Below are 72089 nucleotides of genomic sequence, written 5' to 3'. Positions count from 1 at the left end.
CACCATGATGATGTTCTCTAGCGCAGACGCTCTGTCGTGATTAACAGGCCTACCGCCTTGCCAGACTACGGACCTTGACGCCACAGGAAAAGACCAAGGCACGATATTACCAACGACGCGCACCAGCTTCGTACTATACCGCCGACTTTGTCAGGCGCTGGACGCCGTTACAGAAACTTGGCTTTTGCCAGACATTTTTATCAACCAACTGCTGGCCCTTTTGTTGTCGTGCGAAAGTTAAGCGGCCTGAATTATTAAGTCACTAGAGCGATGTAAAAAGAACGTCGATCCCGCAAAACTCAAGTTGCTTACGTCGCCCACCCGAAGCCTTGCCAACCGCGGCAGCTTCAACTCGATTGGTGAGTTTCGTCTAGCCACATCTCTCTCAGACCCATCTTCATGTGTTGTCACATATTTTGGCATCCTACCAGAACACACGTGATTGTGTCAACGGACGCTTGGGGCAGACAATCACCGTAAATATTCGCAGTCACACTGACGAGTGTAGTCCACTCTAAAGGCGACAATACTGTATTTTGCATGTGTAGCACGGTGCTATGAAACCGGAAGTGCTAATATGCTTAGCAAAGGCGCCATATAAAATTGATCCAGTCCTTCGGCGCCGCCTATTGTGCTAATAAAAATGAAACACTATGCACAACGCCATTTGTCGATTACGGCCATCTGAACCAACTAACTAAGAAATACAACAGTTGTAGTTAGTCGCGCTTTGTACCAGCGCCGCACCAGCCTCCCGTTTCGTCAGGCACCCCGACCCGGCACCACATCGCTTGCTTAGCCAGCGCCCGTTGTGGTAAAAACCGTTTTTATGGCGACTGATGCCGATCCTTTCCTTGTTTTTTCCGCCCACCAGTACACAGGAGGACACGGGAGTACCCCCATCTGCTCCCACCAGCACCGCACTTAACGTGCCATTCGCCGCGCTCCCGACGCCGTCGGCTGTGGTGGCTCCAACGTAGGTAACCGGAAAGGGTGCCATGTATTGGGAGTACGGTCCTCTGGTCACCCACCAGACACCAGAAAATAAGATGGACGTCGGACAGTTCCTGGCAGTGTCGCATCAAATGAAACGGTCTCAAGGTTCAATGTAAAAGAAACGCCCAAAAAGCCCCTTGCAAGTAAAACAGCCATGAAAAACAAAGGATGAACACACACAAACACATACTCCCATAGCTCTTAAATCTATCGAAATGGCGAAGAAAACACCTTCCAGTTGAACTGTAGAGGCCCCCCAGAAAGCTTTGTTTGTTTACGAGATATGCACTGCAATCAACAGAGTTTGATTAAAAATGCATTTTCATTCTAAGCGAGCAAATTCCTAAATAATTACTGAGTATTTATAAGAATTGGGAGGGTGAAGGTGGTATGGACATTATCGCCCGGCAATCCCTCGCTATCATCCCATAAATACGAACACTCTCCTTGAAGCTGCCGCAATTCGCACAATTATATTTAACAGGTTAATAATGGTACGTTCTCTGTACATTCCGTCTAATTTTGGGCCATCGAGCTCACATTTTGGGGCTCTGAAAGACAACTTGCCACAACAATTTTTTTTATTACGACACCTAAACACCCTTAGCCTACTCAGGATCTCTTCCCGCACGATGGCCTGAGATCGCCTCATTTAGAAGTTCTTAACGTCATCGCGAACGTGACTTTTGTAACAATAAACAGCCTGCCAAACAAAAATTAGGACCGTACAGTTATTCATACCTTGACTTGGCCATTGGCTCTGTAATACTCTTCCCATCTGTAGATTGGCATGCGGGCATTCACGCAAAATGACAACTTCCCAACTACATTATCAGACATATGTAAACATTCGAACAGTGTGGCTTCCATAAAAGTTCAATGAAGCTAGCGCAAACTTGAGTATAGATTTTTACCAGTGGTACAGGCTATGTTTTAACATGTGGACATTCGCCCTCTTCTGGGTGTGATCCTATCCTTACGGGTTCTTGCGGCTACAGTGTCATCAACATCTCTTTCTGCCTGCTTCGTGGTGCCGTGACAGGATGAATAACGCATTCTACCTGGTGACTCCTTAAGCCCCTCCACTTGTGGAGTGTGCTTTGATCCGGCCGTCTACCTCTCGCTGTCGCACCACGGCACCTGCGATGTGGTTAGTGGTTACTGTGGTGAGGTGCCAAAAATCAAAACGAAACTAAAGAAGGAATGGACAGCACAAGCTGTCACCGCATTCTGATCACAGAAATCTTCGTCACTGTGGATAGAGCTGAAGAGACCGGGAAAAGGCAAGAGGAAGACGAAGAGGAAGAAGTAGCGGGCTCGGAGGACGGATTGCCTGGCGGACTCGATGCTCGCGTGGAGTCTGAGGGTTCCGGAAGCCAGTAGTTAGGACGGTGGGGACCCAGGTGTTCTGCGGCCCTTGGTAAAGAGCGTCCAGACACCACGTCACCATTGCCAACGCCGTGCCATGGCGCTGCCTCCAGTGCGCCTGTTCTTATGACGATGCCACAGCATCTTCGCTGCCTGCCCCTCGCATCTTCAGCAGCTGCGCCTTCATCCGGCTTTCACTTCTGAAGACGTCTGTATCGCTCACGCCTTTAAGCTCCGCAACATCTCCGTGCAACGACCACGTGAGACTCTCTCTAGTCACGAGAACCTTGTATCATACTTTTGTGTCGGGACTATGCCTCTCTTTAAGCTAGTTTATTGAAGTTGAACTGTAGGTTGTACCTTTTCTTAAGTTTACGTCATCTGGTCACCGTCCGCCCTTTCGCTAACTTTCCGTCTCGCATAAATGTTCGTTTTCTTTGTTCATCGAACCCGCGTCGCATTTTCTTTCTCCTGGCATATATATCCGTGTCATGTGTTCTGCCTAAACTCAACATCATCACAAAGTGGCATCGGCCACAGGACTCTCCTCTAACATCGTGGAGAGTGAGACCAAGACCAGAAATAAGGATTCAGGTGTTTGAGATCGCGAACAATGGGAATCAAGAGTTGGAGAAGCTTACGGCAGAGGGACTCAAATTAGGGCTCCGGAGAGAGGCACATCGAAAATGGGTCGAAGCCGAGTGCGAAAAACTCAGAGCGCACTCAGAAACGGAAAGGGCAGCGAAGCTCAAAGCAGCACAAGAGAAGCCGATTGCTGACATTGTGAAAGCGCAGCTAGAAGATTTAAGGGCAGCGGAGCTCAAAGCAGCACAAGAGAAGCAGATTGCTGACCTTGAAGAGCATGTGGCACAACTCCAACGACGTTTGGGTGATGTCCACCTAAAAGGAGGCATCTGGAAGCTGTTCTAATGGAGGAGCAGACACTAAGCAAAGTGAAAGTCTCCAAGGCACGGTTAGGTCAGCTCACATCGACCAAGAGAGTTTTTTCCTCGAGTTATCAAGTGACGAAGGAGAACAAACGTGCCTTGTTTGCACTTGGGTTGATAAACCATATATGTCCTACTCAAGGAAAGACGAAGTATCATCTGAGGTCGTGGTGCAGAGTACAGTAGGTGATGACCAAGCCACAAGCGAACCCATTTCCTCGTTTCCGGATCTACCCGGAAAAGGTGCAGCGAGCGAATGCGCCAATGGTGAATCCATTTCGGCTCATATGGAACCAGTACTTCCGCTAGATGCCAAGAAAGCCCGCAAGTGTAGGCGAAATCACAGAGGAAAAGGGATGATCACGACCAGTAGCAGTGCAAATTTCAAGGCTATAAATAGATGCCATAGGAAGAAACTTCGCATGCAAATCCACCGTAAAGTGAGCCTGGTAAAGGTGCGTGAGATTAGCTCCCCAGAGCCAGTATCAAAGCTCCTTGCAGGACGGGCAAGCTTTACTAGCAACCAAGTGAAAGTGTCCAGACGCAGAATCTGCTGTTTTACTTAAGCATACGATCTCGAAAGACAGACGGCAAGACACAAAGACAGACAGCTTTGCGTACCCGTTATTGCAAATTAAGAAGGTGCACTATTAAGACGGAAGTGCCAGTATCCCGAAAATACCTGTCGAGGAAAACGTTCCATAGACAGCAGTGCTGGAAGTATAAGAGAAAGGACAAGTAACAAGTTGACCAGCTGGAAAAAACGGGTGCTCACCTTGGCATGTTGAAGAATATTCCACTGCGGACATTTTTTTATTTTTACACGGCTTATTGTTGCACTGTAGGGAAAGTGGTTACAAGAACGTTTGGTCTCGCTGCTGTTTAGGACTCTGTGTACGACTTTTACGTGAATGTGTTCAGTGGAACAAAGTGTGTTAAGACGTTTAGTAGTTGGGTTGTTTTTCTTTTGTTTTGATTTCTGGACATCGAATGTGCATGTGGTTTCCCCCAGCGACTTTCTTAAAGTGGGGGCCATTGTGGTGAGGTGTCAAAAATCAAAACGAAAATAAAGAAGGAATGGACCAGCACAAGCTGTCACCGCATTCTGATCACAGAAATCATTGTCATTGTGGATAGCGCTGAAGGGACCTGGAAAAAGGCAAGAGGAAGACGAGAAGGAAGAAGTAGCGGTCTCCAAGAGGGATTGCCTTGCGAACTCGATGCTCGTGTGGAGTCCGAGGTTTCCAGAAGCCAGTCGTTGGGACGGTTGGGACCCAGGTGTTCTGTGACCGCTGATAAAGAACGTCCAGACACCACGTCGCCATCGGCAACGCCGTGCCATGGCGTTGCCTCCAGTGCGCCTGTTCTTGTGACGATGCCCCAGCCTCTTCGCTGCCTGGCCCTCGCATCTTCAGCACATGCGCCTTCATCCGGCTGTCACTTCTCAAGACGTCTGTATCGCTCACGCCTTCAAGCTCCAAAACATCTCCGTGCAATTACCACGTGAGACTCTCTCTAGTCACGAGAACCTTGTATCATACTCTAGTTTAATGACGTTGATCTGTAGGTTGTAGCTTTTGTTAAGTGTACGTCTTCTGGTTAGCATCCGCCCTTTCCCTAACTTGCCATCCTGCATAAATCTTCGTTTTCCTCCTTCATAGACCCCGCGTGGCATTTTCTTGCTCCTGGGAGCTATATCCGTGTCATGTACTCTCCCAAACCTCAACATCATCGCAATTACTATTGCCCACCTGCCAAAGGCATCATGAGGGGAGCCACTCGGGCAGCAGCGCTGCTACCCCGATCCAGCGTACCATTGTTATCACCAGCAGCCACCGCAATCATCCATTTTTGCTGCCCTCCGTGGAAACGATGTGAAAGAGTAACTTGACAACTACAACGGTGTGAGTTCCTAACAAGATATTACAGGCTATTGAACGTGTCGATCTATCTGACCGAAGTCGCGAAAACTTGGTTTTATAATGATCACGTAGAGTTGAGTGTCGTAAACCGCGTAAGCACTAAACCGCGTAAATGTTTTTAATTTACCCTTCACGTTCCCTTAAGGCTGCGAATAAAAATCCCAGGGAACTCGGGTATCTTACCAAAGAGACCTATACGTCCTACATCGAGGATGAATTCGCCCTGTATCGACCAGTGGACTGCCGGATGTAGAAAAAAGACCAGGTTCAGCATATTGTGAAGGGAATTGCCCCCTTTCTCTTTACAAGCACTTTCCCTGTAGTACCATTGAATTGTGCACGACGAGAAAGCCACGTACAAGCAACTTAACTTCAATGTATGCGTGCGCAGGCAGTCATGTGCGACGACAGCTTCTCCAAGGACTTCAACTTCCAGGCGAAGATTCGGTGTTAAGCCGCGAGGAACATCAAGAACAGGTCTCTAACAATCTCCCAGACTTTCGCCACAAGCCTCAGTACTCAGTACTCAGCACAGGCAGCAGCAGCGCCACATGAATGCTTCGTAATGGTCTGCGCGACCTCATTAAGAATAAGCTGGCCGCAATAAAATCCGAGCCTCTGCACAAGGATGAGAACGCCTGCACAACTGCTGCTGCTTCTGCGCCAATAATGCCAGAAGGCCGTACTGTACGCACGTGGCCCCAATTTCTGTGGTCGTATCAACGACGCAGTCTCATTCAATCGGGCGTGCTTCACGCACGGTTAATTACGGCTGTGGTGTAAGTGGCCATATTTCTCGTTTTGCCACGGGCGCCAATAGAACGAGAGTGGCAGCTACTCTACGTACGTACGCCGTCACACCAGACCATAAAATTATGGTCAACACTTGTTTGCACCACCTACCTTTCGCTCTTCGCCCCCCCCCCCGACTCCTAAGGCCAGTTACGCGCACAACGGCCTCCGAGAGATCTGTCACCCTCGTCTTCCCATTGGTCTCGTTCTCCTCTTCGCCCTGCCTCTCAAGTTGTCGACAAGCTTTCGGAGAATTGTAAGCGGCAGTTTTCTGGGGGGGGGGAAATACGTCACAAAAAAAATCTCCAAGTACCACTGCCATTACTGTTTTTTATCGCACGAGTTCGAGAAGAAGATTTACTTAATAGAGGTGCAAGTGCCTCCGAAATTTATGTAGATTTTTGTGTTAGGTTACGCAAGTGTATAATGCCATATGTCGGTGCGGTTCACTGGGCAACCGACTATGTTATGGTTAAACCTTCGGGATTTTACACAGGTCGGATTTTCATGAATAAAATTTCATCACATACACTTCCATGTGTTGTCCTGGTATGCTCATGAAGTAATTTTAGGTTAACCTTTGCTGTCATCAGCCTCAGCGGAATCATCTCGTGCGCCAACTCTCCATTCTTATCACCGACCTCCGTCGCCAGTGTTTCCGGAAGGCCCAAGAAAGGCTGCTTAGTTGCGGCGACCGAATGTCTTGTGTACCCTGCACAAGAAACGTTTTTGCACGTGTCCTCGAACTGACTCACTGATGGCGTGTATTTATCGCATGAGCAGAAAATTTTATTTTGAAAGGCACGTCATACCTTCCTGTCTCGTCCGTTTATCGTCTTGTTCCGCTCTCTATACAGCTGTGAATACGTTTGCCTAAACAACCTTGCTACCACAAGGGGCCAGGACGCTTCGGGGTGTAGAAATAAGGCAGTGTGTGTCATTCCGCTGCGTACACTTTCGAAAGAAAAACACGTCTCCGTGTCGCCATCCCGAGCTTCTGCTGTTGACACGACAATAAGCTCTGATCTCACCACAGACCAGAAGCAAGCATTGATAGTCTTTCTGTACAAACAACAGCGTCCCTTAAGCGTTTTCCTCTCTGGCTGCCAAACATCGCATCGACAAAAATGCATCGTTTATTGTTCGCCGCCGCCCATTCTGCGATTCGACATCAAACGGAGGTTTATACAAGAGATTGGAGACGACATGCTTAAGAGCAATATCGTTCGTCCTCATTCGAGTATCTTGATTTCGACTTAAGTGTTTGTGCAAAAAGAATAGCTCCGTACTCGAATGCATGGACTATCGGGCGCTGCGCAAAAATTCCAAGGACTCTGTCTGGCACCCCTCATTTATGACACCCTGGACACTTTCCAAGGTGCGGACGTATCTACGATCCTTGATTTCTGTTCTGGATATTAACAGGTTTCATTGTACGAAGCCGAGAAAGGGAACGCTGCTTTCGCAAAAAGCGATGGTCTTTACGAATTAACGTGATGACATCCGGGCTGTGCAACGCTCAAGACACGTTTGACCGAATGATTGATACGGTCCTTCTGGCTCCTAAATGAAGAACCCGCAGGTGCTATATAGACGACATTGGGTATTTTTTTTCTGAACTTGACCACCTACAGCACCTAGAGGAATTCCTCGCATGCCTTGCTAACTGCGGCTTCCACTAAATACTTTCAAGTACACTCTCACGTCTGCGCTCGTGCTCCACGCTTTTCACACAACGTAGGCCACTATTCTACACACAGACACCAGTACGGAAGGCTTCGGTGCCATTCTGTTACAGCGCACGGCCTCTTAAGTTGAAAACCTTGCGGCCTATGCAAGTCGTGTGCTGACGCCTGCCAAACCAAAATATACACTCAGCGAAAAAGAGTGTTTCGCAGTTGTCTGGACAGTAAAAGTAGTTCGCGAATACCTGTATCAAAGCCACTGTACTGTCGTCGAAGACCACCATGCTCTGTGTCGGCCCTGGTCACTCAACAAACTTAACAATCGGTGGTTGTTGCGGCTCAAATTGTGATTTTGCTTTGGCATGCTAATGTAAAATAAAAACATATGGATGCAGACCCCATTTCTCTTTGCGCTGTCCAATCAGAAAGTGATTCACCATTCCCTGTGGCAAAATTCACACTGCCAATGGCACATTTGTACGAAGTGAAGATCTCGCGGGCTCAAAGACTTCGGTGCGCTACAACGGGAAGCCGGTTTCTGTCAAAAACTAGTTGATAAACTCATAGGTAGAGCCTGCGAACACCCGCTTGCAGTGTCAACTGCCCAAGGTCCGTGTTTTTATGGTGGCTTACATCATGACAACTACAACTCACATGTAACAAGTGGGTAACCGTCCATTGGCATGATAATAAACTGCAGATACTGAGAGTTTTGCAGCACAGCGCCATGGCTGGATGTTTAGAAATTCACGAGACCTGCCACACGATCAAAAGCCGTTCCTTGTGGTCTGGGCTGTCCCCCAATGGTTCAAAATCTTTAGTTTCCTGCGCACCCTACCAGCTTCATAAACAGCCAACCACAGCGCGCACTGGGGTGCTGCAACCTCTACCTTGTCCAGCAGCGCATTCGAAGTGGTTATTCATCAAATATTACCACCCGTTTTCTGTTACCCCAGTTGCTCAAGCGTGGGTGTAACCCTTGGTTGACCATCTAACCCGAAATGTTCAAACCGCCCCTCTAACCCTGGTTGCATGGAAGAGGTTGCATAGTATTTCTTACACTGCATATTTTGTGTCATGGTTCAACACTCGCGTTTCTAAACGACCGTGGGAAGATGTTTTTGTTAGAAGTCGTCGCAGAAGTTCTTAGTGCTCGGAAATCATTCATAAACGGCCTCAAGTTATCACCCCTTATTCAACGGTTGACCTAGAGCTTTCATCGAACACTTTCTCATACACTTTCTGCCTACACCCAACCCTATCACAGCAATTGAAACTGTTTTCTTCCTTTTGTGATATATGCGTATATTGCTGCCGTTCAGGACACCTGTGCTTTTTCGCCTTATAATCTTTTTCATTTTGGTCCACCGCCTCTAGTTCTCGATTCCTCATTTTTTAACCTGTTAATTTCACGGCGAATGTTCCTAAAAATTAGTTTCCAACATTGGTTATTGCCCCCAAGCGGCCTGAGCAGTTACTGTAGCCAGAAATCATCTGCAGGATCGGCACTACGATGGAACTCAGCACAATGACTATTGGCCAGGCAACAAAGTTTTACAATGGACACCCGTAAGCCAACCTGGTATATCAGAAAGTTGATTTCTCCTTTCAGTGGTCCTATGCTGTGCTTTAGCAAATTCATGCGAGTAATTACCACGTGCCTTGGACAACGCCATGTCCGATCGTCACTGTGGCGGCACTGAAATTGCTCTCGTTTTTAGGCTGAAGTCATATGTTCAGTGATCCAACACGACCTAGGCGGCGGTCACGTGACCTCTTTTTACGAAGCGGGACGACAATGGCGAGTAGTGTTACAGGCAATTTTTCTGAATGTGGACAATGACTCTCTTATATGTGTGACCTATTATCATCGCATCATCTTCATCTCGGCGGCGACAGTGGCACTCATATAGTTTTTGGGGATTTTGATTCCTAGTGCGGTGACCGCATGAATTTGTTCTCCTTCCTGGTGACTCCTGGAGCCTCTGAACATAGAGAAATATGTAAAATACAGTACACACGCATATCACACCTTCGGGGAGATGAAGCCGCCCAAGTGCTAACGGCGCATATCATCGACGCCTTTGAAATGTCCATGCCCCAGTCCTCTGGTGCCCTGTCTAAACCCCAGGTGGCCATGGTGGAATGATGGCTGTAGGTGAGTGCGGGAAGAGAACAATCGGCGGAGGAGTATCCTCTGTTGGTACCCGACATCCGATACCCTAATTCCTTCAAAAGAGCTTAGGCTTTTGAAAAGTGTGTGCGCTGGGGGCAAAACAACAAAGTAGGCTCTCCTTCATAAAGTACAATTCCTACAAATACGCACCAAAAGCATAAACGAAATACAAAAACTGAAACAACACCCACACTGCCTTCTCTTGGTGAGCACCATGGGCAACCCACTGGAAAATCAGGCTAATACACACGCACAGCACTTCAAACACGTGTCCAGCTCTGCACAATATACGAAAACGTTCATCAGCCCCAAAGGGGTATTCCAAAAGAAGACACCTCGGGACAAAATGAACACTTCTCACGAATCCCCGTTTTAGATTTATTTGTTGAACATGGCTCTAAATACTTGTAAGCCTTCAGCTTCGATTGCATACAAGATAACATACACGCTGATACAACATACACATGCCGATACCCTTGAAAAACTACGATGCAAAATAAATCTAGGCCATAAAATATAATGCCGCGGACCATGCATTGGACATGCCAACATAGTTCCGGTCATACTGCTTAGCACGCATTTCGAGTGCTTTCTCGGTGGTGCTGGCTTCAGTCACGAATTCGGCGACGGTCTTTGACGGATTTCGGACAAGTCCAGCAAACAGTTCCTCCTCCACACCGCGCATCAAGAAGCGTAACTTCTTTTCTTCCGTCATTTCGGGGTCCGCGCGGCGAAATAGTTGCTTCATCTCCTCAATGAAGATCACGACCCCTTCGTTGGGGTGTTGTGTCCTAGTTTCAAGCAAAAGCGCAGCTCGCTCTTTTCTCACAACGGTAGTGAATGTCTAAAGGAACTCCCTTTTGAAGTGAGTCCCGTCGGTCAAAGAACTCTCATGGTTCTCGAACCAAGTTCGAGCAGCATCTTCTCAGTAAAAGAAGACATGCCGGAAAGTTTCTTCGTCGTCCCACCTGTTGAATATGCGGACGCGCTCCAGCTTCTCCAACCATTCTTCGGGGTCTTCAGCGGGGGCTTCCCGGAACGATGGCGGTTCCCGGGGCTGCTGAAGGACGATTGGCGGCGTTGTTTCTTGCACCGTGGTGTTGGTTGCACCGTTCCTTTTCTTGGGCCTCTCTGGCATCAAACCGAACTCTGGGAGCAATCCTTGCAGTCGGCGGCTTTCTCTGGTTGGGCTGGTTTGACGGCTTCCAGATGTCGTAGAGAGCATAAAGGGTGATCGCCGTCTACTGTGAGGATGCCGCTCCTGACATCGACGCTATCGTAGAGGGTTGCCAAAGGTTGCTTCTCAACCGCGGTGTCTCCGTCGCAAGAGGCATTGCGCACTTTAAGCAATGCAAATCCCATGTTTTGGTAAACAATTTCACCGAGGAGTAACAGCAACTAAACAAGGGCGCTGCAATTGCGTTTCTCGAAGAAACACAAGAAGCAAGTCAAGTGATCGCGGTCGCTAACTTTGAATGCGCACGCGCAGATGCTTCCTAGCCGCCGCAACCTTTCGACGTGAACCCGGCGCTGCCGCAAGAAAATCGGGACAGATTGCTGGATTTGCTCCATCGCTACAGCGAGTGTTTTTCGGCAAGCCCCAAATTACGTCAGACACCCCTAGCGAAGCACCGAATTATAACCGAAAATGGAGCCCGACCTACCCGACGGTCAGCGTACCGCGTCTCTTCACACGAGCGGGAAGCCATCCGGACTCAAGTCGACGACATGCTCAGCGACGACATAATACATCCATCGAAAAGTCCGTGGGCTGCGCCAGTCGTACTCTAAAAGAAAAAAGACGGCACATTAAGGTTCTGTGTTGACTACCGGCGACTGAAGAAAATCACCAAAAAGGACGTGTACCCCCTGCCACGAATCAACGACGCCCTCGACCACCTCTGCCATGCGAAGTACTTCTCATCGATGGATTTGAAGACCGGCTACTGGCAAATTGAAGTGGACGAGAGAGACCGAGAGAAGACTGCCTTTATAACCCCGGATGGCCTATACGAGTTCAAGGTGATGCCTTTCGGGCTGTGCATGGCGCCAGCAACGTTTCAACGAGTCATGGACACGGTGCTAGCTGGCCTGAAGTGGCACAACTGCCTCGTATACTTCGACGACATTGTCGTATTCGCCCGGACTTTCGACGAACACCTCGCAAGGTTGGAGTCTGTACTCGAGGCCATTCGTACGTCGGGGTTAACGCTAAAGCCTGAAAAGTGCCGTTTCGCGCACGAGGAACTCAAGATCTTGGGCCACGTCGTCAACGCCGTGGGAGTCCTACCTGACCCAGCAAAAACTTCAGCCGTTGCGAACTTCTCAAGGCCGAAGGACAAGAAGGGCGTGCGAAGATTTCTCGGACTGTGCGCATACTACAGGCGCTCCGTCGCAAACTTCGCACGCATTGCAGACCCACTAACGCGCTTGACGAAAGATAGCACTCCTTTCAGCTGGGACAACGACCAAGAAAAAGCCTTGTGCGAGCTGCAAAAACGCCTGCAAAGCACGCCCGTGCTCGCTCATTTCGACGAAAACGCGGAAACGGAATTACACACGGACGCCAGTGATATAGGCTTGGGTGCCGTCCTCGTCGAAAAACAGAGCGGGTGCGAAAAATTAATCGCCTATGCCAGCCGTGGTCTGTCGAAGGAGGAGAAAAACTTCTCTGCCTCTGAGAAAGAGTGCCTGGCAATTATATGGGCGATTTCAAAAGTTCGCCAATACGTGTATGGAAGACCATTCAAGGTTGTGACAGACCACCACGCGCTCTGTTGGCTCGCCAATTTAAGGACCCCTCTGGCCGTCTTGGGCGGTGGAGCTTGCGCCTGCAGTAGTTCGACGTTACAGTCGTTTATAAATCCGGCAGGAAACACTCCGACGCCGACTGCCTGTCCCGCGCCCCCGTCGACCCACCAGCACAAGACTCTGATGAAGACAGCGCGTTCTTCGGAATCGCGACGGAGACCGACCTAGCCGCCCAGCAGCGTGGCGACCCCGACTTACGTGTCATAATCGACTACCTCGAGAGTCGCAACGTCGCCGTACCTAGGACCTTTAAATGCAGCTTACCAGCATTCAGCCTCAGAAACTCCGTCCTCGTGAAGAATTTCAGCCCCGGAACGAGAACGAATTACCTTCTTGTCATCCCCGCAGACCTTCGTGACGAAATTTTGGAAGCGTGCCACGACGACCCGTCTTCCGGACATCTCGGCACAGCCCGAACAATTGGAAAAATGAAGGCGAAGTACTACTGGCGCCACCTTACATCCGAAGTCACCCACTACGTCCGGAGCTGCCGTGACTGTCAGTTACGAAAAACGCCACCGACGAGACCTGCCGGACTTCTGCAGCCGATCGTTGTCCCATCAAGGCCCTTCCAATAGATTGGAATAGACCTTCTTGGCCCGTTCCTTACGTCACGATCGGAGAACAAGTGGATTGTCGTAGCAACAGACTACATGACACGCTACGCGGAAACCGCCGCTGTTTCGAGGGGGACTGCACAAGAAGTCGCCAAGTTTTTCATAAGACAAGTTGTGCAGCGACATGGAGCCCCTGAAGTCCTCATCACGGACCGCGGAACGGCGTTTACTGCGGAGATCATGCAAGGAATCTTACGCTACAGCAACACGGATGACCGAAGAACGACGGCGTACCACCCACAAACGAACGGACTAACGGAACGTTTGAACAAGACGATTGCGGATATGCTGTCCATGTACGTCGACGTTGAACATAAGACTTGGGACGAAGTGCTCCTGTATGTCACGTTTGCGTACAACACGGCTATTCAAGAAACCACGCAGATGACACCGTTCGAGCTCGTCTACGGAAGACGGCCGACTACAATGCTTGACGCCATTCTGCCGCACGTAGAAGACGACGACCTGAACTCCGACGTCCAAGGATGCCTTCAGCGTGCGGAGGAGGCCCACCAGGTCGCTCGAGTTCGTATAAGGTACCAGCAGCTGGTGGATGCCGGCCGCTACAACCTCCGAGGCCGAACCGCCGAGTACCACCCAGGGGATCGTGTGTGGGTTTGGACTCCCATCCGACGACGCGGACTGAGTGAGAAACTTCTGCGACAGTATTTCGGACCCTACAAGATTCTACGACGTGTTGACCAACTCACCTACGAAGTGATCCCTGATGGTGACTCCGGCACATCACGACAAAACACGCGGCCCGAAGTCGTCCACGTGGTTCGCTTAAAACCTTTCTACGGACGATGACGAAATTTATTTTTATTTGTTGGGACTGTCGCCCATGTTAGCATCGGGTCGATGCACTCTTAGTGGGGGGGTATTGCGCGAACCATGCATTGGGTTTGTTTATTTGTGTTTTGCTTTTACCGCCCGGCTGCGCCGGTCTGGGTTATCTCTGTGCCAAGGGAAGCGCGTGTTCCATTCTTTCTTTCTTTACCGCATGTGTTATCTGTTCTTATAGGGAGAGCATTCCGATCTAACGTGAACAGCCTGGAATAATCATCTTGGATCTTCAATGTTCTCGATGCGAATCGACGGTTCGAGAACCACGCGCGCCGAAAGATAAAAAGCCTGCAGAGCAGACGCCGGGGCATTCGATTCTGCGACGCTCGCCGACGCAAGTCACTTTGTAGACCGCTGCTTCGCCGCCTCTGTATACTTTTGAGTTGTTAGGGGAGCACAAGTTCACTCCAAATAAACTTGTTTCTCCTTCAAGACAACTGCGTCGTCCTTGGCTTCGTGATAATATCTCTCCGGGAACAATGTATGGTATTGGATGCAGGCCATGGATGTAGCATTTCGGCAAAAGTGCATGAACCGTTTATCTGCCAGCTATCGACAGATTGTCTTGACCAGCTGCCTGCATAACCATCTCGATAATATCATTAACTTGAGGCTCGTGTACGTTGTTGAGTACAACTGTCTTCTCGAGAGCGGCCAGGCACGTTCCATGGAAGGCCGATCCACAAACGACCAGCTCGCATCACTTCAATCATATATCAAGGACGCCGTCGTGCATAAACAGTTTTGCTTTACGGTGTTTTTCGACATCAAGAATGCCTATGACACCACTTTGTTTACAGCATCCTTAGTGACCTGAAGTCAGTCGGTGTTTTGGGAAATTTTTAAACACCCTTGCTAGAAATTTGTCTTAGCGAGAGTTTCCCTTAGAGTCGGGACAGCACTCTGACGGGTTAACCTGCAAGAAAACGGTGTGCCACAAGGTGAAGTGTTAAGCTGCACCTATTTATAGTTATGACGAACTTTTTTTGAAAGACATTGGCCCCTACAATTTCTTACTCTACGTATGCAGACAATGCCCATATATCTTATACATTATTTTTTATGTCAATCTGTGAACGTAAAGTAGAACTTGGTGTCGAAAACCCTGCAGGCAGGGAAGAAAAAAATTGTTTGAAACTCAATCAAGGAAACCGGCTTTGCGTGGTGTTTGCCGGGAAGCATAAGATCCACGCTGACCCTGACATTACTCTTAATGGGGTTTCAATTCCTCAAAAAAAGAGCACATGTTATTAGGTGTTGTGGTTGATCACAAACTCACATTAGTTCCTGATATCAAGCAAATTGAACATAAAAGTCTAAAAACAATCAATATCTCTAAGATCTTCCCACGCCAGTCGTATGGTGCAAACATAAAACTTCTGCTGCACATCTGTACTTCCTTGGTAGGGACTCCGCTGGACTATGGCAGAGCCGTGTAATGGTAAGCGGCAAAACAACTTTATTAAGGTACTTTAGTGCTATACTAGTGCTATACAACTTTAGTGCTATACTTTCGTTTTGTCTTTCGTCCGATCCTCTCTGCACTAACCCAATTCAAAGTCTATAACCCTAATGTAACAAGTGCTGCAGTTATGCATTTAAAATTTAGCTATGTATAACCATCCCTTTAAACCTATAATAATACATCGACAACTGCAATTTATGTAAACCGCCCCTCTGTTTCTCTGCACTTTTCGCTTAGAGGGAGAGGGGAACCTTGGGATCATATATCGTCTCTAGAGGTGCACAGATCATATATTTCAGACGTTTTGCGCCCTTGGTAATTTTGTTCGGTCTATGCGATCTGTCTCTTATAAAAAATAAAATAAAAATAGGGTACCGCAACTTCAATGTTAAAACAATATGTGTCGCTTAGGCATGAATACCACGTGCGCAAGTTAACAGTGATGCTTTCAAAACCTTCAGTATGGTGTCTTGTGCTGTTCCTGATACGAACTTTTAAACCCTTTTCTCAGCAGAAGCATATTGAATTTTACTGATTGTACAACCCAATCTTAACAAAATTCCCAAGTCCCTCGTGCAGTGTCATCTCAGAAGTCCAGCAGAACCCACGTAGGTAAACAATTTTTTAGCACCATCATGTCTCCTTAAGCACAATAAAATGAACTGATCACAACTACGGTACCCTACACTGACCTCAAGCCACCCATCAGACCACATCAACCTTAAATTACACAATTTAAAACCACTGGTGCACACAACAGATACAACGAAGGCCCCATTGCTAGGCTAGGGATAACGGACACACATGCGCACCCAGGTACACACATTCATGTAGTGGGTGGGGTGAGGCTCTCTTCGTACTTCACAGCCTACTTATAAGTACACCACACGACACAAACATTTTCTTGAAGTAGACAGACAACATATTCCCCAGCACCCATCGTACTTTTTAGTAGATGAGGCCATGCTGGTATTAAACGCGTCTTTAAGTTTGTCGCAGACGTCAAATTTTTACATCGTAGTTCTCTTCATGCACCTTGACAGCTTGGCCCTTTACACCAGCCATCTTCAATGCCTTTTATTTCATTTTACGTTTATTTTTGCTGACATGTTTGCATTATGGTCTTATCACTTTCTTTAAATAACTATCATTTGAGGCTCCTTGCGCATAGTGGGCCTTGCGCCATAAAATTCAGACATCATCCTCATTTATAATCTCAGATCGATGGCGCACTTGACTATCTGCATGGTGCCACATGTTTCTGTCGATTGATCTCGCTCAGGTTACCCGCACATAGCTCTAGGAGAGATGGATCGAGAGAAGACGGTTTTTATTACACCCGCCTTGGGGTAAGGCATTTCGGGTTGTCAGGCCAGGTTCTAACCTGGTACTATTCGTTTATCACGCTTTTCAGAAATTTTGATTACAGCAATGCAGACCGTGGGGAAACAGGTCATCATTCTGGAACTGATTTGAGCACAACAATTTATGACAAGTTGTCTGGCTAGGGAAAAAGTGGCAGATAGTACTTAAAAGGACACTGTGGTACGCCACATTGTCAAAAGTCAATCATGTATCGGGCGAGAGGTTTTGCTTTGCCACTGAAAAAAGGAAAATGCCAGGGAAGCGGCGTACTTTCTTCGTTGACCTTACTCTGGCGGTCAATGGCATCCTAGAGCTGCCTTTATGACGTGGAGCCTTGGAGTCGATTGGGCGAAGCTCGAGCAGAGCTCTGGTGGACTATTTTTGGGGCTTCTACTCTCGATGTGGACATATTCCAATAGTTCAATACGGGCCTCAGGGTACGCAGTGGTACGCAACCTTGAAAACAGAAGGTTCTGCGTGCTGGGTGGCGCAGATGTGTTTTGTCTGTAGTGGACGTGGCGAAAACTGCCGAATAACGAAAAGTAAGCTTTCTCTATCACATATAAAGATAATGTTAAACCAATGGGACCAGTCATAAAAACATAAGGCAAGTAACCTGCTGTCTTAATAAACAACATAAACGCATACAGAGGTCTGCTCAGTGGGCAATAGGAAGATGAGGGGAAGTTATAACGTCAAGGCAGAGAAAAACATTTCCTGGATCAGACAACCACTTCTAGTAGGAAATACTTTCAAAAGAACAAAAAAGGGGGATTCGCCTGGTCAAATGTGAGGGGATATATTCTGCTCGGTTAGCATCTTCTGGTTTTGACAGAAGCGACCCTGCGATACAAATCTTGAGGAAGGGGACAGCCAATGACTTGATGAAGGAAGAAGCAACGAAATAGAAGGCAAAGATTGCACTCGAGTGACGTGTGACCGGAGCGGTTTAATTTATTGAAAGATGCCTTCCTGCTTCAGTTGACCTAGTGCGCTGTTGGTGATGATAGAAGCTGCTTGATTTTTGTCGCACAAACAAAAATTGCTGCCTGGAAAAAAAGTTTGGACTCAACCTAAAGGAAGTGCTCCCGACGCATAATCGGGGCAGGATTCTAATTTCAAATTACAAAAAGATTGTATTAGCGTGCGGGAGCAGTAAAATGCGGAAAAATTGAATTGCCTTGAGTAACCTTCAGTCTAACCGCGTAGGTGTGAAACGGTAGGATTGTGTGAGATCTTGGTGGATAAATGGACATATATATTTCGCTAAGGTGGCAGGAAAGTATATTCTTTTGGTGACATTTGCAGTGGAGTCAGCCGATGCACAGCCAACTGTTTTTGCACTAATGTTCAAGACCATCCACCTTCTAAGCATTGTGGCCGAGAAATTCACACTCCAGGAAACATATAAAGCGCTCCCTCGTTATCCTCGCCCCAATCGAAACTAACAAAAATACAATGCGTTCCTATTAAAAGAATATTTGTCCTGGCTGAGCAGACCTTGGCTGAAATTTTGAAAGAGATCTTATTAGCACTACAATTGTAGTCATTTGGGTTCAACAAAACCGTACACTATAACGGTGCGTACCAATTACAGCCTCTTAGAGATTTTTCTGCAGGGTTAGTAGCTGGGTATATGCAACTAGCAGCACCACAAAAATGATTAGAATTTTGGACCGGATGAAGTCAAGTAAAATTGTCCACAGGCGGTATCTTAACCGCGGAGCTTGGTAATCCTCTAATAAAAACTGAGACGAAAAGGCATGCTCCAAAATACAGCATTTCCGATTAAAGCCGAGATTTAAGCTTTTCACTGATTCCTTCTGTCTTCTAACCAAAGGCACTTCTTGAAAGCAAATTCTGACGTGGCTGATGATAATAGGTAAACGTAGGACTAATTGTTTCCGCTCTTCGAAATCAAGGCTGGATTTCCTGAGTTATGGTGACGACGTCTATTGATTTGCGGGATTCCGACCAGGATGGAACAGTTCGTATTTTAAGAGTGCTCCAATGTTGTACAAAATTAGAAAGTAGGTGACCTGTTTAGGTTAGGCGAGTGAACGCAAGAAAAAGCCGTGGTATGCTGCAATCACATATTAAAGAATATTGTGACCCGCATGCTAAAATCAAAAATAAATATAGTTCGCTTGCTTCCGGGTTAGCCCGTTTGGTGTAGGACTTGATTTGCGATAATTTAGTGGTACACCGTCATTGTAGTTTTGACGAATGAGTTGTTCATTTCTCCTGCCTAAAGAGTATAAAACGTATTAGAACTATCTTACCTGAGGTGTACTCGCTTTGTGACGTCCTTCTTTATTTCTCGCTACAGCCGCAACTGGCAACAATTTATGGTAACAACTGAATTTTTCATCCTGGTATCATTCGTTAGTAATATTTCGCGTCATTTATTAAGCAGGTACGTTTGCCACGACGTACACCATCTACCATACCGGCAGCGATAGCTTCCTCCATTACGCCATTATATTTACGGTTTCTCCTAATGGCCCCGTGGTAATCAATGTCAAAAATATTCGTCAGCAATGTCGAACACATCTGTTCACTTTTGAATGTGACCCTAACTATCATACTCCACCGCAGCTTCGAACACTCGTAACCAGAGTTAGTATTGTACGTCAAGAATTGAAACATGATTATCGTATCCCATCAATATATGCTATAACATTTCAATTGGGGTTTGCTTGACGGCAATATAACAAAATGGCGTAATGTGCGCCTAATACTGCAACAATCTTGTGATGCTGTGAGTCGCTATGCGTCTGCCAAAGCACCTGCCAATTTTATCGGCGAAGGGATATTTCGCTTTTTGTGAATTTTGTTCTCGTGGGTTTGGAAAAACTACACTATCCAAAAAAAAGATAAACCCAGGCCTACCCTCAAACAATATCGTTTTCTTAATTATGTTTTGATGAGGGAGCTCCGCGCGACGGGTTTTTTAATATTCATAGCTAACCTCGATATGCATATCGAGCCATCCTCAGGGATTTTTCTCTCATAGATGTGTAAAAAAACGTCGGGAAATATGGTAAGAACGCAGAACCCTAATACGCAGAACGAAATAGTATTAAAACACCGCTTTATGTGCGTGCGACTATTTCATTCATTGCGGCACTCTTATCTGGTAGCCGTTAACAGGGGGTGGGACTTTTTATATTGTCACGCAGGCCAACACCGTTTGCTTTTAAAAAGTTCCAGTATATGGAAGGAGTGCTTACTACACGCGTTTAATATGTTGATTTTCTTCACTTCAATTTCGGAGATGGGACAATTGAACTATAGAAAGGGCAGAATCAAATTTTTTATATGAACATCTCGAAAGAGAAGCATAGTGTTGGTTGGGTATACTCAGTAGGCACGATAAACGGGACCTCCCAATTATTTTAATTTCTCAGTAACCTTTGAGCTGAACCATCGCACCCTAGATCTTGGTTATTGCCTTCCGGTAATTTTGACCTTGGACATGATACATCCACAGGAATAGAGTTATTCTTGTAGTCGGTTGACGTGATTGCATGGCTTGTTGCGGAAATAAAGTATGTGCGATGGAATACCGCAACGAAAACAAAAAGTGCACGCGGTGGCCGCAAATTCTTGTGAACCACAAATACAACCCACGCAACACGGGTTCGTGGCCCTCTTCAAGCGCAGCAACAAAAGCATCACAAAAGTGTTCTCCGAAGACAGTGGATGAAGTTAATATAAGGTATTATTTTGTTCGATTCTCGTGTAAGAACTTCGGCACATTATCGCACTAGCTCTTGCATTGACTAATGTTGGGTGAGATTCTCGGCTAAAGAAAAGCAAAATTAAAAAAACATTTTGCCACACAGTGGTACACCCTAGTTGGGAAAAGTATATTGTTCAATACAACCGTGCAGTTTCTACCAAGGAAGCTCAACTATACTTTTTTCCAGCACGTTTTTGGGAAGCCCTTCATGTCGATCGCGACAGTTTGTTTTTAAACGAATTTTTAATGTGTTGGTTTCAGGTGTAGTTGTATTATAAATATACAATATGAAGACAAATCATTTTTTTCTCGTTATATCCTTGCCTTAAATTTATACCGAAGTGCCTTGAGTAGAAATGTATATGCAGTGAAGCTTTCTTGGAAATATTGAAAGTTTGAAAAAATTTGTTTTGTCGTTAAACAACTTCTCCTTTTGGGCAATATCCATGCTTTACACACATTTGCATACAGAGCATTTACTGGCACCATAATGGTAATATTGCCACGCCTATTCTTAAAGCGCCTCTCACAACCACTAATAACGGCCTCAGTAAGCTCATGTTGAATTTTCGAACTTCTTTCTTAAGCAGAAAAGTATCACTCTGCAAAATTTTGTAACTGTAGCGTTTTGCCTGTTTTGCTTTGACAAAGGAAATCTACAAAATCTTAGACATACATACTCCTTTGAACTGGAAAGTGACAAATTATAAGAATGAGCAACTACGATAGCAGATAGAAATGTCTAGTAAAGTTTCACCCGTAACAAATTTCATACTAGTAAGAGATTTTCAGAGGTGGTGTCGAGTGTAACCACAATTATACTGCTCAAGAATGCGGCAAATAGGTACAAAAATGTTCTTTTCAGGTAATTTTAAAAAGAGAACAAATATAATTCTTGATGCTGTATAGCATAAAAGTAATTTCTTTGACAAAACACAAGAAGTTAAATTATTATAGGTTCAGTTTACCAGCATTGCATCTTTTCCTTCTTACTATGTTGCAACTCAAAGCAATACAAAAATATTTTTAGTTTTTATCGCGCAAATCTTACTGCATGCTGGGGCACCTTTTGATATAAAAGATTCCAGTGGCGTAATGTATGCATGTTTATTACGTAGTTGGTGTGTTGTACCTCTAGTTTTTCTTTGTTTCTACGCGCCATACTTTGCATATCACGGTGGGATACAGTCGGACAAGCAAACTCTTTTTTTGTGCTGACCTGCAGTCTGGTGAGCCTAGAAGGCTTTCAGTCCCTTCCTCCGTCATTCATTCTACAACGAAGCTGTATACCTCTACCCACCAGCAGGTTCATCGGCTTGGGTAAAAACGATCTCCGTGGGCGAAAACACTAAGGCGCCATTGCCTAGCGTGACAAGCGCCTACGTCAGGCTACTCAGGCATACAGCATGGATATCAGAATTCGTTGGAGCACACCACAAAAGAAGCATAGAAACCGCAGTATAGATAATAAGTCTGCTGTGAACAATGGTAACCCCACCATGTGTTGCTTATGAATAATATGTGTGCAGAGTATCTTTGAAGGCTTGGCAGGACTAGTCTCAGTAAATAAAGCTGTTATTTCTCAAGGTGCCTAGAGCATTTCTCAGGGTGCGCAGGACTCAACCTTTTTGGTGCCCGAGAAGCCGACCGTAGAGTGAGTAGATAAGGTTCTCGAATAGCTCCACTGAGGAACCCGTCAGAAGCGGCGAAGTTTGTGTGGTAGAAGTGATGCAAGAATACCACTTCTTCGGCACAGCCGTTATCTTCAACAGAGTTTCGCGTTTACAACAATGCGATAATGCAGCAAAGTGAGATCTTTGTAAACACTTCTGCTGTTGAAGTGCTGGCACAGAGACTCTGTTTGATTCGCATTTGGCACAACGTCAGATGCGCGCAGCAATAAAACAAGGAGGAGAAGCTAAACATACCACAGTTCACCGAATAAAACGCATAAACAGCCAAACAGCAGTGCCCACAAACCATGGCAGTGTAAAGAAATGTTATGTAATGCCATATGACCAGCGATAATGGTTGCGGCAGGGAACAATACATAAAAAGAGTGCCAATACATTGTACCCTTACTTACCGACAATAGCAAGGGGCAGCCAAAAATCCCGCAGAGACTACTGGAAACTAGGCATGCGCTGCTTCACCGCCATTTGCTGGACATCTACTTTTAATGGCAGGATGGCGTCGAATAACGAAGAATTTTTTCCGGTGTCGTCAAGACATTGATTCAAGAGGTGCGTTCACTGCACACCGATCTGACTATTGTTATTCGGCCGCCTCCCAATCAGTAAAGATTGTTCGTTGTTCGTTTCCCCGAAGTCCGGTGTCGATCAGGAACCCAGTCGCCCGGGCTCCGGTTGATTTGGCTGGAGGCTGGCCTGGCCATGGTGCTCAATTTCTTGGAGATGGTGGTCGAATTGACGAACTAGAGGCGTTGGGGTTGATTAAGAGCCACGAAAGTTTATAACAGCTATTTACAGTAGGATTACTGGGTACATGAGTAATAAAGGGAAAAAACTTCGAACTGCAGTTGGACGCTAGATCAAAGTGCGTAGAAATCACTGGAGCTTCTCAACTTCGTCTAACTCTCGTATCTTCGAAGTGTACATAACCTGTTCGAGAAAGGACGTCCGAGACTCTCTTCTCGCCGCAGGATCCGTCTAGTTGCCCGGCACGGCGCTGTACCCTAAATATACGACGCGATTCCTACCTCTAGCCTAGGGGGCTCACAAATCCCAACTGGCTTTAATGGTCGAGACTTCTTGTCCTGCCGGGAACTGCCCAGCTCGGCGGTCAGACAAGAACAATTTTTGACGTCCAAGTTCGGCCTTATAGCACCTCGAGCTCACGCTCTCTCGGGAACACCCCTGTAGCATTCCTACACGCGTGAGGGAGTGTCAAATTCGCGTAGACAGCTGTCACTCAGCGCGCTAGTGAATATTCATTCAGTCGCAGCCATCGTTGAGTCAACTGCTCGCTCACAGGCGAGCAAGCGCGCACGACCCCGAAGGGTGAGGGCGAAAGGCGCGACTGCGCATCGTGCTGACCGGAGCGCGTTAACAATGCAGCCTCGCGCGATGCCGGCGCTCGTCCGCGCCGTGACAAATTCGCGACGGCCACTCGGTAGTATAGGCTGTGCTTCGCCGCTAGACAGGGTGGCGAGTTCTCATGCGCCGCCAAGGCGCTTGGCAATTGACCTTATCAGTTGGTCTTACCACTCCGTGGACACCTACTACGTCCTGAATGGGGGATCATCCCAGCAGAATTCCGTTGGCCAGACTATCTAGCGCCCATACGTGCCGTGACAAAATGGCGACTGCTGCAGCGTAGACTTCACAGTGTTGAGCCACCAGACAGAGGGGCGGGTTCTCACGCGCAGCCTACGCGCCTGGCCACTGACTAATAAGTGAACCTTACAACTCTCCCCTTTAAGAGGGTAACTAGAACTCTTGGTTCAGTCAATCCGAAAAGAATTTAAAAGAACCACTCGTTTTATCTCACCTTCAGCAATAACAGAGGAACAAAAAAACACGTGGAAGGAGCTAGGTATAACCACAAATAAGCCCCCTACCATTTCTGCGGTTCAGCTGATCCGAACTTTCTCTCAGCTAAGCTACAAACACAAACTATTCACTATCCGTTCAACAGGACGGAATACTCTAGCAAACCGAAAAAACAAAAAATGATAAAACACTAAGTGCAAGCAAAAAGAAATTGGTCATGTCTCCGGGACGCGTAAACGCCACGAACAACGAGACAACTCAACCTACAACACTGATGCGCGCTATAACTGCAGAGACGCACAATCATTCCGGCACTGGAGAATAGGAACAAAAGGAGTAAGGACTGGCTAAGAACACGGGCAATTTTGCAGTCATCAAAAATAAAACGTGAAGAAAGTTTGCATTGTCACTATGCGCACCCACGCAAATGTTCTCCTTGACGGCGTAGCATGATAAAGTTCTTTTGAGAATGTCCAGCTGTGATTCAGCTGACTTGCCGTGCACAGAAACTTCAATTCGGTGCACGAATCGAGCAACCAAGGCATCTCTCCGTGCAGAAACGCCGCACATACAGACACACAGCTCTGACGAAAAAGGATGGGTGAACGGGAACGTTCACGTCCGTCGTGGCGGTGTTAAGGCTCGGAGGCAATTCAATACTAGCCTCCCCAAGCAACATTTTGAAAGCAGGGGAGTGCATTTGCGTACTTCCAGCCCCCTCTGTAGACTATCCAGACCAGGTAGTTTTGAATGTCAACGCAAGTCTCGACAATTTAGCCCCAAGAGGCGAACACAACTTAGGGGAAGACGGAGTGCTATGGCAAACTGCGACTTCGAATTCTGCCCTATAGACCAAGTGACCATGCCTCCCCAATGCCCCCACGTAAGGCAATGCTGCGTGCTGGCAGCGTGAGCGAAGGGCTGATGTTGGAGCCAAATGGCAGCCCACGAACGCGACAACCTTCTCGGGATCATTTTTTCCCTTACGTACAGACTGCCCCACAGCAACAACCTTAGAAACATCTGTTATTACCAAAAACCACTCGTACAGGCTATGTTCAGTCTGAGCAGTGGTCTGACCAAGACAGTTTTTCAGCTGTCCCAGCACGCACTCATCCTTGCACAACTCAGAACGGGGGTCTGTAACACACTGCCAGGTAGCAGAACTTAGTGCGTCAAACCTTCTAGCGCAGCTTCCGACTAAATCTCGGTAATGGCCGCAACCGACACTAAAGCTACAGAGCTGTAGCTCAGCCACCGGTTTCACAAGATCGCCGATTGCGTCTCGTTCCTCTGTTTCAACTGTGCCGCGCCTCACATGGTTTTTCCTCTCCTTCGGAACCTCCCCGGGAGCTCTCATTCTTGGCTTCGCAGTCTTCACGCATGCGTTTTCGTGTCCTCTATAAGCCTCCTCGGTTACATTCTTACGATCAAGACTACCAAACCCGCACGACCTCCCTGTATCCTTTCTACCCTTGTCACATGCTTTCTCATCTTCTATCTCCTTTCTCCTCTGGGCGAGCTCCTGAACGCCCGACATGGAGTTCACTTTGTCGTGCAGCTTTCGAGCGGAATTTTGAGCGTGGCGGGCCCCAAGACTTCCCTGCGCTACGCCAATCACCTCCGGTCCACCGATTAGAGTTTGGGTACTGCCCGTGCTAGCAAGTTCAGCATGCATTAGCTCGGTGTCTGGTGTAAACGTAACATGAGGCCCTACAATCGCAACAACCAGCCCACCCCTTGACTCTGCTTGCTCTTGTACCAGAAGTGCTCGCTCGATTACTCCTCATGCTCGCTTCTCTTTCCATGCAAGTGTTACCGGCTGAGCCGCTCGCTTCCGGTGCGCAGCCAGGACCGTTTATCTCGTTCTCGCGCGGCTTCGAATTCAAAAACTGGTTGCCCCCCTTCAACTTTGCTGTCAGTGCATAACTGGGCCTGCTCGAAGGGTTCTGCTTGATGCGCTGCAGCACAATCCCCGAACTTTGCCTGCGAGGCTGCTCGTCATGTTCGAGCATCACTTCATTACACCGTTCTACGGTATCCCTAGACGCGCTTACTTCGATGCTCCTCATCCCAAAGTCAATCTCCACGCGTTCGACACCGAAGCGATATGGTAGCCTCGCGCCGGGATTGACAGCTGTTTACTATGTCATCGCAATATTCAACTTCCAAGCCTTGGCCATAACCATTCAACTTCGATGTCGCCATAGGCCTTGCTGGGTATGTGCACCATTGTTTCTGCTCGCGGGTGTCCGATCGTAGGGCGTCTGCCTTCTCCGGTCCAGCTCCAACTCATACCTTCAGATTCCACACGCAGTTTTTGTATACCCTCCTTTGATTTTCGCGCCTCTCTTCTCCAGCTCCGCCACTTCGCAAGCTTTTTCCTCCTGGCGCTCCGCCGCTTCGCGCGCTTCTTTTTTCTCTCGCTCCTCCAGTTCGCGCACTGCTTTTCTCTCCCGCTCTTTGAACTCCAACTCCATTCTTTTAGGAGTTACCCCTCGGATTTCACTTGGGGAGTTGGTCCTGCTTCCGAACCTCCTTAAGGTGGCGCCTCGTGTGTCTGACCATCTTTTTCTCCTGCCCCCATGTTTGCCAGCATGATCCGCGTGAATACCATACACCCTAAGATTCAGCCTACACCGCCACAACGAAGCGCAAGAAATCCCACTCACCCGCACCTTCAGTGCTCGGCTCCCGTGTCGTTTGCCCCCTGCGCTGGCTTGGCTCTGCCGCTCCGCAGCGCGTGGAGCCCGGCTGGTGCCGATGAAGATGGGCTTGCGTCCGCTTGGTGCCCTTGGCTGTGCCCTGGTGTTCCCTTGTGCCAAATCCTGTCGACTGCGCCAGTAAAGATTGTTCGTTTCCCTCAAGGCCTCTGTCGATCAGAAACCGAATCACCCGGGCTCCAGTGTATTTGGATGTAGGCTGGCAGGATCGATGGTGTTGAAGTTCTTGGATATGGCGGTCTAATTGATGAATTCGAGGCATTGGGGTTCATTAAGAGAAACGAAAGTTAATATACAGCTATTTACAGTAGGATTACTGGGTACATGAATATTAAAGGGAAAAACTTCGAACTGAAGGTAGACGCTAGCTCAAAGTGCGTAGAAATCACTGGAGCTTCTCTACTTTGTCTAGCTCTCCTATCCTCGGAGCATCCACAACCAGCTCGAGAAACGACGTCCGAGACCCTCGTCTCGCCGCAGGATCCGTCTAGTTGCCCGGTACGGCGCTGTACCCTAAACTTTCTACGCGATTCCTACCTCTAGCCTAGAGGGCTCACAAATCCGAACTTAGCTCTAATGGTCGAGACTTCTTGTCCCTCCGGGAACTGCCCAGCTCGGCGCTCAGACAAGAAGGATTTTTAACGGCCAAGTTCGGCTTTATAACACCTCGAGCTGACAATCTCTCGGGAACGCCCCTGTAGCGTTTCGTACACGCGTGAGCGAGTGCGAACTTCGCGTAGACAGCTGTCACTCAGTGCGCTACTGAATATTCATTAAGTCGCCGCCATCTTTGGGTCAACGGCCCGTTTGCGGGCCAGCAAGCGCGCATGACCCCGAATGGTCGAGGCGACAGGCGGCGATTGTGCCTCGTGCTGACCGCAGCACATTACCAATGCAGGCTCCCGCGGTGCTCGTTCCGACGTCGGTAATTACCTCCCCCGCACGCCGCGCCCATGAATCCCGCCACCCGGCGGCATCGTCTGCGTCCTCAAAGGGGGGCTATCCACACGTTGCTCCCCCGGCCGGATATGCCGGCGCCCGTCAGCGCCGTGACGATTTGGTGGTGGCCACTCGGTAGTATAGGCAGTGCTTCGCCACCAGACAGGCCGGCGAATTCTCAGGCACTGCCAGGGCGCTTGGCCACTGACCTGATCTGTGGGTCTTACTACTCCATTGATACCAACTGCATCCTGAATTGGAGATCATCCCAGCGGAATTCCGTTGGCGAGACTATACGGCGCCCATACGTGCCTTGACAAATTGGCGACTGCGGCCGCTTAGAGTCCACCGTGTTGAGCCACCAGAGAGAGTGGTGGGTTCTCAATCGCAGCCTGCGCGCCTGGCCACTGAAATAATAAGTGGACACTATCTTTCTCACCTAGCGGAGTTGAAACCACCCCTGGGCGGCGAGGCCGCGCAAACAAAACCCCCTACACTGCTTCCACGGTGCTCTTCACCTGCGTCCCAGTCCGCCCTCGTTGCCTCCTTGAGCCTGATGCTGGCAACGTTGGCATCTCAAACTGGGTTCCAGATGTCCCAGCCTTATAACGGTGTGCTTTTGGTCTGATGCGCTCTCTCCCGGGTGTGCTGTTGCTAGGCGCCTCTGATAAAACTGACCTGGTGGCGGTCTACAATTCCAAGCCCGAAAAAACACTATTTGTAACTAAGTTGATCCCGACGACAACATCGGCCGAAGTTTTTGTGAACATGTTTGCCGTAGGGGTCGTGTCGCTTTTTTCCAAACATTCAAAAAGTCCACACGACACGGCTCATTTAGGTTACCTTCAATGACGCGGTTTTCAGGGGACCCGCAGCTTTCGCCTGAGAAGTTTCTGTACAAACCTTTCTGTAAAGAGCAGCATGCTAAATTGTAGCTTTCTGTCTGGAGAGCCCCAGTGTGGTGGTGCAAGGCTGCGATGAGTTTGCTTGTAACGGTTGGGAATCTCTGTGTAGCCACTCAGTGGGTGGGGTTCATCGTGGGGGGTCCACTGTCGGTACTAGCTCCCGGGGATAACAGCGTGTCCAAGAGCCCAGACGAGGCGGATTGAGTAGTTCTCGGGCAGTTTTGCAGGATGAGTAGTGCTGATAATGAAATGCGGCCATTCTGATGGTTTTGGCAGGCTGTTTGTCGAATCGGTTAGGATAGTAACTGGTTCAGGACGGGTAGTTGCGGACAGGGCAATGGCTATTTCTTCAGCGACATCGATTGAGTTTGCGTTAATAGTAGCGGCATTGATGCACTGGCAGTAAGTGTAACTACACAGTCTGCGTAGCCGGGGCGTGCAGGGTAGGGGTGCAATCGGTGTACAGGGCGCTGGAGTCATTCCCGTATCGCGCAATGAGGGTTCTAGCCCGAGAAGACTGCGGTCAATGTGGCAGTTGGCGTCCATTGTTCGAAGGATTGGGGCCACTCGGATGCAACCTCTGAGAGCTAGATGGATGCGTTTCTTTTTTTTTCTCAGGTTTATCGGGCAGTGTCCTAATGCTCAAAGAACTTGCCCACCTGTGGGAGTCAATTGTACGCGCCATAATTGAGCTGAATGATGGGCTTCTTGCAGCTCTTCTAACGTGTTGTGGACTCTCAATGCAAGTAGTTTTTGGGTTGCAGTGGCAGAGGGAATGGCAACCACAGTTTTCTACGCTTGCCGAATCATAATGTTGGGTCGAGCTTTTTCTGCTGTTTTATGAGAGAGAGGTATGGGGTTCTGTAGGTAATGCGGCCAATAAGCAAAACTTGCACAATCTGTAGGGGATCGTGCTCTTTAGGGCATCGAAGGTAGTGGGAGATGCCTTGCAAACGGTGCATTAGTTGCGACAGGGTTCTATGTAAATGGAAAATTCTGTATAGTCCAGAGCCGTTTTGAGTATTGTGAGACCCAACTCCCGCTGTGGCTGGACTTTGGTGACTGGCTTCCCTGCAATAGCCAGTTGAGGTTCAGCTATATTGGAGCAGATTTGTGAGAAGACTGGGAGTGTAGGTTCAGCAAAGCCAATTTGTTGGCTGCGCATTCGAGGTCTCCTTTGTGGAGGTAGTTTAAAGTAGCGGTAATAGCTTGCTGCAAGGCAACTTGCTGCTCTCCAATGGAACCAGCAAGTGTCCAGACGGTAAAGTCATCCGCATATAGCGCGTGTTTAATGAAATGAATTGACTGTGAGTTTGGTGGGAGGTCCTTCATGACGATATTGAATGACAGTGGCAAAATGACTGAGCCTTGTGCAGTACCTTTAGCTTGAATCGTGCAGGCGGACAATGCAAGATTCCCAATACCAAATTTAGAATTACGGTCTGTTAAGACGGCCTTGACATATTCTTATATGCGCTCTTCACATCCCAGTGTTGCGACTCCTGCGAGTATTGCCCAGTGTGAAATGTTCTCAAAGCCTTCTTGGTCTCCAGAGTGAATATGCAGTGATTTTGGGATAAAGTGAGACTATCAATATTATCCGACATCAGTTGGAATAAAATATCTTGCGTGTACAGATGGGGTCGAAAGCCAAACATGGTCAATGGGAACAGAATATTATCCTTGATGTGTGCTACCAAGCGGTTTTGTACTAAATGTTTGTACAGTTTTCCAGCACACGATGTCAGTGAGATGGGGCGAAGGTTTCTTCAAGTCAATGGTTTCTTAGTCTTTGTGATTCAAAGTTGTGATAGAGTACCCACATTCCAATGTTTGTTGATGTATTCTAATAAAGCATCAAGGGGGCTGTATCAAGATTGCGCAAGTATTTGTTCTGGATGCACTCTCTACCCGGTGTGGTATTGCAGGTGACCTTCCACAGGAGGGCCTCAATTTCTGGAAGGGTGAAGGGCGCCTTCAGGTTAGCGTTTTTGGGGACTGGTTAAGGAGCATGGGGCAGGGACGAGACCCTGTCGGGTCGCACCCTTGGTTTCTTGAACTCCTCTAGTTCTTTTTCCGTGCCGGGATAGTGTAGTATGAGTCGCCGCATTTGGTGGGCCTTGCTGTGGTTGTTTTGTTGTTCGCCATTAGTTATCTTAGGAGACGCCAAGTTCATCGCGTGCCGAGTGTTCCTTGGAGCGCTGTACAAAATTGTGCTCAATATTTCTGGCTAAGATGCTGGGCATAATCCGCAGCCTCGTTAGCCATCTTTGCAATCGGAATGCGGAGTTGCAGATTGGTCTCTCGATATTTCTGTCGCTTGATTAGACAACGGCGGGCAGCCCAAAGATGATTGAGGCGGCCATCTACCGCCGGGGTGTCAGGGGTGAGCGGGATTTACTTTGTGTACTTCCGTGCTGTGTTCAAAATGGCAGCTCATCATTCTTCGATGTCATGAATAGGTTGGGCAGGAGTGTCATGAAGAAATTGCGTCGAATTCGTTTCCGTTAGGCGTGCAGTGCCCAGACGAGCTATGGTAGCTTTCGAGTGAGGCAGCTTCAGGCTCGTGATGTGGCGATCACTCCGTAATTTGTCTGGAAGGCATGACGAAATTGGGTTGGTAATAGGTCATAGTCACGTCTGAGGAAGAGTCACAGGGAACAATGCAGTCTGGCGGGAACGTATGATTACTGCAGATACCAGAAGAAACCCATGCTTCACTAACGGTAAAAATATCGTGTTAATGTTTCAGTAAAAACGCTTTTATTTCAACTGTCTTTTTCGCCACATTTCTCAGGTTTACATTAGTCAAAGAGAGGCGTTTTGTAATTCACTTTGATTTACTGTGTTCTTTGGCCACGGCCGTTTTCAGTACTTCTACTTTGACGCCAGTTTCTGCGTCCCATTTGTAGGGTGCAATATTTATTATTATCTGGTTATATACCATCGACACGTTTACGGTTTTTTCGGTTAACTCTGAATGTCTTCTAAAGCTGCTTTCTGTTTTTTTTTTATTTTGAGGGCGCAAAAACTGTGCTCTAAAAACTACGCAGAGTAAGAGACAGGATGGGCGCAGTCTTGTTCCTTCTTTATTGTCTTGTCTTTTACGCGCAGTTTTTTCCGTAAAAGGACTCACCAAGTAGCCCCAAAACACGCTGTAATGCTTTCTTATCTTACGTACTGAGACAGAAAAATCTTCGCTGACAGATATCTTCGTCTATTTCAGTTTGTAGTTCTTTACTATGTTTTATTGTCTCTGAAATAGAGTAGCCGATTGATTACAGGACGCGTTTCATTTCTCTTTTCCCTCCTAGACAGTGTACTTTTTCGATCCCAGAGATTTCTTCGTTAAGTTTGCCTTGGATACGTTTATTTAGCTCAGGGGCTGAATCCCTTCAGTTGTTTCATTTTGCTGTTCCTGAATGTTCTAAATGATTAGATTGAAGCGCCAACTGCGATTTTCCATGTCAGTTATCTGCTGTCCGAACTTAAACAGGGTAGCTTCGATTACAGCCACTGTATATTCTACTTCGGTTATTTTACTTTCTAGGTGTGTCCGAACAAGGAGCTTCCTGTGAATGCGCTGTTTTGTTGTTTTCCTAGATAGTCCGTTGCCATATTTCGAATTTATGCGGCCAGCTGCTCCGTAGTCGGGCCGGGGTTGCTTTCAATATCGCCAGCTCAAAACAAAGCCATTTCATTGAAACAATGCAATCAGCAACTAGCGCACACATTTGCATCGACAGGGCAACACGAACAGAAACGGGTCATTGCTTTTGTAACACTTACCGACACGTTTTATCACTTGAGCCAATGTACGAAGTTGTTCGTCAGTGACATATCCGTTGCGGTTTCAGCGTGCCCAATTGCTGCGCTCCGAATAATGCTTGCTAAAAAGCCATGTCATGCAGATGGCGCTCCGGTTGTCGAGGTAAACCCGAGGAACATATAGCGCTGTTTGTCAAGCTTGAAGGTGTTCGTGCCGTAGCGCACATAGGCTTCCGAAGCGTCACATTGCTCGATGTGAGCAACGCTTGAAGGTGCTCTAAATGAAGGCTCAATGGGCAGTCGGAGCCACCGTGGTCAAACCAGAAAAATCAATGACCTCAACCAAAAGTGCGAAGTGGTTCGTCAATGACTTGTTCCTTGCTGTTTGACCATGCACAACCACAGAAACAAACTTCACAAACAAAAATGCAATGGCAGTAAAAATAAAAGAAAATGCTCACAAAAATCGGGTTGTTCAGAACTTCCGTTACAATAACGGAGTGCGTCTAAGCATAGACCAAACAACACCTATCTGCACCTCTCCTATTCTCTCGAGAAAAAGAGCACAGGCAAGACATGCAAACCTTCGCAAGCGCTTCTCAACGGGTTCGTTTTTTGCCTCCAGTCGCTGAAAATTGTAAGTAAACTATTATTCCCAAAGCCAAAATTGTTTCTAGAGAAAAATTATAACCAGCACTTCAATGAGATATCAAGACTTCCTTGGTTATATCTAGAAAATACAACGTGCGTTCTACTCATGCAGCAGCAGCTGAAATGTAAAGTATGCTGTTTACAATGTATGGTTTGCATTAGGCCACTGTTCTACTTCATTCACGAAGCACTTGTCAAAGCGACCGATGCCTGATCTGTGTGAATTTCTTAACGCGAGCGCATGCAAAAAAATTGAAACCAAATTCTCGAACTTCTTCTCAGAAAGTGACACACTTCTATCTGGCGTTTATCTGACATGATAAAAAGAGAGAAAGTGCAAAAATTTGTCACCGGCCTCTTTGTAGCCGGATCAGCAGCCATCAATGTAGCAGGTTAAGGGCGCGACCATTCAGACAAGGTTTTCATCACTCAAAAAATTCCATGCCGACTACAGTGACACACGGCACTAAACGATTCTGCTTTATAGGGCAGAGCTGTGTGTTTGTAAGCAGATTGCCTGGGCTTGCACTCACTTCAGGCATCAGCGCCACGAAGAAGCGCAACAAAAAAATTCCGCAAGTTTTAGGAACCCCTCAAGTTAAGGTGCCTTTAGGCTAGTCGTCATTGCGTCTTTTTCTAGAATTGATATATTTTCTCTCTACTTGCAAGACTTCCATATAATTTCAAGCAGTTTTACTTTTGTTCAATTACTTCCCAAAGCACTTCAGGTCACGTGAAGCCACTTTGCCATTGCTGGTAAAGATTTAAAATAACCTCTGTACCTTTGTGTAATATTTTGGCATAATCTGAAGCCCCTTCAGACTTCGAACAGTCAATTTTAAATGTTGAAATAGTTCCCGGTGGCATGATCATTATTATTACCACGAAACATAGTGCATATATGTTTTATATTTGGCAATGTCGACTTAGCTTGTGATGAACATCGTTCGCCGCATAGATTTATTACGGCCTTATTTACGATATGTATAAGTGTCTTTTTAAAGGAGGCTTCAAAATGTTGTTTTATGGCCAATATAATTGCGCTTTTTGTGTGCTTTCAATAGGTAAGAATATGATTTTTAGGACAAGTCGCTTTTTGGTACTGAATTATAAATAAAATATTTTTCTTTAATATTTGCCATTTTTATTTGTATATTTGCGAACCTACAATTGCGGACATGCTTCTGTTTATGTCCGAGTGTGTGTTGTTCTCGCTTTGACTTTTCTATCTTACCTAAAGCGGTAATACCGAGCACACGCTTGCGCTCTAAATGCCATACACTTATGCATCCACGCATGATTAAGTATCAAAGATTGGTGAAGCAAAGCACGTAAATGGAAGTGCTTGATGTCGTGCCAAGGTGCGCTTTACCAGTCCGCCATTTAAATTGCACAACTTCTAAGATATCATGGTATTACAATGCGCAACACTGTAATGTAATACTTAGAAGACCCACTTCATATAATACCACAGCAACTTAACCTTTTATATCACCTTCTTACTGGAATGTGGCAGCATGGACACATTTTTAAGCACACGCAATAAGGATTGACTCTGCCTCACACTGACGAAGTTCTGTTACGGCGCCGTTTTATTCCTCGATATTGTGTGTTGCAAGCAACATGAAAAAATGCATATCAACAGTACACTCTGCGGCTTGCAAAGAAACTACCGTGGATTATCAGGATGAAACGAAAACTCCACAGCATCAATGTTGCTTGCTGGGTCTCCTGCTAGCATGCTCCAGGGCAACCTCAGCACCGTATAGAGTAGCGAAGAAGGGAAAGTCTGTGTCGCAACGGCTCTGATTAGTCCCCGTCAGAAAGCGGTTTCTAAAGCCCACTGAAATATCTGGCCTTGTTTTACCTGCATTCCAAGGTCGCGATGTGGTACATGAGTGCTTATAAAATAGCGCAGAAGCATGCGTCGCTACTGCTTAACACTGCACCAAAAAGGAAAAGAAACTCTTTACTGTAGAAAGTAGGTACCATGTTTCACCAATCAAAGAAAATAAACCGGCAATGTTGCCTCCAAAACAAAATGTTGCCTCCAAAACGCAATGGCACCCTTACTAACTTGACAGGCAGATGATCTAACTAACTTCTAAAACAGCATCAATTTATTGCAAACGTGTCCCGTCAAGCGATATCTTAGTAATGTAGACTAGACTATCTTCAACCAAATTAGGTTTGTAAACTGACCATAGAAAAATGCAGAACACACATACCAATACATCTTCTGTACTACCACTACAACGTCCATAAAATGTACCGCGAGGTAACATATCGTAAACAGCCTATAAAAGTGCTATCACCACTGCATTTTGCCATTTTTACGTGATTTAGATGGACATTTTGCAGTCGTAGCAATTGGAAGTAGACGTTATTGTGAACATACTGATACGTCTGCAACGTTGATTGCTTACATCTGCAGGATATAGGTCACGGGAAACCCACCCGGTTTTCTGACACGTTATTAATAACGCACAACAATAAAATTTGGCCAACTCTATTATGTTCATAATACCACACGGGTGAACAAATTCGGCAACATAACACAAAATTTATACTGAAAACATTAGGAACATTAGGGACACTCGATGGCAGGAAAAATGCAAGATATACAACTTCGTCTAAAATCTTATACACTACAGGCAAACCGGCTCGTCTGAATCGCCAGGTTAACAGCATTACAAAACTTGTGGGGGTGTTTTGACCACACGTCTGACAAACTTGCAAAAACGAGGTGCTTTTTAGCTTCACAAACGGCCTTAGTATATTCCAGTTCATTTTTGCGGTATATTTCCCAGAGATAACTCGCGTTAAGAAGCTTTCTGGTGCGAAAACACCACTTTTTTTTTCTTTTTATTTCATAGGGGCTTTGACTTTGAAGTGCTAGTAAACAATAATGCTTCCTCCTTCGAGCAAATAAACTTTATAGCAACATACGCATCATTTAAGTAAATAACCTTGTTCTAAAAGAGATCGCATTTCTCCTCCAGGAATTTGTACTGCTCAAATGCTGCTTAGTAGGCATCAAAATAAGTAAACAACTTTTGGAATATTCCTTCGAACTCTGCTTTACTGTAATCGCGGATTTTTTAAGGTGGCCACATTAGGAGGAATGGTGACCTCAAGACGAAATTGCAAAAAGAAGTTATAGCTTAACCCGAGCAGGTACGGAGCACTCCTTACAAGTTCGAGCCCCATCGATAAAAATACCTGTAATGTTTTCGAAGAGGTACTTTTACATCATGTTTGTTGCTTTCTGTTGGTCACAACTTTGGCTACATTATGTTGTTCTCAATGTTATACTGCCCTGTTGTACTGTTTCATCCAGACTTCAACTTTATTGCCACGAAGGCGAGAGAAGCGATGGAACTGAGCATCTGAGCATCATGCTTGTGGCAAGGTACTAGGAACACCAAAGAAGCAGAAGCGCCTTCATTCATCGGGCTTTGTCACTCACTTGAAAAGGTTTGCAGAGGTAAAATGCAGCCGGAACGGAGCTGCAAGGGTGCACAAGGATTAGTAATTGCTTCGATCAAGAGAAACATACACAACTTTTGAGAAAACAAGACTCTTCTCTCAGAGAGGCAAACCATCGCATTCTTGCCTGCTTTACTTGCCAAGTTGTGACTCAAGCAGAAAGCATCTTCAGCTAAATAATATATATGATGATGATGAATTTGAATGTTATTGGAGCAGCACCCAAATTTGGCTATAATGCGCCAGCCTCAAGGTTATATATTTTGAACACACTACGGCAACAGTCTCATGTAAAAATTATCTGAAGTGGTAAAATCAAAGTTTCTGTGAGGACTTGAATGCACTCAAAAATTTCAAAACCGCTTATGTAAAAGTGACGTAACATCGTAAAATCAACGTTTATCTAAAAGCATGATGGCACTCAAAAAATTTAAAAACCTTTTCCAAGGGAACAAGGGGTTCATAGCCTAGCAGTAAAACAGGGTGCAATAGAATGTAAAATTTATAAAAGCGAGGAAAAAATTAACGACGCTTGTTTTCATAACTAGGACACTCGATAAGTATGTGTATTACTGGAAGGCGCTTCCCACATTGGTCACATTCTGGAAAGTCTTCTCCTAGCAATAGGAAGTTGCGGGTCAAGCGCGTGTGCCCAATTCTTAGGCGACATTACACTACCTTTACAAATCTTTCTTTGTGTCTGCAGCTCTGCCACTCTCTCAGGCAAGGTAGACCTTGGTTTCATTGAGTTCTGTCCATTCAGGCTGGCACTTCTTCGTTATTGATAATTTCAGTCTCCGTCTGTAATCCTGCTAGGGTAAACGAGTTTCCGTCACCTCGAGCTCTTTTGTCTGGGCTGCGAGGGCATTTGCCTTTTCATTGCCGACAATCCCTACATGACTCGGTACCAAACAGAAACTCACGCCTAAGTGATTTTTGCTAGAGTCCATTAGTTGGTTAAGCACTTGTTGGACAAGCTGATTTTCGGTTTCGTTTCCTGAACACAAAGCTGCTAGCACGCTGAGAGAGTCAGAGAAGATGATTGACTGCGGTGTCCTTTCAGTGCATACTTTGTTTAAAACGAGCTGTATGGCATGCAGTTCGGCAGTGAAGATACTAGCGTCAAGTCTGAGCCGTTGGTATTCTTCAAAATAATGTCCAAGTGCAGCTGCTCCCACATGTCTTTCTCCTTTGGAACCATCCGTAGAGTAGCACATCCGGCATACCTGAACTGGATATCTAAGAACTCTTGCTGCAGTAGTTCCTTGGGAGTGTTGTGCTCATTGTACTTCAGCAGGGAAAAGTCACTTTGTGGCTTGCGGTATTCTCATGAAGAATAATCGGTACTGTGGGTAACCAGCATGGTATCATCTACATAAAAGTCAAGGGCTTCATTAGGAATGAGGTACTTGAAAAACATGGTTGGAATAGTTCGAGGCTTGTTGGTAAAGGGAGTTTCAAAGTCACGTTTCAGAAACAGCTGTCGACAAGGGTGAGTTGTGCAAGAAAGAATTCTCATTATGTACATGTTTCCAAAGAGTACTCTCCGTTTGTTAACTGACGATTGATTGGTTTCTGTATACAGGCTTTTCACCGGAGATGTCCGGAAGGCTCCAGTGCTTATTCTCAAGCGACAGTGGTGAACGGTGTCGAGCGCTTTGAGTACAGATTCGCGACCACATCCACAGATAAAGCAGCCATAATCCAACTTGGAACGAATTAGACTGTTGAACAGCCGCAAAAGGCAGGTGCGATCTGAGCCTCACGTTCTGTTGGATAAATCTTTTAAAACATTTTTTGATTTCAGACATTTGTGTTTTAGATAATTAACATGGCTTTTAAATGTTAAGTTTTGGCCAAATACTAAACCAAGAAATTTGTGTTCAGCTCAAACAGGGATTTGGGCCGATTTTATGTGCAGATGAGGATCTAACACAATTCCTAGGTACAGACTGAAAGGCTCGCAGACTGTTTTTTTCTGCGCAAACGTTGTATTCATTTTCTTCGGCCCACTGCACTAGACGGTTGATGCCAATTTGCAGTTGCCTTTTGCAGGATGCCAAGTTTCACAAGGAAAAGCTGATGTGAGTATCGTCCGCATAAAACGAATGCATCAAAGATTTTTGTATTCAACGTGCGACTCAGTTTAGCTTGATTAGGAACAAGGTGACACTAAGAACTCCTCCCTGAGGTACGCTATTTTCCTGAGTGTACTCATCCGATAATACTGTTCCAAATTTCACCTGAAAGGAGCGATTGGAAAGGTAACTTTTCAGCATCCCAAGTATTGTGCCTTTTACACCATAACCCTGCAGATCAGCATTATACCATTTTTCCATGTGGTGTCATAAGCCTTCGACAAGTAAAAAAATACGGAGACGCAGTGTTGTCGTTGAACAAAGGACTCCCTAATTTTAGTTTCTAAACGAAGAATGTGGTCAGTTGTGGAGTGCCTTGCACGGAAACCAAACTGAAGGGCACCAATAACGTGATTTATTTCAAGAAGGTTTGTGAGCCGCTTGTTGATCATCCGTTCAAAACATTTCCCGTGGCAGCTTGTCGAGGCAATTGGCCCGTAGCTTGCTGGTTCACTGCGGTCTTTACCCGGCTTTAGTAGTGGGAACATATTGGTTTCCTGCCACGCTACTGGAAAGTAGGCTTCAATCCATATTTTGCTGAAGAAATATAGTATGACTTTTCCGGTTCCTGGGGTCAGATGTCTTAACATTTCATAATATATTAGGTCCGGTCCTGCAGCCCGACTGGTACCCTGAGCAATCACCACTAGTAGTTCAGCCATGGAGAAAGGTGCATTATATGCTTCTTCATTACTCAAGTTTATCTTAATTATACTTCCTTCAGCCCATTCTTTATACCTGGGGAATGATTCAGAGTACTGAGCTGAACTAGACTCTTCGACAAAATATTCAGCTAGAATGTTTGCCTGCTCAGCAAGGCCTTTGTTACCGTCAAAAAGTGGCATGGTAAGTGCACTGTAAGTTCCACTCACTTTCCTGACCCTATCGCAGACCGTTTTTCAGTTTACGGTACCACTTATGGAACTTACAAATTCCTGCAATGAAGCTTTTTTCGACTGCGTCTAATCTTGCGCGCATCGGATCTGCGTCGTTGGAAGTTTATTAGACACTCGGCAGTGGTGTAGAATCTGAAACGGGACCATGCGCCGTTTTGCTTTCTACGGGCGTCTCTGCAATCAGAGTTACACCACGGCTTTGACCTCCTGGGGAGTGTCCGATGACTCAGGAATAGACACTTCTCAGCTTCCAAGAGCCGAAAAGTTATTAGGTTGCAAGCTTCATCTGCACTCAAGTCCTGTATTTCGTGCAATTCGATTTCACATGCTTGTTCAAACAGAGTCCAATTGGCCTCCTCCAACTTCAACCTTTTGGTGCGCTCTGGTAGCATGGATACCACCGATGTTCAGTTCAGAAAAATTGGGTAGTGGTCACTCCCGAGAGGATTTCGAAGTGTTGACCAAGTGAAAAAAGCACTTAGGGATGGCGTTGCAAGAGAGGTGTCGATGCATGATTCGGTGGGGGTTGATCAGCACATGTAAGTGGGACTCCCGTCGTTGAATAAATGTAAAGGAGTTGCCGCCACTACAGCCTCGATAAGTAGGCCTCGTTTTTCACTTCTAGCACTTCCCCACAGTACATTGTGCGCATTGAGGTCCCCCAGCAACAGGGAAGGCTCAGGCAACTCATCTACGAGGCTGAACAGATCGTTCTGGGTCACTGAAACGGTTGGTGGAATATACAGAGAGCAAATCGTGAGGGCTATTCTAATGTGCGTTCTTATGGCTACTGCCTCCCGAGTGGTTTGAAGCTTCAATTCGTTGGTTGGAATCGACCGGGGAGTGACATTCGCCACTCCTCCAGAAGATACAAGTGAATTTGTCCTGTCTTTGCGGTGAAGGATGTATTTTCTGAATTGATTATTGTGTATAGAAGATAAATGTGTTTTCTGAAGACAGATAATAGATGGTTGGGACTTCTCCAACAATTCGTGAATGTCATCTATGTTACACAATGACCCATGACAGTTCCAGTGTATTATTCGCACCATACCAGTCTTTTTGGGTTTGCTCTTTTGTATTCAAGAAGCTGTGGGTGAGGTCACGTCCATCTCCTTGTCTCCCTCTTTCCTACCGTTGCCTGCAGGACGCCCAGGCTTCCCGTGGCCCTTCGGTACCCTTCGAGGGTCGGGGTGTTCCCCAGGCCGTTGCCGCGCAGGAGCCGCACATGCAGCATTGCCACTTCCCGGCGGCGCCTTGTGGGGCGTGTCAACCGTCCCCGGGGAAGGGGGAGCCAACCGTGCATCTGGGGCAGAACCCGCTGAGCTCCGTGTTAGTCCCGAAACCTCCTCCACCCCATCAGTACCCGGTACACCGGCTTCTGGCCCGACTTGTGTAGAGCGCTGTGGGACTCAGCAGTCCGCTGAGCGGTCCACTCGGTCCACCTGCGTGTACCGAGTCAGTGCCGGGCGCTGGGGCAGCCCAGTCTCTGGGACAGGCGGGCGGCGTACCGCCGACACCAGGTACCTCAGTTCGACCTGCGTGCCTACAGACAGCAGAGATGGTACTGGCCCCCGCCACACCAACTCCAAAAAGTCCCTTTTTGCTGAAAACTAAGCCTTCTCTTAGCCTCAGGGTAAGACACATTAGGGGTGGTTTTGATCGTCATGACTTTCTTTTCGTTCTTCCAGACCAGACAGGATGTGGAGTATGTACCATGGTTACCAGAACAGTTGACACAGGGGGTTCTTTTTCGCATTTCTCATTTTCGTGCGCTTTTCCTCCACACCTAGCGCATGTGGGTTTGCCGCGACATGATCCAAACCCGTGCGCAAACCGTTGGCATTGAAACCAGCGGCTTAGATTTGGAATCTAGGGCCGCACTTTGCAACGCAGCTGAATGTTAAGACAACTTGTTTGGTTTTATTTCCCTCTCCATTTTTTCTGATCAATATTCTACGAGCTGCAACCACTCCTTCTTCCACCAGTTCTGTCTCAATCTCCGCGTCAGAGCAGTGGAATAGCTCGGACTCGGAGACCACGCCTTTAGAGAAGTAGAGAAGTTTAGCGAGCGGTGCGTAGTCAGTGTCACATTCGCGTTGTCGATTTTTGCACTCTGTTCTCTGTTGTGCACTTCGACCAGTACATCTCCATTATGGAGTTTCCTGGCGTTGTAGTTTGCCCCCACTAGCTGATTGAGGGCATTGGCAATAGCAAAGGGAGACTTTGTCTGCATGGGCTGCTCGACTTCTTGAACAACAAAGAATCGTGAGAAGTTGTCACTGTTCGTTTGCGGGACGTACTGAGAAGTAACTTCGGTCCGGGCCCTTTTCAGGGACCGATCAGGGGGTGTCTTGTTTTTACCCATTAATTTAGCTGCTGTTTCGGTGACCAGGCTGGCCGCTCACCACGCAGCCCAACCAGGGGAGCGTGCAGATAGTCACGCTAGCCATACGTGGCCACTATAGTCGAGGTAGGCCATTTTGCACAAACTTAACTCTTGCCGCCTGAGGGTAAAAGGGCAAAAAACGGGAAAAGGGTAGGTGACAGGACAGGCATAAAAGATGACAGGACCGATAAAGAGAGAGAGTGAGGAAGATAGGAAAAGGCGACTGGCTGCTTTCCTCAGCGCGGGTCAATCCTAGGGTACCGTCTGCGGGCAGCAGGGGCCAAAGTGGTGTGTTGCCGCCACCAAGGGCCGTAAAGGTCCAAAACAACCCTGGCTTTGGCTCAGCCACCAGGATTCTATTTTCCCTGGACACGGCTAAGCCACGCACAGCAAGGGCGTGGGTAGGTCCAACCCACATGGGCTCGGGGTCGGCGGTGTCGCCACTACCGTCACCTTGAATAGACAAGGTGCCCCTGCGGGCGAAAAATATTATATACAAATGATTACTGTATTGCATGTGTACAATGGCAGATTGATCACAGTGGTGGACAGTGAACGGGCATTCGCAAAGTAAATGCGGGCACAGGTTAGGATTCACATAATTGCCAAGACGCTTTATGCCTGAGTGTTTTTTATACAACTGCCATCATCCAATACGGCCACTACCAAACAGGAGTAGTTGCTGAATGATTAAGCAAATAGTGATGCCTTAAATCCTGGCGTACCATCCACAAGAGCAGCTTAAAAAGCGTCACTACTTCACGCGTAACTCCACAATTTCTTCTGCGAATACTACATATGTCTAGGCAACGTTCTAGGAAAAAAAACTTTTTAACATGGATACGCTTTTGCGCACTCAGTTTACAGCGATACGTTACATCTCTTTAAACTCTTTGATAGGCACAGCGCTGCCACAATCTTAGAGTGGGTTTTTCATGGGTTTTAGGCTGTATTCAACGTTGAATAAGTGTTATGCGATCAACAGAGAATGCTATTTGCCCGTATATACTTGTGGCGTCGTTTTCTGCTAAGGAATGCGATAATGCCTTGGTTTGGGGTTTTATATTTACAGAGGTATTTGCCAAAAATAGTTTCCACCAGATAGCCCAACCGCTTTAGGGTGGTCCCTTGAGCAATTGACATTCCCCCGAGAACCCTTATGCGGATACGTCATTTACCAAACGTTAGCAGAACGTGCGTTTTCCTTGTCTCTCTTGACCGTTCTCGCCTACTCCCAAAAAATACACACGCTTTGAAGAAAGGATTTATGATATTGAGCTGTCTCCGAGCGCAAACATTTTTCTCACAGAGCGAAACAAAAACATTGTTCTTTTCGGTGCCCGTTAAGACGCGAGAGGCCATTACGGCTTTGTACTACCAAATTCCAGAAGCGTTTCTCATGCTACTTTAAGGGTTGCGTCCCATTCTCATAACTATTCAACACATACCTTGGGAGAAAAGTAATTCAAGTGTATTCAAACTGAAAAAACGGTTTGCGTAAAGCCACGAGCGCACTATTTTTACCGGTTTTCGTAAGAAACCTAATCGCCATCGAAACGAGTGGGGCGAGTCGTTTTTATACGGTGTACTACACACTGCTTGGTGTAGTTCTTATGTGTTAGTGTGGCAGTATTTTGCACCATTAGAAAGCGTGTCTTCTTGAATTTTCCTACGGTATGGTTATAAATGGCAAGTGACGGCACGACAACGTTTACATGGGCAGGTCGTTTCCCACGAAGAGTTCCCACTTTGAATAATTCGGTTTATTTGTGATGAGTACCCGGGTAGTGTTCCAATATTTTGAATTTAATTTTGTATTCTGGTGATATACAGTGCTGGGCAGCTTGACCGCATAACGCTGAATGTACTTAAGTTAACCAAGATACATAGCTGTCTTCTTTAACTTGAATAAAATATATGTGCCAGCTCTCTGTATCTGGAATAAAGTAATTCAGAAAACTGTCATAATTGCTTCACTTTCAGATTATAGTAGGACACGGGTTCTATTCCCGTCCGTGTTGGCCGCTTTTCTAAATGAGAAAAAAAAGCCAAAACAGTAGTGTTGTTAAACACTTGGCACACGTTGAAGATGTGGAGTTGGTCAAAATAAATCTGGAGCCCTTGACTACGGCAAGCCACATCGCCTGGGTAGCGTTGGGGCATTAAACACTACGATCAATAAATCGATTCATCTATTTGGTGTCCAACCGTTTTTGTACGAATGCCCCTCTCGTTGTACCTAATTAGAGGCGTCATTGGGCTTGGTAGCTAAACGACGTTGTCGTGAAAGGACATCTTAATATTTTTCACACATACGAGATGGTTTCTCTGGAAGTTTTTGAACCCATGCTAATGTTTTTGGGCTTTGTAATAAAAAGTAGTAGTTTGTGAAGGTGTCTGGACTTGTTTTGTTTGGAATATTGTTTTATTTTGTGACAATGATTGGAAAAGCACCTCCTAACTTTAACGTAGTCATTACCCTCGCAATGAAGAATTTCTACAAAGTAACGACACATCTCAATTCGCAACAGCCGAGTGGCAACATAATGTACCTCCTCAAATGGTCTCTGGATCGAAGCCCACTACTGCAACGCCTCTTCGTATGGCTATTCCAAATCCCTAACACTAACACATTGTGCCAGTGGCGTGCACAAACTGTCCTTGAAATTTTCGAAAGGAAGCCTCGTGAGTGTCTACTAATGAAATTTTTATGAGTATTGTAAAACCTATACGCATTTGTTTTATACATAAATATGCATACACTAGCCGACCATTTTTACGAGCTCCAAAAATGTTGAGTTGCTAGATATTCCGGAAATTTACTTGGAACCACTAGTTGTCCTGTAGAAGTAGTTTGTATAAAAACTTTTATTTCACGGAAAATGAAGACAAATGTTCCATTTCCCGGAAATATTTTGCTATAGATCTACAGTTCGACTCCAGGATGACGCGTTCTTAATCCTGAGACACCCGGTTATAGCTCCGAATAGGATGAGGATTGACTTGACTCGAGTTGGGCTAATAAACTTTGATAACAGAGGCCATAATTGTGTGCAGTCACCCGTGGAAGCTATACCGATTGCCGGAAACAGGTTATACGTAGCCAGTTGTCTTTTCGACGTCATTCTTTTAACACCGGGTGAAGCTGCCTTATAAGCCACATTCTCAAAAAGTTTGTCCTTATTGATTCGGCACTTCTTCAGTCCTTCTTCAATCCAGTTTTTTTTTGACTCGGTGATTTTTAGTTCTGCTGTTTTATTCGGTCCTTTTTTTGGTTATTATGCAGCATCTAAGGTCGGCTACTATATGTAGTATTCTTTAGAGCAATAAAACTTCTACATATCAGATTGAAGTCATTTTGTTCTGCAAATAAAACTTTCATTCTGTTAGCACAAGGACTGCGTCACCATCAAATTGGAATAATATACAAATAGGATTCACCTTTCGGAGATCGTTAACCTCAATATTAAAAACTTCCCCCGCTAACAAACTCTGGGGTATTCTGTTTTTGCAAATCTTATATGTTGTAATTCCCCTGAAATTACTTTTTTTCTGGTAGAAAATTTTAAACCGTTCAGAGAATGGCTCTCACACTGACATTTTTTCGTGTTTTTCAGCTGTGAAACGTCACGGTCAAACGTTCTAAAAGCTGTAGTGAGATATAAAAACAGTTAGAGCAACATTATTCTTGAACATTTTGAAGTGTGCACGGACATAAAATCTGCTAACATAGCCGGGGTACATTTGAACTTTTAATTCCCTTGGGGTAACGACAATAAAAATTAATTTCAAAATGGTCATCACAATTTTTATGAGAATTTAATTGTGATGGTTAATACATACCAAAAAGAAATCGGTCCATAATTACCCACACTCCCTTTCTTGTACTGATTACACAGTTGCCAAACTATTGTTATTTGATTTCATTCTGTATTTAAAATGAAGAAATTCTTCATCCAAAGACGGAAATTTCTTACCGCCCATTTGCCTTTTATAGACTGTATTAAAAGATCAGTAAATTTTCAGGCAAGGAACACATGTCACCGTTCTTACAGTTCGAATGCTACTGTCGTGACTAGACCACTGCTTTTGTGTGGTGGTAGGCTGATGTAATATCACTGAGATTTATTTGTACATTTTAAGAAATACAAACTTTTTTCGATAGCACAGCTTTTTGCCATCTTTTATTTCGAATTCTGTATTATTCTCTCAAATTTTAATTTCCCGTTCTTTTACCAGCGTTTCCGTAATTGTTCTTTCTTTGTAAGAATTATTATTATCCTGTTTTTATCCATTTTTTCTACGTTTCTTCGTTTAAACACATCTTACTTAAAAGAAGGGGGTAAACATTGTTTACTTCTGTTCAGTTTACTCGAGTTCAGGTTGCAGCATGTCTTATGTATCTTATTGATATTCCCTTGCAGGGTTGATTCCTTAATAAGTGCGTTGAGTCTGATGGCATACCGTTTTGAATTGACTCTGTGTGTGCGTGCTGACATGGTAGGCGGCTTGAAAAGCCATCAGCACAACTTCTGGAAGAGGTGCTTTCCCGAATATATAAGCTTCGTCGAAAGCTAAGAACCCGTCATTGTGTTTTTATATAAGAACCTTGGCTAAAACGCCCCCCCCCCCAACGGCTGTTGTGCGTGGTGGTAGTGGCTTGTTCATCGCATCCTGCGTTACAAGGGCCTCTTCTTTGACGTTACTGTCTCCAGCTACAGCATGCGCATGCGCTGCTGAACGCATCGCAGGATGTGTTTGGTTTTTGCAGATTTCTGTCTTCGTCCGAACTGACTGCAAATGCTGCTTGTCAGTTGGTACGTTGGGTTATAAATACTCATTCTATTCCAGCACCCTTCATTACGTCCCGGGTAACAAACCGGTGTTACTCCACTGGAGTATTCCTTCTGTCTTGCTCATTTTGCTTGCAGCAAATCAGTGAAGTTGTGCCTTCTATTTTTCGTCGTCAACACTAAGCGTTCTTTCCTATGGGCCTCACGTTTACCACTCTAGCTCTGCATGATTGAAGCGTAGGAGCTCTGTGCAGAGACGCATTCGCCAATGTATCAACATGTGCCTGCTGTTCACATCCAAATTCATTACATGAAGGCGGCGTTGCACTTCGAAGGACTCACGGTGGTCAATGGTCAAAGTCTTGAAAAGATAGCTGGTAGGGCGTGTGCCTTCAGTGTGCGTTCTTCGTGCAAAATTATTGTGGCTAAGTGTGAAAGAAATATTTTAGCCCTTTACGCCCCATCCCAGACAAACGTGTCGGTCGACAGATTTGTTGACTATGTGAAACGAGTTTTGGTTTCGGTTTCACGGCTGTGTGTTGTCGCTCCGAACGTTTCCGATTTTATTCTTTTCGGTAGTTCACTCATTTCGCCACCAGGAGGCGAGAAGTCGTAAATTAAAAACGCCGCCCCAGCCAGCCCGATCACGCAAGCCACCTTCCAGATAGAAAATATTTGTTCTTGCTATTCTCATATTTTCTGTATAACAAGCATAGGACATATATTTTCGGACTTGAAAAAACAAGATCAGCTGAAAAATACACCCGTTCCCTCCGTGTACGTTCCGTCATCACGCATAAAAAATGCACCCACACAATTGTGTTGGGTGTGCTTTCGTCGTCACAAGACATTTTCAGCGCCGTACACGGTGGCGGGCTTGGGAACTGCAGCAATAGCGACAAATAATTTTTTCTTTCTTTCTTTGTGTGTGATTTATACGCGGTTTTGCGGTTTCTTGTTGGGGATGTTTTCTTGCGCATTAAGATTTAACGAGTTGTGTAAATACAAATGGTATTATTATTTTTATAGTTAATACTTTATAGTAGCTTCAGTACTTTTATTGCCACAAAACCTTATTAAAAATATAATTACTCCTGAAAACAATATGACACCTATAATAGATATTGGATTTTTTTAGAAGTACTTATTCTAGAAAATGCACTTTTTCTGCACCCGGTGCAGTTTTTGAGGTTCTCTTACTACCGGCAGAGTACACAAGTAGAAGCCAAGCCCAGACAGAAGTGTGAGTTTGTTTTCTCTGTGAAATACTCTCAGCTATTCATTTTCACTTGTCGAAGCATCACTTCAAAGGTGTAAATCTACGAAATTTATTTACACGTGGGCACTTTTTTCTGAAATATTTTGGTTGGACAGGAAACGGTCAGACCACCATGAATTTAAAATAGTTGAACAGACAACGTTTACCGAGCTTGCAAAAGAGTGGCGCTTGGGTGTTTTCTATGTGCTGAGAAAGCCACAGCTTTTACAGGGTATAGTCGTTATTCGGGCAGGCGATGACTAGCTGTTGGACTACACTGTTGTTGTTGTTGAAAACGTTTGTTAAGAAAAGAGGGGTAGGGAGTTGGGTTAAAAAGTGGAGCACTGGGTGGCCATCCTATTCCGGTAGGCCGCGGGCTGTGGCTGCAGTCTTCGCCCGGAGAACCAGGGCTTCCTGTTCTTCGAGCTGGCTGCAGCGCAGCGCGCGCTCCCAATGCTCCGGAGACGGAGAGAGGAGAGTAGGGCGGGGGGGGATTGGACGGACATGTCCAAACTAGGTGGCTGGTGGTGTTGGGAGAGTTGCAGCATGGGCAGTTGAATGGGTAGAGGGTGGGGGAGACATCGTGAAGGCGAGTGTGATTGTGGTACGTCTGTGTTTGTAGGCGCCGTCATATGCGGGCGTCGGCGGTTGTAAGGGAGGGGTGTGGGGGGGCTAGAGTCGTCGGGAGTTCCGGTAGTGGGCTAAGATGTCGGAGTACGTTGGGGGCAGGGAGTGGAGGGTTAGGTCTTCGTGCGCCGGTACGTCGTTCGTCTCTCCTGGGAATGCCCGGTAAGTGAGTTCGCGGGCGGTGGCGTGTGCCACGTCGTTCCCAGGAAGAGATGTGTGGCCAGGGATCCACACTATACGGGTCGTTGGGAGCGATTGTCGGCGTGCTAGGATGTTGGAACTTATGCGAGTGATGCGTCCCGTGGCGTAGCGGCGGCAAGCGGACTGGGAGTCGGTCAGCACTGTGATGTCCTATGAGGGTGCATTGGTGATGGCCAAAGCGATTGCAGCCTCCTCTGCGGTATCAATGGATGTGGTTGGTATTGTGGCAGATGCTGTGATGATGTTGGTTGTGTGGATTACTGCTGTGGCATGGGCCGGGTATGTGCGGTATGTGGCTGCGTCAGTGTAGTAGGTATCGGGGTCGGCGCCGTACTTTTTGAGGAGTTGGTGTGCACGATGTTGGCGGCGACCTACGTTGTAGACGGGGTGCATATGTTTGGGTAGTGGAAGGACATGAATGGCATCTCGGGCTGCTGTAGAAAGCCTGCAGAATGTTTCGGGGGTTGGAGCCGTAGGGTGGTCCAGGCGTTTAAGGAGGTGTCGTCCAGTAGCAGTGATTTCAAGTATTTGAAGCTGGCTGGTAGTGTGGGCTTCAATCAGTTCCGACAGGGTATTGTGGAGCCCAAGCTGGAGGAGAAGATCTGTGGATGTGTAGGCCAGTAGGCCTAGCGCTGACTTGTATGCTTTGCGTATGAGGATGTCGATCTTTGCTGATTCTTGTCGTTTCAATGCCAGATAGGGTGCTCCATAAGTGATGCGACTTGTGACCATGGCTTGCAGTATGCGACACGTGTCTGCCTCTTTGAGGCCGTGGCGGCGAGAGTATACCCGTTGTATTAGGTGCGTGAGTTGAGCCACCGTTTTCCGCAGGCGGGGGAGGAATGCTGCCCCCGATCCATGGTGGTGATATTGCACTCCGAGGATGCGTAGTGTGGGTACTGTCGGGACTGGTTGGCCATGGATTGATATTTCGGAGTCTGGTGTTGGTTGTAAGGGGCGGCCAGGCGTTCTACTTCGGAGTATTAGGAGGGCCGACTTGGCTGGTGCGCAGTGAAGTCCACATGTGCGGAGATATGAAGTGACGGTGTCGGTAGCTTGCTGCAGGTTGTCTTGTTGGAGGCCCGGGGAGCCTTTGTTGGTCCAAATTGTAATATCATCCGCATTGAGTGCATGGGAGATATCCGGGATGTTTGAGAGCAGTGGTGGGAGTCCGGCCATAGCAATATTAAATAGCAGGGGCGATTTTCCTTGGGCGGGTGTGCTAAAGCGATCGGACCGATGGGGGCCGATGCTTATTGTGGCCGTACGATCGGTTAGGAACGCTCGGACGTAGTTATAGCAGTCCGATGCTACTCTTTCTAGTTTCGGTTCTATTATTGCGCTCCAAACGCCGGTGGCGCTGGGGAAACAAAATGCTCTCTTTCTCTCCCGTTTTTCTCTTCGCTCGTTCACGGAGCGCTTTCTCTCACCCCCCGTTCGCGCCGTCAGCCCCGTCGCCCCGTCTTGTTGCGCATGCGCGAGAACGGTTTCCCTGCGCGACGGCGAGGCCCACGCGCGTTTTATTGAGTGGGCTATTTCTCGTATGTGCTCCCTCGGACATTACGGTGCTACAAAAGGGACGCCAAGAACACCAGGATGAATCGTAACGCGAAGACTCCGAGTGCTGTTAGCAAAAGGTGAGAACGTCGTTCGTATGCCGTACGTGAAGCTGAGCTGAAGGATAGGACTTGTGTTGTGCGTGTGCTGTGCTTGAAGACAGACAAAGACAGACAACCTTGTCTGTGTTGTATTGGTCATCGGTGTTTCTCGCCGCACGTAGCGTTCGCGCACGTAACGCGAATAAACTGTTCAAGTGATATTCGAGCTGGCGTCGTTACTGCTCAAGCGGCGTGGCTTCGTGCCGGCGGAGCGAGGCCGGCGAGGCCTGCCCGTTGGAGGCTGCGGGGTGGTTGCGGCGGTTGCCGGGTGGGAAGGGGGGGTACAGAGGGTGGGGGGAAGTAATCCAACCGGCATTAGAAGGAAGAACGTTACCTCTCCCCCACGCAGGCTGCGCGCCCTCGCATTGTTGCCATGGCAATTATAACGCCTTCAAGGCCAACATGGCGCTGGCGTTGCTAGGGCAACAACAACGCACTAATGTTTCCCAGGCTCACCAGGGGAGAATATGCCGCATGAGTCGCAATTAGCCCGGACGCTGGGTTGAAGGCTAAGAGTCCGCCTCCTGGTTATAGGTGGACTGGCCGCAGCCTGTATTTTGTAGTTGATCGAGAATTACGCTGTGGGACACGTTGTCGAACGCTCGTTTAATGTCCAACGTCAATATGGTGCTTGGATGCGTCTTGCTAAGCTTATCAATTATATTTTCTTTCAGTTGTAGGTGAATATCTTGTGCTGAGAGATGCGCCCGAAAGCCAAACATCGTGTGCGGGAGTTGTTCTACATCGTTGAGGTGGGCAGTTAGGCGGCGTGCGACAAGGTGCTCCAGTAGTTTGCCGGTACACGATGTTAGAGAGATTGGGCGTAGGTTGTCCAGGTTAACGGGCTTGTTTGGCTTGGGGAGTAAGCTGATGTCGGCATGCCGCCATTGTGGGGGTAGCGTGCCATTGGCCCATTGTTGATTGTAGTATTCAAGGAGGGCGTCAATGTGGTCTTCGTCCAAATTGCAAAGGAGTTTGTAGGTGATGCGGTCTTGGCCCGGGGCGGTGTTGCGAGTGAGGCTGGATTGGGCCCGTAGAAGTTCGGTGCGGGTGAAAGGGGCGTCCAGGGCCTCGTTCGGGTTTCCCCTGTAATGCGGCGAAGGTGTTGTAGCCGTTGCGAAGTGTCTGTTTCGTAGCGAGGCCAGTAGGCTGTCGGGGGGCTGGGTATTGTTATGAATGAGTCGAGAGATTGTTTGGTTGGTGCCTGTTTTGGAGGTGGTGGTGCCCATGAGACCTCGGAGAATGTGCCATGCTCGTTTGGTCGTGAGCGTCCCGGCGAGTTGATAGCAAAATGTGCGCCAGTTTTGGTTTTGTAGTTGCTTCGCATAATCTAGAGCGGTTTTGGTAAGTTGTGCTATGCGACGTTTCAGGTTGCGATTATGTTTGTTGCGTCGCCAGCGATTTAGGAGGCTACGTCTCGCTTGCCAGAGGTGGTCTAGGTGGGCGTCAACTGCCGGGATTTCTGCAGTTAGGTTGATGCTTTTGGTGTGCCGAGACTGAGTTTCAAGGAGGCTTTGTGCCCAGCGGTCCAAATCTTCCGCAGGTGTGAGGCGTGGGAGGGGATCCTCGCGGAAAGCTTTCCAGTCTGTCAATTTAGCTATCCCTATTCGATGTCTATGATGAGTAGAGGGAAGCGTTACCTTGATAATGTGGTGGTCACTTCCTAAGGTTCCCGGTAGAAGACTCCAGGTGAGATTATTGGTATGACGCGCGAGTGTTAAGTCTGGGATAGTGTCCCGCGTGACGCTTGTGTCCATGCGGGTGGGTTGCTTGACGTCGTTCTGCAGCGTAAAATGGTGTTGCTGCGAGGCCTGTAGCAGCGCTGTGCCCTTTTTAGTCGCTCGCGGGTAGCCCCAAGGGTTGTGGGGGGCATTGAAGTCGCCCAGTACAATGCAGGGATTGGAGTTGGCTTTCCGGGCTGTGACATTCAATAAGGTTTTGATATCCGTGAGGGAGTGCGTTGGGGGGCTGTAGATATTCAAAACGAATATGCTGGGGCTTGAGGGGTTCCGTGGTATAAGTTCAATTAAAACGTGGTCCGTAGATGATGCGATTGCGATCGCTTGTGCTGTGAGTGTGCGTGCAACTAGGATGGCCGTACGGGAGTGGGGAGGGTTCGTGTACGTGTCGAATCCTCTGAGGGTGGGGTGGGAAGTATCTGTTTCCTGGAGGGCAATTATGTCCGCTGGTTGCGTTGCTACAAAATGTTCGAATGCCGCCTTTTTGCCTTTGAAGGATTCGCAGTTCCACTGATATATGGTGAGCGGGGGTTGGGTGGGTGGCTTATTGTCCATCTTGCATACGGGTTTTCTTTGTTTTCGGTGGGTTGTCGAGGTTCATTATGCGTTCCAAGTGCCCGATACGTTCATTGAAGGTGCGAATTATTGTTTCTGTAGCATCTGTGAGCATCTTGGCGAAATGAGCTGTGACTTGCTCATTCATTTTTTGTACCTGTTGCAGGACGTAGTCGTTGAACGGTGAGTCGATAATTTCTTCTATTTGGGCTGCAGTATTGGTCGCAGAGGGGGGAGGTGGTCGAGGTGGAAGAGCAGGAGGTGGTGGAGTGGAGCGTTCCGCTTCGAGTGCTTTCACGCGAGCGAGTAGTTGGGCGTTTTGCTCTTTGAGCGTCGAAACCATGGCGAGTAGGGCTGAGGGTGGTGGTGGGAGTTCCATTTTGAGAGGTGGTAGTGGGTTGGTGTTTGGTTGTAGGGGTGGGAAAGGGTTGGTGGTTGTGGGTGGGGATTGAGCAGCAGGAGCGCGCGCCGCGATACCAGAGCAGCTTACCTAGTTAAGGGCCTGCATGTTGGGCTTGCGTGCGGGGAGTTGCGGCAGGAAACGGCGTAGAGAGTCCTTGCCCGCCGTGGTATGAGGTAGGAGGGACAGCTGGCATTTTAGGTCGCACGAGTGGCTTGATGGTGGGTTGGATAGTCCGCAGTTCCTACACTTTGGGTGGTCGGGAGTGGGGCACACGTCAGACCGATGTCCAAGTTCCCCACACACTCGGCACACTTGCACCGATCGGCGGAAAGGGCGGCAGCGAATTAACACACTGCCCACTTTTACGTAAAACGGGACGAATTTCGTTTGGAAAGTAAGGAGTGCTGACCTTGTTTTTCCCATTATGTGGGCGTGAAGCAGAGTTGGTCCATTTTCCTGAAGGTACTCCATTAGGTTGTCATCGGTGATGTCTGGGTCGAGGCCGTGAATTACCCCGCGGCTGGAGCCAGGGGGTGGCTTGATATATGCGGAGAACTCAAGTAGGTGGTTGGCGTGTTGCAGGCTTTCAATTTCGCTGAGCATGATTGCGAGGTCCGGGTCGACTGTGCTGGCGACGAGCACGTTCTGAACGGGTTGGAGCAGAAGAGTCACTTTTCGGAAGAATTCCGGGAGGAGGAGGTTACACTTCTCTGCAAAGGCCGCGGTCAGTAATTGGGTCGTCAGGGAAGCTACATGGAGTCCTTCTCTGGGCCGGTAGACGATCGTGTAGTTGTTTTCGGGCAAGCGGGGAGGTGGCTCGTTAGTGGCGGAGCGCGGGGCCGATGTCGTCGGTCGCTGGATGGCGTCTTGTGTCGAGGGCGACGCGTTGTTGCCTTGCTTCTTGCTTCTTTTACGCAGTACGGTGATCCAAGGGTTGGCGGAGCCGCGTGTATTCTCGTCCGAAGAGTCCGTTTCCATGCTGTTGGCTTGCGGCGGCGAGGGTGGGGGCTCTTGGCTTATCGTGCGGTGAGCCGGCGTTGCTACAACGAGTGGCGGTGGCTAGGCCTACAAAGGCCCAGCGGAACCGGCGTGGTGGCCAAGTTGTCGAGGCCGACAAAATGGGTTTGGCAGGTCTGTTGTGGCTCACCCTGGTATCAGATGGTCCCTGGTGATGCTAAACATTCGCTAGTGGTGGTCCTTTTGGCGAATGCAGCGTAGATCCGCCGATGCTGAGTCGGAAAGCGAGAGCCGAAACGAGGCGCGTTCGCCTGTGTCAGCCCCCTGGTGGCCGATCTACACTGAGTTGAACAAAAAACGGCGACCACAATATGTCTAGCTGCTATGGCAGAACGCCAAGAGAGAAAGTGTGAACAGAAAACCTGGGTGGACCGCAATAAGATTCAGCAGGAGCAAATCTGACGAGATCATGTACACAAGCGTAAAAAATTTTCACTCCAGCAGGAGGAAAGAGAGCCACATCATGTAATTGACGAGAAGCGTCTCGACGTCGAAATGTTTATCCCTAGGCGTCAGAATGACACTGTTAAACAGTAAGTGGGTAGTGAGCCACTGGCGCTGCGTTGGATTAATAAAATGCATACTGCAAGTTGGAAGAAGACGTTGAATTGTTTGGTAACTTTAGGTTTTAGTTATGAGAATTGACTTCATAAATGCTTAAGCTTCGGGCGGGCGAGGAATCGGACGTGCTGGGTGGGTTGGGAATAGTTGATGCTGAGAAGTACTAGAAAGCAAACTTTGAACATTCCGTGTAAATACAGGCTGTCCGGTGATGCGTTTAGGCCGACGTAGGTGATGCATTTCGGCCGACGTCGGTGAGGCCAAAAGATAAACACGAGTCTACTCGCCATTCACCTATAAGGTTAGAGCTAACATGAAAAATTGGCTCAAAGAAGCAAAGGATTTCGGAAAGCAAGGCTGGGTGGTTAAGCGCTTCGGTCTAACCAGTTTTACCTGCAACTGACGAAAACGTGACGCATTGAGTGCAGGAGCCTGCGGGTTGTGGAAAGGGCAGCTAAGCTCGCCGGCAAGTTTGTCACATGTAGCGGTGAAAAAGTCCTGTCAAAACGTTTTCATGCATCTGCCTGTCAAGTCAATGTCGAAAGGCGTGATTTCGAAGGAAAACGGTGAACCTATAGTAGACTCGAGTAGGGAAACTGGTGGGGAAAACAAGAAGCTGCATCACAGAAAACAAGGATCAGTACAGAAAAAAGGGCTGTTAGAATGCGTAAATTGTGCCGTTTTTTTATGTGGGGCAAAATGGGGCATATCACTACTACCTGCAAAACAAGTAGAATGTATTTTGCATGGTAGGCAAGAGTAACTACCGTAGGCAACTTGAGGAGCCCTAGGTACGAACGCTTCAAAAAATCGGAAAACGCGGCCAGTACTTCGCAACTCCGCAGCGACGGTGGATGTGGACCAGCCTTCGTCGTCGACCGGGGCAGTTGACGGGACAGAGTAGTTGAGAAAAAAAGACCATGGCAGGGCGAAACCTGTGCCTGTGTGTTGGATTGGTAGAGTTGATCCTCGTGAGTCTGTTTTGTAAACTCGTCACCTTGGTGCTTTTCGACATGTGTTCTGTCCAAATACCTGCACAGTTTTTGCGATCGGCAGTTGCGCGAAAGAGCCTTGGTTTCGACGAGTAAACAAAAAAGCCCACTGGCAAGCACATTGCGGGATCAACAGCCGACTGCTCGCAATGCGAAGTCAATGAGGTTTCAGACCATGTCGCTATTGTTACAGGAAAGGGGTTACCAATGGAGTAATGACGGTTTGCTGGAGTGTGTCAACAACGAGGCTACAGAGAGGGGGCTGATCCTTATTTCACCCACTATCGTTACTTCACCTGACAATTTTAGCCACTTTATATACCGAAGCTGATAAAAAGGACACACAGCTTAGTTCATATTTATTTGTTTAAAGTAGTATGTAGGTATTACCTACAATGCATTACGTTCTGACCAGAAGGCAATAAATAAAGCATGTAAAAAAAGCAAGAATAGGTGTTCTGGAAACGAAGTAAATACGAACTCTTTCAAGGAAAAATAACGTATAGAACAAATAAACAAATGAAGAGGCAGGTATTTACTTATACGAAAATATTTTTTGTGACGGTAAAAAAACTGTTAGTGCACATTGGTTTTTATATTTCATTGGATGGGTGAAATCAAATATTACTAGAAATAGGTTGAAAAACTGAACGTACACCCCAACACTTGCAAAATACACACAAAAACCTGCTACTGTAGAGAATGTAAGAAATCACTCGTTTTCGATTACCGGTCCATGAACACAGTACATAAAACGCTCATTTGTTGTCTTGGGCCTAAAATTCAAGACATTCATTAGAGTAACTTTTAAAGGTGTTTACTTACATCGCATCCCTGGCAGAAAACGTTTTTTACCCATAAATACACAGACAAAAGTATAAAACAATTTTTAATGAGGTAAAATTAAGTTGCTAGTGCATGACATTTAGGAATCCCCTAAAATAGTCAACCCATGCGTGAGACAGTGTTATGGCGAACCAATTGTAAAGTGAAAGACTACACGCTAGAATATTATACCGCACTTGACAGACCACGAGGAACGAAGGAGGACCTATGCACCTCACGAGAGCTCCGTTCCAAGACAGTTTGAAAATCACAAATTGTACTTCAATTCCTGAAGCGAATCGCTCCATTAGAAGAACTAGATGCACGGTACTCGCCCACACCTCTATCAACACCATGAGCCCAGTATTTTTAAACATTTAAAGCATCAATATTGTCCTGCGACAGAGCTGCCACAATATAATTGCCGGATAAACTCCCTGCGACATATGTTCACCGATATTTACGGGCAAACAGCAGTTCTTCCAGTTTACACCATACTGAATGCAAGCACATTTAAATATGTCGCCTTGCGCGACGAGGTTCCAAAACGATTGATTTTCGGTCACTTTCTGCCTACTTTGGTTGTGTGTGAACAGCAACGCAGTGTCACCAAATTTGTCGTCTTGGGCCAGCCGGGCGGATGCTATTCCGCTGCCTCACCTAAGCTGTCACGCAACAAGAAGACGCGCGATCGCCAACAGGCCGACCTTGAGAACTACTGCGGCGGCTTTCTCGAGCTTTTTTCAACGCTCTGCTGGGAATTTATCTCTTAACCGACGAAGTAAGCACCCTGCGTCAGGCGAACGCCCATCTGCATAATATGACCGTCAAAAAATCTGATAAGCATGCTTCCGCGAATTTCTCTCAACTAGATGAGGTGCGTGTGCACTCGGAGGTTGGGATGAGAAGTCCACAATACCCCCTTGATGCACAATCCAAGTAAGACAATGTTGTACCAGCTACCTGGACCAACCCTCTACTCCCTGCGCAACAATTCATGAATAACAGCGCGTTAGAAAGTGCTTTATCTTCTTATTATCTGCTTGCGTCCATACAAAAGTGGGCCTTTATTAGTGTGGAACACCAGGTGACACACGACGACGTGTTCATGATGTAGCCGTGGGATTGAACAGTCTGACATCCTCACTGTGCACCAGCGACCCGGTAGGAAAGCGTTGCTTGTATCGCGCTTGCCTCTTGACACCACTGTGCCATACATTAAATTTCTGAAATGTACGATTACAGGGAACGGCGGTGTGTCCTTGAAACTACACAGCAAGTACCTTTGGTAACCAATTGTTCTTGTTAGCACCAGTGGCCATTCTTTCGCTGGAGTGAATGAAGCTACCATCTGGCTCAACAGATGCTTGTTCAACCCGTTTTGAATGGTTTCACCGCAGAACTTGGGAATATATGATGCTTACTGAATCACGAAGACCTAGCTACGTAACTACATTGGTCTTGCTGACTACATTAGCGATGAATAGTCTATTGTTCGTAACGAAAGATATTTGCTCTGGAGTAAGCAAAATTATAGCGGCGCAATCTTCATTCGTTTGAAGCAATTTTCCCATTGATGAGACTGTAAATACTAAACCTGTGAGTCGAAGTAAAAGTGACGCAATGGAATACACAATGAAGATGGCTGGTGTATAGGGCCAGCGTGATTACACTTGATACACCAAGAGCTCCTGAAATTTTACGTCAGATAACACCGTAAGAAGTTGTTGACTAGAAAACAATAATTCTTCGGCTAAAAAGTATGATAGGTGCAGTGGAATGTGTCGTCTGTCTTATTAAGGGATATATTTGCGTCGTGTGGTGTCTTGTGCTATCCATCGAATGAGTACATGAACTACAAATATAGCATCTCTGCACATGCCCCACTGGGGTTTAGAAGATCCCGTGAGCAGATACGAGTGCGTTGCATGCGTAGGCCCTATCCGTAGCCTAGCCAAGGCGACTTCCGTATATGTGTTGTGTGAGTCAGCTGTGTACTTTCTCAAGTGTGGCTTTATTACATGTACTTTGTTGTTTCTTTGTTCATTCCAGTGTGTTTGCCATGTTCTACACAAGTGTCGTCCTATACGTGGCTTGTTGTGTGTGTAGGGTACTGTTATAATGTCTACTGTGTTCCTGAGTGCAGCAGCAGCGGCCCCCTCGTTCGCCAGCTCGTTCCCAGCGATCCCAGCGTGTCCTGGAACCCAGGGGAAGAGCAGTTCATGCTTTTGCGCATACACATACATATTGATGCAGAATGCAGGAATAACTATGTAGTTTTTTTGGAGGGGTGGCATTGCTTTATTAGTGCACAAAGAACGCTCAAGGAATCTGCATATATGACGGAATTAGGAATTAGGTTTTCAATAAATTATACAATGAGTAAAATTCCATATGATACTGCTGAAAAAAATGGCTGTGTGTGCGCTTATGGTTCTTGTAGCAATATTATTCGGACCATGACCAGCGCAGGACAGCACAATGAAAGTCCTAGATGCGTCACTCTAGAATTCTGCACACGGGTATTTAAACTGCAGAGACAGAAAGTGCTGCGGTATTGCAGCTCGTGGTACAAAAGTTTTGTCAAGTTTAATAAACAAAAGGTCGCAGGACACAGGTCGAACTTTCCAAACTGGTAAAATGTCTGAAAAGGATGTCGTGTAAATATTGATAGCGAAGCCCTGAGCTCCGAGGCTCGCTCTTTCAATCTAGGTGAAAACGGTAGAGGAGGAGATGGGCGATTTACAAACACCATAGATTTGGTTGTAGTGCTAAAGACTGGATAAAAAGTATGGTATTCAGCGATGAAATTTTAAAATCATAAAGCACGTCAATGTAGTGCCATTGGTTCTCAAGTCTCCACTTGTTTCATCGAATTATAGACTTTGGACCAGACTAGTGCAAAAAGCACGCGATGCAGGACGAAGCTCCAAGTGTAGCTCTGGGTCAAGCATTCGCAATGCTGTTTTAGTCGCCGACTCATACACCTCACTGCCATAACCGGACGAGACCAAACCAATGCAGTAAACAAGCACAGTAGAAGTTCTTTGTCAGCCTCATACGATGGGTGCGAGAGAACCTCAAGGATATGCATTGTTTCAGACATTTATGCCTAAGCTCTTGGATGTGTGAAATGAATGTGAGTTTGCGGACAAACAAAACACCTAGAGACTTCTTCCCCTTGTAGACAGGAAGCGACACGCAATTCAGAGTAATGTCTCTGCCTGGATGGACCTCAGGCTTCCTGGAGAACACAACGAAAGAGTTTTTGCAAGATTCATTTTAAAGCCATTCTTGTCTTCCCAGATGGCAAGTTTTTTGAAGCCAAGCTGGACTTGACGTTCGCAAATTGACATATTACACTATTTAAAGCATATCTGGACGTCATCTGCATAATGGAAAGGGGGATTATAGGTGGCAGTGCCTTTACAAGAGAGTTCATCTTAATTGTGAAAGGAGTGCAGCTCCACAATACCCCTTGTGGCACGCCATTTTCTTCTACGTGAACCTTTCAAAGTGAAGCACCAACTCTAATGCGAAACGTTCTCTATGACATATAACTACAAAGGAGGTTCAACATGTTGCCTGAAACACCGAGTTATTTCAGGTCACTACGAAGGCCGTCCGGCCAAGGGTTGTCATAAGTTTTGTCGATGTCGGAAAGCACCGTAAGAAAAAACTGTTCTTGCACGAAGGCATCTTTTATATACAATTCAAGAGCGGCAAGGTGGTCAGTCTTATGTCGCCTTTCCCTGAAGCCTGCCTGGCCGCTCTCGAGAAGACCGTTAGACTTTAAGGAGTACACGAGGGTTCTGTTTATTATCTGCTCGATACGCTTGCTCAGGCAGCTTGTGACCGCGTAGGGTTGAGAATTCGAGGCAGCGGAAGGGTCCTTCACCTCTTCCCAAATATGGCCTTCCTCCAAGACTTTGGAATGTTCCCCGAAATCCATCTTGTTGTAAAGGTAAATGAGTGTAACAAGGGTGTCTGCGTGTACGTTCTGTATCAATGTATATGTTATGTTATCTGCACTTCGAGCTGACGGTTTACAGGTACTCAGAGCACTCCTCAGCTCATGAACCAAAAACTCGGATGTATAGGACGTGGTTGATCTGTCGTTGTGGTGTAAAACTTTTTGGCTGAGTGCTTGTGTTTCATGAAGGTGTTTGTGTTCCAACTAGACACGTGTTGGAAGTGTTGTGCAAGTGTGTCAGCCTGGTCTCCTGTATTGTACTGACCAGTTTGTGTGTCTGTTGTCCTTCGAATATGCGTATTCTTGCCCAGACGTTTTGTGTATCATTGCAGGAGCTTATTGATGTTATGAATGAGCGCCGAATCAGTCGTTTTGCCTCACGGCGCACACGATTTCCCAATGCTTTTGCTTTTTGAACAATAAAACGTTACCCGGCGTGGGGTACCGAGGGAGGCTACCCCACAACTTATTCTGGGTTTCCCGCGCCTGTCTACCGTCGTCATTGTAGAACGGCCTCCTCTCGTTACGCTGGGCACAAGAGGCATGAGGAAAGGACTTTTCGGCGGCATCGAAGATGTGCCATGTGAGGAGTTGGGTAGCTTCTTACACATGTAGGTGTCCCATAGATGTATGGTAATTTTTGGATGTCACAGTATATTTGTTCCAGTTAGCTCTTGCTTTATTGAAACTGTTTTTTTTTTCATATATATGTTAGAGATCTAGGGAAGTGCTCACTACCATATGGGTCCTTGCACACACCCCACTTAAGTCATGGAAAAAGAATTGCAGAACCAATAGCCAAGTCAAGATTTGAGTGTGTATTGTGTCGTAAATATGGTATGTAGGCTGTTTCTTGTTGAAAAGGCATGCTTCCAAAGATGTTGAATTTCTGTATTAGCACATGTCGGGAGTACGTGCGAGAAGATCCCCAAAGAGAATTGTGTGCATCAGGATCGCGTGTGAGGATGTATGGTTCGGGCACCGAGTCAACCAACGCATCAAAATCGGAGCTCGAAAGTGCCAAATCGGGAGGAATATCTATAGAGCATACCGTTATCAACCTATTAAATATTTGTGCGTATTGCTATAGCCTCAAGGAAAGTGTTCAGAATGACATGGTGGCATGCAAATGTTTTCTGAAGATTATTGTCGCACCGCTTGAATACTGTGTGCAGCCATCTTTGTCCTTTCCGAGTACTGTGTAACTATTCAAGAAATGTGTGGGCTTGAAATTAAAACGTCTTTTCTTAACACACAGTACGCTTGGCTGATTAGCATGCAGTATTTTGAATACATCAATATTTTTATGAAGGCCTCTGCAGTTACAATAGAATATGTTTTCTGTTCCCATTTTAAAGTCTTTGTAGCTACTGGAGTGTGTTGTTTTGTAACGTCCTTCGGGGCTTGTACTATTAGATTGGGCTTTTTCGACCTCTCTACAGGTTGGAATGCAGAGACCCATTTGTTCCGCGAATCTTATCATGGGTTGTCCTAAGGGTACCCGATGGACCAGGCCCCGTGGACTTGGCACCCTTCCGGTGCGTTTTGTTTTCTGAGCCGCTACCGCCAATGGTGTCGCGAGCATCACAAGTGGCACGGGTGGTGCGGCAGAGGTGGGAGCTGGTGCGGGACCCCCCGTGTCGATCTCCTCCGCATGCTCCACTGGAAGCAGGGAGGCTAGGGAAGCAGGGGCGCAAGGTCATCGGTCCCGAATGTGGCTGCTGCCTGAGCACGCGGTGTGGTGGCGGGTTGGGCCGCCGGAGGCAACTCGGGGTGGGTGTGGCCGGGTGAGACCAAGTTTGACACTCAGTAATGGGTCCCAGCCGAAACAAGACGCCGCTCCGCTCCTTGACGAGCTGCGTCGGCGTACCTCCACAGGGGGATAGAGGCGAACCTCCTTCTGACCTCTGGTTAAGAGATGTTTTCGGTGACCTTGATGTAATGATTTTTTTCTCAAGTTTGAACTTCTCGCATGTTCGCGAATATGCGGTGGGAGGTCCTTGAAAATTGATGCAGAGGAGTTGATTTGAAGCACAGCTGTCAGTTAGATGATCGTGTTGCACCCACCTGCAGCATGTTAGTTCCTCCAACACAAGTTACTACAATGCCCGAAGCGCTGGCACTTGTAACAGCACTGCGGATTCGGGATGTACGCTCGGACGGAGCACCGCATGGAGCATGCATTGATGTGATCTGGAATAGAGGGCCCGTCAAAGGTGACGAATATGTGCCTAGTATTTCTTTGTCATCTCTTCTGATCGTAATGCGGCGAACTGCAATCACAGCTTGGTTTCGTAGGCCTTCAAGAAGATCGTCCACTTTCTCGTTTGCCAGATCTGGCTCCGAGATCACGCCCTGCAAGCTGTTGAGGCTACGGTGGGCCGTGACCTTGAATTCATAATCGTCAATTTTTGTTCTTACTCAGGTGGTCGGTGGCCTGAAGCTCGTTGGTGACTTCTACAAGAGCTTCACCAGTTCGTTGTTTCTTAGCTTTGTATGACGGCAGGAAAAAAACTTTTGAGATATTTCGAAACCAGGAACGCGGACTGTGTGGTGAGAGGCTTTTATTTTCAAGGGACTCAAGGGATAGGAAACGCGAGTAGTCTGGTTTAGGAACAGAGATACCAGGAAGTGAAGGGAATGCTACTTTGGTGTGGCACCTTTTGAGGACCGATCATCATTGGATTGGGGTTTGAAAATTCCATCTGCTACAGTACAGAAGCATGGGACGAGAGTACTTTCTTCGCTCGGGTTACCCTGATACCGGGAGAGGTCCCGGATCTCCGGGTCTGCTAAACAGACGGAGAGCCCATCCTCCGGAGCTTGACGTGGGTTCCGACGGCCGAAGTTTGAGGTTTCTACCCTTAACCTTAAATCTCATTACCACGGTCGGTTACAGCGTGAGTATGGGGGCTCGCGTTCGCAGCTTCGCCAATACCATCACCACGATTACACGAGGTGCCCCGTTCGGGGTCAAAATTCCTTGTTTTGCACCCGCCACACACAGAATAAACAAAAAGCTAATCACCGAAAGGTATATTTCTTCTTTTATGAGGACTTTATGTCCTGGCGTCTTGGTGGGACTGTTCATAAAGTATTTTGGAGATCTTAGAGAAGCCTTTGAATCATTGAATCTTTAAATCTTTCTTTATTCGACATCAGACGTGTTACAGATGACCAGATCACAGAAAAAAAGCCTCAAAGGATTGGGCTTGACGAGGCTCTGTTCCATTCTTCGGATGTTTGTTTACAGTCAAACAAACAAGGGTGCTTAGCAGCGGGAGTAGCAAAGAACTTATAAATTAATATAAAGAACATGAAATGAGAGCAAGGTTTACATCGAAGAAAAAACAAAAAAACGGAAAGCAAGACTTTTTTCCTTATCATAACATACTGTATGCAATGTTAGTGTACGTGCGACAAAGACCAAAAAATTGAACAAAGAACTGGCAGTCACAAGGTAACAAAGAATTCACATGCCATTTACAAGTGCGAAAATAAAGACAGGATGCCAGAAAATTAGGGTAACAGAAAAATAAAAAATAAACATAAAAAAACACCGCAGCGTGATGGGCAATGTCCAATCTCTACTATTTGAAAGGGATGCACAATTTTTCATTTGTGTGATTATTGTGCAACTGTGTTTAGAAGAGTTCCTTTAGTATGCTGTAACATCTCAAAACCATAGTTAGTGCGTGCGCAGGGAACTTGGCATTTTTCAGAACGTCTTGTGTTTTAGTGGTTCGTATTTAACGCTAAGTTGGATAGTTGTTCGTAAGGGTTTCTTTGCTTTCTAACTGCTGCCCGGTAGCGATTTAGTGAAATGGTGTTGCAGATACACTGCACTGTTGCAATGTTCAGCTGCTTAAAATGTGGGCTTGTTTGGGAATCATACGTTGAATTAGTAATCGGGCGTACTACCTTTTTCTGAAGTAAGAAAAGTTTGTTCAAGTTTGATGTAGTGGTAACCTCCCAAACTAGGTGGCAGTACTGTAAATGCGACAAAAACAGGGAAATATAAATCAGCAACCTAATGAGAGTACGCAAGATGGAACGTAGTTTTGTAAGAATGCCAGCAACCGGAGAAATTTTGCTCGAAACTGAGTTAAAATGGTTATCCCTAGACAAATTTTCATCCAAAATTACTCCAAGTTTTTGACGGTAGGAAGTATTTCAATTGGAGTGCTCCTTATTATTATACTATCATTTATCCTTCTTTTTTATATTCTTTTCGTTAAACGGCAACCAGCCTGCTTTCTCGCCGGAAACCCCTCCTCAAAGCGTTCTGCATAATTTTTGCAAACTTCGCCTCATCTGTTTTCCGGTCACGTTGTGGCGGTGGACCCTCCGTACCTTTCGTTGGAGTTACGGCTGAAGCATCCATGGCGCTCGACAAGGGCACGGCCATTCCAATACTTTACTTCGCTTGTGGAGTATGTGTGTTCCTTTTTTACTCCTTCAACAACATTTACTGGGGTTCTAAATAACGTGCTCTGTAAAGACGCGGCTATTCAAGCGGTATGCAAAGTTGTCCAAACGCCATGGATCAGCAGATCTCTAAGAAGCAAAATCACTCCACTAAGTTTCCATTTTGGTTCACTCACGAGCTGCTAGGCACGATTTTGGAAAAGCGTCAATTCCCCTACTGCGTAATGGTTATAATGACCCGTATGTTCTTTCAAGGTAATGGTAATAATGACCCGTCTCTTCTTGCAAGCTTTTCCCTCTCCCTATCCAGTGTTTCACTTTCCTATATCCTATCCTACCCCTGTCCTGTCATCTCCTTCCTTCCTGACTTCTACATCTTTCCTGGCGGCAAGGGTTAACCCTGTACAAGGATATCAACCTTTGTACCAAGTATGGGGTTACAGCGGTAGTGTAATTGTTAGCGTGTACTTAAATTTAACGTCACGTTCCCTAGTTGGGCTCGCTTGTGGGCGACCGGCGCTGCCGCCGAATTGATTTCATGCTCATATGGCTTTTTTGTCCCCCCCAAAACTGATCGGCCTTCTAAAAGGGGCCGCCCCGAGGTAACACAACTGAAACCAGTCTCCCAAGGTGAAACTTTAACGAAATACCTTGTTATCCACTCTGAAGACGAAAATACACCACTTGCTAAAAAATGTGTCTTCCTCATGGCAAAGTGCCTTGAAAGTGTTGTCGGCTGGGATTACCAAGCTAAGAATTACCAAGCTAAGAAAGTGTATTCGGCTGGTTGAGGTGCAACGAAAGAACGAAAAGTCAGAACCAACTAAAACAGAACACCCTGGCTGAACTCAAAGTAAGTCACACCACATCGTAGCCCGAATAAAACGCAAGGCGTGATCTCTTAGAGGGAACTGCTTCACGAGGCAGATGAGGACTGGCTTGAAGGACTGAGGGACCAGGGCGTCACGGCTGTGCGGCGGATCACCATGCGTCGCGCAGGTGAGGAAATTCGAACTAAGCATGTTGTTCTGACCTTCAATCGTCCAACGCTTCCGGAATCCTTCCAAGCTGCCTTAATATTCTGTCCAGTACGCCCATACATACCTAGTCCTCGAAGGTGTTTCAAGTGCCAGGGGTATGGCCACGGAACTCAGTCTTGTCGTGGCCGACCCAGCTGTGCTCACTGCGCACGTGCTGACCACACCAGTAATGACTACAAAAAAGAATAAGTGAAATGTCCAAACTGTGGTGAACCACACGCTGCGTATTCACGTGCATGTCCCGGATTCAAAAAGGAAAAAGAAATAATTCAACTCAAAGTCACTGAAAACCTAACTTTTGCACTAGCACGCCTGAAGCATGCCCTGCATTCAGGCTGAAGTACGCAGACGCTGTCGCCGGGGGTGGACCGTCGTCTGATGGATACAGGCACCCAGTGCAACCTTCTCCCGCCACAGCGCCCGCTCAGAAGCAGAAAGTTGCTCCCGTGGCTTCTGCTGCTACACCCTCCTCTAGTGCTGTGCCTAAGGCTTCCAGCGCGACCACCTGTGCTGCGCCTAAGGCCTCCAGCACGAGATCTTGTGCTGCGCCTAAGGCCTGAAGCACGAGCTCACTCCAGATGAGTGATGATCTGGCTGCATCCCGGCAATCTGCATAACTGCAGAAGGCTCGTCCTGCGGTCACTGCAGTTGCAGCAATGTCCAGTGCTGTGGTTGCGGTGTCTAGCACAGTGTCTCCACTGACACTTCCCCTTCAGAAAACTTGGATGAGGCTATGGATGTCTTTCCCAGCACACCTACTCCTGAAACACAACAGGAGCGCCGCCGTTCCCCTGGTAGGGGTAATTCAAACAAACCGAAGTCTTCCAAGATCACTACACCGAGAACTAACTCGGCGACCTAGGTAAACTACTCAAAGAGCCCCAAAAACAATACTTCCTCACTAATGACCGTTCATTGGAAAAAGAACAACTCATGTTCTGTATTTCTCTTCTCTTGGTATTTATGGCTGCTGGAAGTGTTATCCAGTGGAATTTTAGGGGGCTGTTTAACAACCTTGATTATATATATATACTCTTAAATCACAAACCAAAAATACTGTGCCTACAAGGAACACACCTACGCCGATCAAAGAGAAACTTTTAACACAATACACTAAATTTCGTAAAGACAGACTGAAGTACCACATTTTGTCTGGTGGTGTGGCAATAATAGTACAAAAATCTGATGCTTGTCAACACATGCAGCTACAAACTTCACTTGAAGCAGTTGCCGTTAGAGCCATAATGTTTTATAGAATAATCACCATGTGTTCTCTTTAGAATCCGCAAAACTATCGCCTAACCAGCGTCGAATTAGAAAACCTCACCAATGAGCTACCTGAACCCTACCTAATTATTGGGGAGTTTAATGCCCACAACCCTCTCTGGGGATCTGCACGAGTTGATGCGTGAGCACGGCTAATTGAAAAGTTCATCACATCATCCAGCAGTTGCATCTTTATTAAGAAACTTCCACCATACTACAGCATGGCTCACTGCACACATTCTGCAATAGACCTTCCAATTGGCTCCGCATTTTTACTGCCAACCTGTGAGTGGAAAGTAATTACTAACCGCTAAGGCAGCGACCATTTTCCCCGGGAAACTACTAGCAGCTAGAAATAACTCCCAAGACACCGATTCGCTGTGAACTTCGAAACAACATGGAGCTGACTGGAAAACATTCAAAGAACTTTCCAGACTAACCCCTTCACTAATAACGCATTTAGGTATTGAAGCAGCAAGTTCACTTATTGCAGCCAATATTCTTGACTGTGCTCAAAAACCATTCCAGAGACCATTCCTAAAACCCTTCCCAAACCTAGACCATGGTGGAATAAGGTGTGCAAGCGTGCACGTTCAGAACAGAATAAAGCATGTGCACTCTTACGCCGCTATCCTACGGCAGACAACCTGCTTAAGTTTAAACGGGCAAAAGCCAAAGGAAAGAGGACACGGCGCTTAGCAAAAAACGAAAGTTGGACAAGGTTTATATCATCCATAAACTCTTACACAGACTCTTGCAAAGTATGAATTAGGATAAAGAAACTAAAAGGCTACAAGTCCAACCCTGCTCCCCTTGTAAATAGTGTGGGTAACAAAATAAAAGACAAAGCAGATGCTCTCGGCAAACTTTTTGTACACGTATTCAGTTCGTCTCATTACACACAGCCATTTTTACATCAGAAGAAAGCAGCTGAGAGCTAGCCCCTTTGTGTGAACCAACGCTCAAATGAAGGATACAATGCCCCATTCACGATGCCCGAACTAATTACTGCACTGTCCACGTGTGGTAAGTCAGCCCCTGGAGCTGACAGAATCAGCTATGAGATGACCAGGCACTTACGCATTGACACACTTTGCACAATACTATCTCGTTTTAACAAAGTATGACAGAAAGGCCGCTTTCCAAATCCATGGAAAGAGGCAATCGTTGTACCTCTTCTAAAAGAGGGGAAAGAACCATCCTTTGCTGCTAGTTACAGGCCTATTAGCCTGACCAGCTGTTTGTGTAAGCTTCTTGCAAAAATGATAAACCGGCGACTTTATACTTTATGGAGTTTCAAGGTGTTCTAGACAAAAATCAGGCAGGGTTTAGGTCTTGGAGATCAACTACAGATAATATGGGTACGTTTGAGTCGTATGTTAAAGATGCTTTTGTCCATAAACAGCACTGCTTCTCTGTATTCTTGGATATGAAGAAAGCCTACGATAGAACGTGGCGATATGGCATTCTATTGCACTTGCAGTCATTTTGCCTTAGTGGCAATATACTGAATGTTATTCAAGACTCTTTGTCTGATCGCACATTTCGTGTCAGTGTGGGGACTGCCCTCTCTAGAACATTTCTTGAAGAAAATGGCATACCCCAGCTGGAGTGCTGAGCTGTGCACTGTTAATTGTTAAAATTATTTCTCTTAAAACTGTGCTGCCTCGAACTGTTTCATACTCAGCCTACGTGGACGATATCAAAATTAGCTTTAAATCCTGTAATCTGTCGATATGTGAACGTCAAATCCAACTAGGTGTCAACAGGCTGGTTACTCGGGCCTAAAAAATGGTTTTAAGTTTAACGTTGATAAAAGTGCTGTTGTATTTTCTAGAATACGAGGTGCTCAAACTCTTTTTTGTATAACGTTAGGAGGTCAGCCTATACCAGTGAAAAAGGAACAGAGGTTTCTAGGTATTTTGCTCGACCACAAGCTCACATTCATACCACACATTAAATCACTAAAAGTAAAATGCCTGAAAACAATGGACGTTTTAAAGGTACTATCTCGTCAGTCCTGGAGAACGGATACAAAATGTCTGCTAGCACTTCTTAATAGTGTTGTTGGGTCAAGAATAGACTAAGCCTGCTTCATATACTAGTCTGCAACCAAAACAGCACTGAAAATGTTGGACCCAGTATACAACTTGGGGCTTCGCGTGGCCACAGGGGCATATCGAACAATTCCTATTCCATCACTTCATGTCGAATCAAACCAGTGGTCTCTAGGTCGCGTACCCTGCTCTCATGTATGCCGCAAAGATGAGTTCTCTGAAGGAACACCCTCTGAATACCACAACGAAAAATAACACAACTGATCATCTCTGAAAATCGACCATCCATATCTCCACCTTTACCGCTGGAAGTTTCACAACTCGTCAGCGTGTTCTAAGTTCTTCTTTACTGTACCTACTACTGTTCTTCTTTACTGTACCTAAGTCTACTGTACCTCAGTTCATGATTTCGTCGCTCCGTTGGACACTTTACCAATTCACTGTGACAAGTCCTTTAGAGAAATTTAAAACAAAAATGTACCAAACTTTGTCATTACTCAGCATTTTCTGTTCCCCTGTGACAAATACAAGGCATCTGAATTTTACACAGATGCTTCAAAAACTACAACAACCGTATCCTGTGCTGCAAATGGCCCCTACTTATATCAAAAACAATGAACAGGAACACAAGTATATTCACTGCAGAGGCGCACAGTAACCTACTGGCTTTGAACCACACTCTTCGAAACAAAGTTAAGAAGTCAGTTATATACACAGACTCTCTCAGTGTTGTCGTAAATCTTTCATCTAGGAAGGTCAGTAGAAACCCTACTTTTAATTGTGTTTTAAAAGCTCTCCACTCTGCTTATGGCCTGAAACTCATTGTCACAGTCTGCTGGGTTCCTGGCCACTACGGCATTCCTGGAAACGAAGATGCTGACCGTAGTGCTGCAGCCGCCATCCTTCGAAGCAGCACAGATATAACAATGTCTCATATTGAGATCGGAAACCTTTTGTAAAAAAGAAGCTGCGGGAACACTGGCAGCAACAATGGGACAGAGAAGCAGAGAAAAAACTACATGTCATTAAACCAAAAATAAAAAAGCCCACTGATAAAAAACATGATAGATTTGTGGAGGTAGCCTTATGCAGATTAGGAATTGGCCACACACACATCACACACTCATACCGTTTAACAGACGCAAACAAACCACACGGTCATCGGTGGTGGGGGGGCAGCTCTAATTGTTCATATGCTTATTCAATGCGAGATGTGCAACGTAGAGAGAAAAAGTCACTTTCAAGAAATATACACTCATTGCATACCCTTGCACCGTTCATTATTTTTAGCAGATAGTCGCATGTTTTCTTACAGAAGAGTCTTTAATTACCTTGCCGATGTTGACTTCTTAAACTACATAACATACTCCCCATGATCTCACTTGACCTCATGTTCCGTCACAATAAAACGGCGGTATTGTGGGGTTTTTAACACCTTGCATACCATTATTTCTCACTTTTAATTATGGCCCTATGCTTCCAACTGCCATAGGTTAATTTTATTGTAGTGGATTTTTTACAGATTCCATTTTAATATCGTCTGATAGCATCCAACCATTTTCATGGTGCTCTTTGCCATCGTCGGCCTTGCGCCATAAAACCCTAAATCATCATCATGTTCTTGCAAGGCTCGATATTTGTCGATCCTTAGTGACAAAGCTTGTTGGCTTGACAGAAAAAAATGCTTACCGACCACACTGAATCAACTCATATTGAGGCACATCCAATGACTGGCGGTGTACTAATTTCCGCACCCGTCACGGACGGGACTGCAAAACGGGCCAGGATGGTTACAAATTTGTGTCACACCTGGGAAGCAACTTAACCTTACGCACTTCATTTGTCTTCGACCGATTCTACGTCTTCAAATAGCGAAGAGAATCGAATTTCTTATCCCATGTGTCAGAACCTCCAATCCCACGTATTAACAACAATGATGTTGTCTCCGCTGTCTCCACACTTTCATCGGAAAAGTCGACGCGTTGCGACAGAGCTTATTGCTGTATTATCGTTAAGGACTATTGCGGTGTTTTGAAGGTTTGCTCTGTCACATCATACGTATGTCACTTGTTGAGCAACATTTTTAACAGACCGCAAATCAAGCGCTATATTTTCTTTGCACGAGTGCGGAAGAGACACTATCCTGGAGAGTTAGGCCCATCACCCTATCGTCTTCCTTTTTCACAGTCTTTAAAAAAGTGTTGCATAGTTACCGCCTACCCGAAATTCGTCCATTATTTCCTTGTAACAAAAACAGCTTAATGCCAGGAAGGTCAGTAGAATCAAATGTAGCATGTTTTCTAAGCAGTATGAGCCCTCCTCTGCTCTCTCGTCCACAGGTTGGGTATTGCATATTTGTACTGTAGCAAGGCCTTCGGTGCTGTTAATGATAATTTACTGCTTCGACAATTGTCGGCAAACGGTATACTCAGTGTGTTCTGTGAGTGGTTTGGGAGTTATTAAAAGGCAGGTTTGGCGGTTTTTCTAACGAGAACTTCATTCACGGCATATCCCGATGACATCAGGGTTACCAGAAGGCTCGACACTCGGA

This window comes from Haemaphysalis longicornis, unplaced genomic scaffold (genome assembly GCF_048455015.1).
Source record: "Haemaphysalis longicornis isolate Haplotype H1 unplaced genomic scaffold, Haemaphysalis longicornis Haplotype H1 scaffold_11, whole genome shotgun sequence".
Classification (NCBI taxonomy): Eukaryota; Metazoa; Arthropoda; class Arachnida; order Ixodida; family Ixodidae; genus Haemaphysalis; species Haemaphysalis longicornis.
The sequence above is the reverse complement of the archived record's forward strand: the minus strand, read 5'-3'. Positions refer to the sequence as shown.